The 66,310-nt window shown below is 30.9% G+C and overlaps 4 protein-coding genes across 5 annotated transcripts; 1 reads left to right on the top strand and 3 right to left on the bottom strand.

Moving 5' to 3' along the window:
• Positions 1-274: 274 nt before the first annotated feature.
• Positions 275-7,927, bottom strand: LOC114127037 (RNA-binding protein lark). The gene is made up of 11 exons (XM_027991129.2): positions 7,723-7,927; positions 7,300-7,640; positions 4,892-5,073; positions 4,527-4,763; positions 4,192-4,331; positions 4,015-4,059; positions 3,773-3,911; positions 3,219-3,272; positions 2,961-3,157; positions 2,835-2,885; positions 275-940 (listed from the first exon to the last, which is right to left on the bottom strand). Exons 2-11 carry the CDS (start codon positions 7,379-7,381, stop codon positions 898-900), a joined length of 1,170 nt encoding a protein of 389 aa, XP_027846930.1. The 5' UTR covers positions 7,382-7,640; positions 7,723-7,927; the 3' UTR covers positions 275-897.
• An 11,947-nt stretch (positions 7,928-19,874) lies between these two features.
• LOC114127033 (putative uncharacterized protein DDB_G0271606) lies at positions 19,875-28,444 on the top strand. The gene is made up of 3 exons (XM_027991124.2): positions 19,875-20,126; positions 23,814-24,722; positions 26,228-28,444. The coding sequence occupies exons 2-3, from the start codon at positions 23,814-23,816 to the stop codon at positions 27,482-27,484; spliced, it is 2,166 nt and encodes a 721-aa protein (XP_027846925.1). The 5' UTR covers positions 19,875-20,126; the 3' UTR covers positions 27,485-28,444.
• Positions 28,445-30,628: 2,184 nt separating this feature from the next.
• Positions 30,629-36,020, bottom strand: LOC114127034 (zinc finger protein 652-A-like). Of its 2 annotated transcripts, none has more exons than XM_027991125.2 (4): positions 35,630-36,020; positions 33,309-33,479; positions 33,009-33,251; positions 30,629-32,938 (listed from the first exon to the last, which is right to left on the bottom strand). In XM_027991125.2, the coding sequence occupies exons 1-4, from the start codon at positions 35,783-35,785 to the stop codon at positions 32,189-32,191; spliced, it is 1,320 nt and encodes a 439-aa protein (XP_027846926.2). In that variant the 5' UTR covers positions 35,786-36,020; the 3' UTR covers positions 30,629-32,188. The 2 variants fall into 2 exon arrangements, with proteins under 2 accessions (XP_027846926.2, XP_027846927.2); XM_027991126.2 differs by having other exon boundaries at positions 30,629-32,935.
• A 2,137-nt stretch (positions 36,021-38,157) lies between these two features.
• Positions 38,158-65,136, bottom strand: LOC114127035 (paired box protein Pax-5). The gene is made up of 10 exons (XM_050201842.1): positions 64,720-65,136; positions 61,254-61,419; positions 57,533-57,730; positions 46,912-47,294; positions 43,383-43,489; positions 43,039-43,270; positions 42,672-42,779; positions 41,736-41,975; positions 41,365-41,472; positions 38,158-40,368 (listed from the first exon to the last, which is right to left on the bottom strand). Exons 1-10 carry the CDS (start codon positions 64,877-64,879, stop codon positions 40,139-40,141), a joined length of 1,932 nt encoding a protein of 643 aa, XP_050057799.1. The 5' UTR covers positions 64,880-65,136; the 3' UTR covers positions 38,158-40,138.
• Positions 65,137-66,310: the final 1,174 nt, after the last annotated feature.

Genomic DNA, 66,310 nt, shown 5'->3' with positions numbered 1-66,310 from the left:
AATGTGTGGCTTGTTTCAATTCAATGATATTGAAATACACACAGACGAACAAATTAAATGAATTTAATGTTTGTTTACCTAAGAATGAGTATTTTACACGAATCGCAAACGCACCGGCTTCGTTCAAATAGTCCTCGGAACATCGTACGCACCGAACAGTGTACGAAAATATCACGTTTTCGGCAAACTACGATATCGGTCGGCTGTAACGGTCAAACTAAAAAACACTTAACTAATATATAAGAGAATATAGGGACTACAAAATTAGATGGTATTTATTATACTTATTTTTATTTTATCATAATTTTTTACAATGAGAATTACAATGTAATGTTGTCATAAGATTATTTGGGCTTACAATATTAATATATTTTAGTAATTTAATCAATACATTAACCTAACTGTAAAAACCTTTGACTATAAAGGCTTACATTCTAATTTTCTAAAGAAAATTTGTTTAATAACTCGACAAACAGAAATTCCAGAAATAATTATTAATATGATTGATGTGATTAAAGTGATATTCAAAAAAAAACATAATCAATAAACCTTAAAATAATTCTAGAAAATTATTTTATTTACATCTAAGGTAGAAAATATGAATCAATATAAATAATCTAAGAGCCCAGATAATTAAATTTTTTATGTCTAATGCCTATAAATAATAATTGTAATTTGTGACACTAAGAACTTATATGTTTTTAATTAAACCTAAAAAAAAAAACCTATGTAGACAAATAATCTTATAAGATGTCGTAAATGTAATTTTAGCTCCTTAAAAACTTGAGCCGATTTAAATAAAAAATTGTTGACGGTCGGCGATGTGTGAGTGTACGGTTATCCGATCCGGCGACGCGAATATACGACGGCGGCACGATAATATATACACGGTTTTTTTTAATACGGCGTGTAACGCGACGAACCGCGAGATCCCGAAACTCTGACGGAAAAAGAAAAACATAATCGGGGATTAACCAAATACATTTATATATACACACACACACATACATAAATAAAAATAATAATTTAAAGTTTATAAGCATGCATACTTAAATTATTTAAACAAAAAGCCAACAAATTTTTATCTTAAGTAAAAAACAAAAAGTAGTACATTATAGTTTGTTTCATGCTATTTTTAATAAAAATAACAGTAATAGGAATACAAACAATAATTATTTTTAATTGTTTAATATTTAAAAACCCTTCAAATGAAAAAACTTGACAAATTCATTTTATGTACATATTTTTGTTTGATTTTTTGGTTTTCCAAACATTAAGAGAATGTCATACCTTATACATGCTCTTTCACTCTTTTACTAACACAGCAAATTATTTGTTAAAAAAAATCAGTTTTACTATAATCTTTAAACATAATATGTCATTTTGGGTATAACATCTTCTTAACATAATAAAATGTTAATGTACATGCTTTAATTTAAAATTAATTTTGATATTGTTATTTGTTAAGATAGAATAAAGAAAGGTTGTACATGAAATATTTTATACCAAATAATTTTTTTTTTTTTTTTGTGCCTTTTGCTTTAGAAAGACCTTGATAATAGGATTTCTTTATTAAGTAAGTTAATATTCACAAACATACAACTATTATTATAAGAATCTATAAACTTCTATTTATGGAAAAAGGTCTTTTACTTACTTCCTGAGAATAATTTAAAGTTTAGATGGAAATTCTAACAAAATGGTATTAACTGAATCTAAAGATTGGGAATTTTATATTACATAATACATATCATATTAAAAAGTTCAGTTTTACAAAATATATATAAAATATACTAGGTATGAAATATTAATAAAAGATCTATGTTAAAATTAAATTTTTGTAATGCTATAAATGAAACAGACTTGATATTAATAATTAGCATAACAATTGTTTAAATGTGTACCTATTCAAATGTATAAAATATACAAAACATATGAAAAGACTACTTATCTCACAAACAGATAAATTATAAAATATTAAAAAGTTTCTTAATGGTTGGATATAAGAACCTAAAATTCGAAGATATTTGATTTTTAGTACACCAAACTCTATTCTATTTAAGAGTACACTGAAAAATTATTTTAGTTCACACATTCCCATTTATTACTAAGGCTGGATAATCAACTGATAAATTGTAAATTTCTTTATAATTATCAATTAATTTCACTGGAAAAAAATGATTGATCAATCAAAAATAATCATTTTTTTAAACTAATTTATGGTGAAAGATTATTATAATAATAGATGATTTACAAATTATTACAATTATTCAATAAATTGTCAGCCAACGATCACCCAGCCCCATTTATGACAACCAATATTTAAGTTATCCGAAAGCGTTAAGTCGTTTGACGATTAGTTTCCATGCATGACAGTTTTTTTTTAAATTTTATTTGAGTAAATATTATACACATCATGTATCAGTGGCAGCGCGAGCAAACCTTTGTGGGATACATATTATTTTTTCAACCCACCCACCCCTGAAAAACTTATACTTACTGATAAGTAGTGAAGATATTCACTTCATCAGATTATATCTATGAACAAGTCTAGGGCCATTAAAAAAAATGAAACTTGCCAGTTTTGACATTATCCAACCACCCACCAAATTTGTCTAGGACACTTGTCCCAAAAAATCACTATCGCGCCACCACTGTTAAGCATTGTTAAAATTTAATTATAATAAAGCATTATATTATACAGTCATAAAATATCAATATATTTGTTCACTTGAACAAATAATTCATAAATTATATAATATTTGTATAACTGTATTCATTCCAACATTAAAAATAGCTATTTAGAATTTAAGTAGATTAAATTAAAAACTTACCGACGATCATCATATGAATCCCTAGAGAAATCATCATATGCATGAGATGACCTATTAAATAAAATAAAATGATAAATAAATATTATGTTGAGAATATAATATGCACATTGTTATTCCAATACTTACGATGTACGACTGCTTGACAATGGTGAGCGTCGCGTGAATACATAATCTTGGTCACGCATAGTTGTTCCAATACGTGTAGATGAGGATAAATAATCGCGACTAGATGGCATTCTTGGCATTCTTCTATCCATACCATAACCATCAGCAGCTGTTCTCATTAGACTACGATCATAGTAGCGGTCATACAAGCCTTCAGTCTAAAATTAAAATTATTAATTAGGATAAATGAAATATAACTGAATTATTATAAACGCTTACTTCATACATATGACCACCAAGTTCAGAATGTGATAACATTGAGTAATCATCCATCTATAAAAGGAAAAACTCATAATAACACATATTACAAAATTATTAAATTGTAATTTATGAATTGCAATTTATTGAGCCTAATGAAAAATAAAATATTGTTAATTGTCATACAATGTTTTCAGAGATATACCCAGGCATACCTAATAATAATTATCAGACAATAGATGTAAAAATTAGGTTATAGGTTATTAAATTAGGTTATTAGGAGACATAGTTTTTAAACTATGTTCCACAATTTCATAATTATCAAAATTATTGATATTAAAATCAGAAATAATTTCTGAATTTGTAGTTTCAAGTTAATTATGTACTACTAAAGATATTTTAAATCAAAATTAAAACTTAAAACATAGATTGATTCAAATAATTAAGCTTTCAATTATTTTTCCACATTAAAAAATTTAAAATCTAAATGCTAACAATCTCACCAGGTAAAGTTTAATAAAATAAACATCTGAGCCAAAATTAAAAATATTTAAACATAACTAAACAATACTTACTCTAGTCATATCAGTTTTTAAGCCAGTACCATAAGAACCAAGAATTCGATCACGAACAAATGAAGGTGGTGGTGGTGGTGGATAAAGCAGGGCACGTGGTGGTGGGAGAGGTGGTAAAGCATCTCTTCCATATCCGTACCTAAGAAAAGATTAATTTTAATTATAAATTTCTATTTTTTTTTTTTATTTTATTGATGGCTATGAGTTAAAGAACAATGTGCGAAATAAGTTGTAAGGCTCACCCTTCACGACTGCACTCCCGAGACCAATGGCCACCCTTGCCGCACCTGAACAAAATTTCCCGTTTCATTTTTAATGAAATTCATTTCATTTTTATTTTATACATCAAACAAAACATGTGACTAGCAAGTTACTTCTAAACACATTTTCTTTAAACTAAACAAATAAACAATATATACCTATAACACTGCTCTGGCATACCCATTCCAGGTCTCTGACGAACACGGCTATTTGAAATTTGGACCTTAATTGGTTGGCCATCTAACATATGTCCATTTAAATCTTTAATGAGTCTGCTTACATCAGTCGAATCAATATGCTAAAGTTAAATAAGTCAATAAAAATTGTGATATAAAATAACACAAATTTTAAAAAAAATTCAAAATTAACGAAACAATATTTAATTTAAATGAATAAATAGGTAAAAACTATATATTTTTAGTTGATAGATACATTTAAATTTAAAGAATAAATTTACAATAAATAAAAATACAATTAACAGATTAACACTTACCACAAAACCATAAGTTCTGACAATGTCACATTCAACAACTGTTCCATATCTACCAAATAATTCTCGTACTTCGTTAGCTTTTGTTGTTTCAGAGAGATTTCCTACAAAGATTTTTGTAGTTGGGGTATTGGGACCACGACGACTAGTGGCAGCTTCAACTTTCATGGCTAAATCATTAACCATTGTGCCGTTCAAAGCTTTTATAGCAGCACGTCCAGTATTATCATCATCCATATGCTAAATTGGAAAATTAAAATTTTTTGATTTTAGTTCTAACAACAAAAAAACTATACAATTTATATTATATAGTTTATTATATTATTATATATTATAGTATAGGTATATACTAATTTTTAAATACTTACAACGAAGCCAAAATTTTTCATCACATCACATTCAACAACTTTGCCATACTTCTCAAACAGTGGTCTGATATCATTAGATGTGGTCTTTTCAGAAAGATTTCCAATGAAAATCTTAAATGTCCTTACACTGCTGTTGTTGAAACTTGTATTACTTTCAGTATCGGAAGGCATTTTTTCTTTTGCTGTAAAACATAATATTCCATATACACTATTATACGTTTTTAAAATATATTAAAACATTGGTTGATATATAGTGAAGTTCATATTATGCTGTTATATATTTTAGATGGATGACTTTGGATTGAAATGGGGATTTTTGGGAGTTAAAAGAATTTTGAAATAACATTTTGAGAAAATTTCAAATGTTTTATCTTTAGGTAACTAGGTACTTTATTAGAAATAATTAAATAATTTGGTAGCAACTTGTTTCTTTAATAGTAATGGCCACAGAACTGGTTTTCAACCTAGGTAACATGGACCCAACTTAGGGGTGACACATAAATATTAACAAGAAAAGGAAAAAAAAAAATAAATCAAATCAAAAAAAATCATATTATTAAACATGTTTAGAAGGGTTTTTTTGTGTACTGTATTTTTTTATATATATATAACAGAATAAGGTTAAAATATAAAATTAAGATTGCTTAATATTTTGATGTTAGCATGACAGTGTTTGATTTTAATGGCTATACTATCTGTAAACTCAACTGTTTTCTAAAATTATTTTTGTATTAAAAATTATTTTACTATAGGTACTACTGTAATTACTACTGACTTGTAATTAAATAAATTAAAATATAAACAAGGTACCTATTATATAATATGTACTAAATACTGTATTACTGTAAAAGTTTAACATTTAAATTTTTTCGAAATGCATATTTTAGTACTCTTTTTAACCCTCAACAAACCAATTTTAATCCAAGATCATCAGCTAAAATATTTAGTTGAGGCGTAAACAGTATTAAAATAGTTAAAAAAAACAAGTAAATACTTAGATGTTAATAAAATTACAAAATTGTTTTCTAGAGCAATGAGATATAAAAGAGGATAAAAGTTCAACAAATGGCTAATTATGTCAAACTAGTTTTTGTCATATAGATTTTAAGTTAACAGGAGTATATCAATAAGTACAAGTGTTAAGTTAGGTATATTTTATACAAAAAATGTGTATTTTGAATAGTTTTGTTATCATCAGTTAGGTTAAAAGATATAAACAAACATGTAAAGATAGATGTACAGCATGTCTATGTAATGTAGGGCCTCCCAGATCATTCATAAGTTTATAACAAATTTAGATTTTACTGATTTTAGAGTACCTATGCATATATAGATGGTAGATAATATTCTTTACTTTATTTTTGTTTAAGTGATTATTTTAAAAATAATCAGTTATGTAATAACACAAAAATAATTAATAATTTGTAATTCAGTATAAAATGGCAATATAAATATTTGGAAATAATAAATCATATTTCTAATAAAAATATCAATAGATGTATTGTTTTTATGTGGTAAACACTCTAATGATTGAGCATTGATTTGATGAACTATTATTTTACTAACCCATCAATACTTCACATAAGTATAAAAAGGTAGGTATATTTAACAAAATTATAAAAATTTAAGTTTTTTTCATAATGTTTTAATGGGTAATCATATAAATTAATAGTATGTTAACTGTATGAAGGTGACTGTCTCCACACTTTATTTTCTTATGTCATAATTTCAGCTTCCCTCAAACATTTAAGTCCAGTTACGCCAAATACTATTCGTTTGGATAAAAGTCAGTAAACCAAAAGATGACATATTATAAAGTACAAATAATATGCACGTAAACAATACTTTTATTTTGTATCTACCTATACACAAGTAGTACTTAGTACTCAATATAAATTTTAGAATTATTTGGAATAGGGCTATTTGGAAATGAACTACCACATTAAAACTTTAGCTCTAAAAAAACATCAAATTTACTTGATACTTTTTGAAAATTATGTAGATAAAAACATAGTAAGTACCAACATGACATGTTTAATGGATGCACACCTAATGTTAGGTAATTGATTTGCATTGATTAATGAGCACAATATCAGATACATAGACACAAATTATTTAACATTCAATTACATTAGGGTTTCCTAGTATGAACTCTTCCATCTATTGAGAACGATTCTTACATTAACTATCTATTGATGAATATTGAAGTACAAATATCAAATACATAATGAAACGTAAACTTTTGAGCTTTAGACAATCTCTACATGGAATTTAATGAGAAACAACAAAACTAGCACATACATATAAAATCCAATACCCAAGCACATTATTATTGTAACACTGTTAACAACAATTGCGCGCATGGGATATTGTGGAGTCGCAGAGACCGGGCGGCTTATAATACTGACCGGCTGTCTCTTCGGCAACGGTGTCTTCTTCAGTGGTACAGTCAACCAATTGTCTGCCCCGTTTGTGGTCAAAATCTCGCATTTCTCGTCTACACTGTGATGTGGATCGAGTGTTGTCGTTTTCGTTGTTATTTACAGTTTGTCGTGTGCGTTCAAGACAACAAGGGCCACCACGTCATACACTCACCACACACAGACGAAGCACAATAGAATGCAGCAGCAGCAACAGCCAACAGCAGCAGCAACAGCAACAACGGCAACGATGTCGGCAGTCAATTGGCGGCTGTGGTGTAGTTGTTACGTTGCGAACACGGCGGCCAAGACGGGTTTACGTTACGTACCTAAGAATTTGGACGGTAAAGATAGAACGACGAGAAAAATTAATAAAAATCACGGCAAAAAAAAATTTAGTCATGAACATACGAATTGAACACAGGACTACAAAGTACAAGTGAAGGCGGCGGCGATGATGGTGGGAGTCAGAGGGAACCAATTCTCGGATAAAACGTCAGTGTTGAGTATACGAAATAACTAAGCTGATGTGTGGACCGTATAATTGTGTACCTTTGTGTAAATGCATGTAACTGTGTGAGTGACAGTGTTGTTGGTGCATGGAACCCAATGACTAATGAGTGGCGGACGCCGCCGGGAGAGGGAGCAATTGCGTGACGTCTTGCTCGCTCATGGAATAACCGAACGCTTGCCACCGTTGTTGATTTCTTCCATGAAATCGGTGTGGGGACATATTCTATTATAGGTGAATAATATGAGATGAATGAGTTATGATTTATGAGATGATATGAATGACGAATGCGATGACTAATGACTGATGAGTTCATGCTCTAAAAACTTTATATTTATGTATTAAGAAACTATTGAATTTATACTTTCAAATTAGGAGTATACCTAGAAATGTTCAAAGGGAAGGGGGCAAGGGGTGTACTTTTTAAAAGTATATTTTTTAGTAGGTATAATAACTTACATACAAATGAAATTAATCACAGTTTAATGCAATTGTAAACATTTACTAAAAATTATTCAGTAAATAAAATAAAAAAGATTCTTACTATTATTATAACTTGATAAGGTAAGTATAATATTATAGTACTTGATAGGTTGATAATTAACATTGTACAATAAATAGAACTAGACTAATTGTTGATATCAAAATATAATTTAAATAAGATAAATCGATTTGTTATGCATAGTTGGTTGAAGTTTCAAAACAGTCTAAAATCCTGGGTTCACCACTGTCTAAGATTTTAAGTAATTAAGATAATATTGGAAATGAGTCGCAATTAAGCTTGTCTAAAAATGATATAACTGATGTTATAATAAATTGTGAGGTAAGTATATGACTTAAATTTATTTTCCAATAGATTTATATCTCCTCTGAATTTTTATTAAATAAAAAATGTAGATTCACCAAATTTTTAAATAACACTAAGTATATATTTTATCAGAAATATTTTTAATTTATTGATTAAATTGTTATAAGAATATTTTGAATGTAATATTTATTTTTAGACTTAGTATAAAAGCAATAATAACAAATGTAAACATGTAAAAATGTATGATTTTTAAACATTATATCTACGTATGTCGTATATAGATAATAACTACCAGTTATTATACTGACTTTCAATTTATTTTTATTTAATTCCATAAAATGTTTAAAGTTTAAACTATCCATACATTACATACTCGTTATCCACTGATTCGAAGGTACTAAATACAGTGAGTTCCGCTTAATGTGATCACTAGTTTATAGAATCAACCGTTTATTAGAATCAAAAATTAAAATCCCAAACCAAATGGTATATGTAATGTTGTAAATGCTTTATAGAATCAAACAGTTAATAGAATCAAAATTACCTGCACCAAAGTGATCATATTAAGCGGAACTCACTGTATTTGGTTGTTTTATTTAGGTAATTATTATTATTTCCAATACATTATAACAAAAAATAACACTTTAGTATGCTTTATTAGTTATTTATCCATAGATGCATATAGACTGATATAGTAGAAAAGTTAAAAAGTTTAGTGGGAATGCAAAATAAAGGTAGTTTTCCTGCAGAGTGGTGATTCAGGACATAGAAAAAAAAAATAAAGAAAAAAATCTTAAATCAGTTTAATGCTATCACATAATTATTTGATAGACTTTTTTTTTCAACCAAATGATAAAGGCACGCGCTATCTGCGCTGCTCCCCTTGGATTTGTCACTGTTTCAAAATATGCATTAATTTTTTAATAGTATTGGTATCTTATTGTTTAAGTAAATTAAAAGCCTTATCATTTTCAGGAACATTTGTAGGCAACTTCTTATACATTCGGCAATTGGTTAATGTTACCGTATTGGGCGTGTTGGTCATAATTCTATAAAATAATACAAATTTTTCATAATTTATTAGTTTTTTTAAAAAATGCATTTAAATTAATATTGAGCTTAGCCTTATATTTACTATGATTGGGTTATCTATGTCTATTTTTCCCCGAAATATTATGTTTTAAAATTATAATTTTAGGTTTTGAACGGAGTGATGAGCGTGATAACTTGTCGATAAAATGCTTCAATTATTAAAAATGGAGGTGGTTTTAAGTATGAAATTGAATCTAGTTTATACTTAAAAGAGTTCAAACCTAAAAATTAAGAACTTATTTTTATAATCGAAAAAAACAAAAAAATTAAAGGAAAAACAGGAATTTTTTCTCAAATACAGTTTTTGACGAAATCAATTTTGTTTTTTTTTTTAATGTAACCTAAAAACAAATAACTATAGAAACTTTTACAAAATGTTTGTATTATTGTTTTCTATTTAAAATTATATTTTGTATTTATAGGCCTACAAATTTTTTTTAGCTTGTTTTATAAGTATTGATTTAAAAATATTTGTTGAGTAAAAATGCTTGAAAAATTATTAAAAAATCCAAAAAGTTTTTCTTATACTTATTTACAAAAATATTAAAAATAAATAGGTATGAATGGTATAATTTTTTTTATGTGCATTTAAAGTTAAAGTTTTAAACAAAATTTTTCAAAATTGCAAAAAAATGCAAATTATTGTGTACTTAGTTAAAAATTCACAAAAACTTTTATTTTTGTATCTAAATACTTACTATATTATATACATACTTTTCTGAAACTATAGAATCTAAAAAAATGTATAAAGAATTTATGTTTATTAGACACTATAAGTTCCAGTTTAAACGAAATTACTTATTATTGAAATGATAAATAACAATATTATGTTAATTATAAAAAATATTTAAATAAAAAATCTCTGAAAACTATATGACCTAGATGTAAAATATAAAACTGCATTTAATAATTCTGTATAATATGAAATAAAAAACATTTGTATAGGTACCACTTAATTATGTTTTCATCAAATGAGCATTATAGTGGTTTATACATTTATAAAATCTATGGCTGATTCAAAGGTTATATATCTTTTTTTTTTTAATATTATAAAGAGTTAGTTTTTTATAAATAACAACTATGGTATTTAAACTGTATAATTTTAGTTTACAAATAAATTGGAAATATATAATTTATTAAGCAGTTCTTTAAATTCATTCTATAATAAATTATTATTATGATTGCTTTTTGACCAGCATTCCAACCTATACAGAGGATATCGTATTAACCGATATCTTATTAAGGTTCTGATAACATTGATAAATAGTTAGTAAAATAATAATTAATAATAATGTCATAATCTAATATTATCGGTGAATAGTTACTGTTAGGTATTATACTATTATATGTATGTACTATACAAATATGATATCTCCTAGAAGTGTCTATTGTCTCTATGACTGACTATTTACCTATTCTGATAAGATGGGACAAGTTTATCGATTGGTTATAACTGGTTACAAGTTACACTTACAATTTTAAATACCTATCTATAGTTACAAGATACCAGATAATTTGGAAATATCAAATTTGTAACCGGTTACAAGTTACAGTTACAATAACAGTTACATTTAAAGTTTCAAGTTGGTCAAGAAAATAAAAATAAAAATATTTCTTTATAATATGAGAGATTAGCGACGAAAATATATAATGTAAGTTAAAACTATAATGTTTATAAATACATTAAAATTGATATGTATTACACATTGGTTGCAAAATTTAATAATTAATGATTAATGTGTATGGTTAAAGGCATAAGAGTGTATCACATAAATAAAATTAAAAATATCCAATTTTAAAATATGATAATATGACGCATTATATGTTGATATAAAATATAGATAACAAACTATATAGCTTACATAAGGATCACGGACAGACAACAGTACACTACTACACTATGATTTATAAACTAGGTACAGTTTAATTATAATTATTCAGTATGGCTGCATCCAAATTGAGTGCCAAAAAAAAAAAAAATGTCCGAATTGCATGTGATTTCTTAGGAGTCTGTCCGAATTGCATGCCATCTCATAAAGGGTTTGTTCGAATTACATGTTATCTCATAAAGACAGACATCTGTCCGAAGTGCATGCCGTGTATCGACAATAGTTTATTTATAATACACTTATTATGCTATAACTTAAACTTTTTTTTGAACTTTTCTAATTTATTTAAAAATAAAATGCATGTATAGAAACATATGGTTGTTACAAATGATTAATTTCTAGATTGAAATATTTTAAATTTTATTTTTATTTTGAACTGTATTTATATACATATATTATTTAATACGCTTTTTCAAATCGAATATGACTATAAAGATAATTATATTATTATTATTGTTATTTAAAAAACTCCACTAAATTTTATATTATTTTATAATTATTTATTTAAAATATACTATGTACAAATGTAAAATAGATTCACTTTATCATACTAAACTATTATCATTTTATTTAATATTTATAGTGTCACCTTCAGACCCTCTCCAATATTTATATATTTTACTGTAATGAGTGTAATGAAACAAAAACCCGTTCTTTCACTGGAAAAGTAAGTTAAATTATTTCATTATCAATAAAATTATGCAGGGAATGCATTTCGGACAAACTCCTCAATGAGGTAGCATGCAATTCTGACAGACTCTTTCAAGAGATGGCATGCAATTCGGATTCACTGTTCAGTATTCACTAATATAAAAATCATTCGTGTTGTAAAATAATTTAATAATGCATTTAACAGAAGTTAAATAACTTTTATGTACAACAATACTTATTTATCTTTATACCTAATATTTATAATATGAGATCTGAGAAGACTCCTATAAAGAAAAATAGTATTCCTATAAGCTCCTAATTCAATACGTATAAAATAGGCAATACTAGGCAATAGCTACAATACAACAAATTTAATAATAAAAATAATATTAATAACAATAACATTTATAGAAATCATAATATAGTATGTACCTGAGAAGCAAGTGTTCCAATGACTGAATGCGTGGAATTAGATGTACATTTTGCATTTATTTTCATTTCATTTATTGCAGTTTTAACTTCTATTTGAGTAATATCAGGAACATGGTTATGGACAATTTTTTTTGAAATTTTTTTATTATCGATATCACCAATAACATGAACGCGGCTTCGGCATTTATTTTTAAAACGTACGCATCTCCATATTTTCTTTTATACTCCATTTTTTTCGAAGTGGTACATAAAATCTTCATCAACTAATATATTTGAACCTCTTTCACTTTTTATATATTTTAAAGACATCTTAAAATGAGTATATTATACAGATATTTGTCAAAAGTAGTACTGTTGTATGGTGTTGTACCGACTGATAACTGATATAGTGTATAGTGTAGGCGTAGGTAGGTATTGAATAATCTCATTATTTATATTGCCCATATTATTTTAGATAGTAATATAAAGTTTCCGATTATGATATATTTTATCGGTTTTATTTAGTTTTTTTCGGTTAATAATTGTTTAGTTATTTAATTCTTTAGGGCGCTACTAATTGTCATACTATCATAAGTCGCTCGCGATCAATTTACGCGCTATAAATTGACCGCTGTCTGTTGTCGCGCTATCAATTATCCGCTATCTATTGACGAGAACCATAATAAACTCGTATGAGTCGCATGTACTGTTAAAATCTTGCAATTAATACCGTATTTGAACCACGTAAGATAGAGTAATTTTCTCACAAAAAATCTATACATGTTGAATAATTAAGGAATACTTACCTACCTAACATATATATATTAATATTAATCTTAGGTAGGTAGTTTTAATATCAGATTAAAATTACCTATTATTAAATTTAATAGTAACAGCATAATATACTTGTATTTTGTGAAAGTTTTTCTGAAATTTTAATTATGAAGTAATTTATATGCTTATAAAACGTTACAATTTAAAAACACTTATGACTCACTTTAAAATTTAAATATTAAACACTTCCACCACGACCACATAAGAATATGTTGTTATCATTTAGTTGAATTATATAAAATCATTCTAGGTAATATTAAAACTAAGGATACGAACTGGCAACTACTAAGTATAAATTTACATATTTGTAAGATTAAAACGCAACATGTGAGGATGAAACGTATATTATATTCGTAAATAAATAGGGATAGATATTTTTTTTAAAAAATAATAAATTTTCATATTGATGTTTAACACATAAAATATTTTAATATTTAGTATTCAAAAATTATTACGGTATTTATATTGCTCAATAATAATTTAAAGTAGTTTGCTTTACTAATAGTAAATTGACGTAATATACAACTTAAAGTTAAGAAAATATTTGTGTTCGTATGTAAGCGAGATACGAGCATTTTTAAGTTATAACATTTTACATGCTTATAATTTACAAATATTGAATTACATACTTAAACTGTTATTAGTAAATAGTAATATGGTTCATTGAATTTATTTTTAATGAAAACATCACAATATCATACTTAATATATTATATTGGTTGCATCCAAAAACCGCACACTTTTGATTTTGACCCTAAAAAGGTCGATAGCCAAAAACCGCACATGCAACTTATCGGTCATTGCATAACAAATTACCGTACATTTATAATGGGTTAAAACCACACAATATTTTTAGTGAAAATAGTGAAAAGATAAGATTATAAGATATGCACTATTCAATAATCAAGTATTTAGTTGTCACTCGTTATTAGTCGGTCTCGATTCGGTTAGTGTACCTACGTCTATAATTTAGTGTTAAAACGTTAATATCTTAAATTTTTATAATGGATTTAAAAATTATATTATTATATTTAAGGGTTAATGAATAATAATTATGAAACTATGCATTAGGTATTATTTATATTATATTATTAACTTTTAAGTTAATACCGCAGTCTTATAGTAGATTTGGAGCCAATAGTTTAAAACTAATCTGAATATTTTGTAAAATCCGTTGTGGTATAATGGTATATAAATTTGTTTATAAAATACATACAAAAATTTCAAATCTTCATGAATAATATTTTTGAAATACAGCAAAATAACCCGTTATATTTTGCTGAAATCTACGGCCAAATTTAAATTTGAACTTAAATGTTTATTTAATTTATTTTAAAAATTTTTAAGTTTTAATAAGAAATATTTATATTAAATAATTTTAACTAAAAAATAATTTTATTTTAATACTTGAAATTATTTGAATCTTATACAAATTAATCGAACTTATTGAAGTATATTTATTTTTAATATTTTTAAATTGCTAAAAGAACTAATTATGTGAGATCTTGTATTCAATTTTAAAGCTATTTTAAAAAACTAAAAATATTAAAAGTTTATAAATTGCTTAAAATAATATCTAATTATTTTTAAAAATTCACTTTGTTTATTGAAAATGGTAAATTAAGTAACAATTGAATGTTTTAAGTATTTGGGATTACTATATTTTTGAATAATCTCAAACTGATAAAACTTTAAAATGGTATTAACAGTTTATGAATTTGTTGAAAAAAAAACCTAAAAAATAATTTATAAATTTTCTTGATTTTGAATAATTTCGTAAAAATTTTAAATTGTGATTATGTATTTTCGATATTTTTAATTTGGGGCATGAACAACCTACGGGGATTTTTATACTAAATTTTTAATATTTTTTATTCAAAAACAAAATTGTTTTATACATATAAATATGATAATATATTCATCCAAAAAGCACACTTCTGTGTAAGCAAACATACAATAATATATTCATCGTTTAGCTCTAAATCTAAAACTAATAATTATCAATCTAAAATTGGAAACCAGAATCCTGACATAATTAAACTTTCAGTCAAAATAAATATTATAATTACGTATATTAAATTTATTAGAAAATGATAACATTTATTTTTTAAATTAATCGGTTATATACATAATGAATTTATTTTGTTAATTTTTATGTAAAATAATGATAATTGATAATTATAATAAACATAAAGGAAAATACCCGAAAATAAGTCTTGATAGTAAATAACTTAATACTATTTTCGTTATTTTATTATTTAAATTAATTAATTCTCGTTTGATAATTTAACCACCACAACGAATAATGATTAAATTTTAGTTTTAAAATCCCGTTAGTTTAACAACATTCTCATATATTATTAATATTTTAATAATGAAATATTTTTAATACTTGAAATTGAGTTTGATAAACATTTTATTAAGTGTAGGTAGTAGGTACACTTTTTATTTTTATAGTTTTTTGTTTATTAAAACAATTTGTTTTTCAGATTTGTACGTTGAATGGATTCTGTTATGCAATTTCAATAAGATAAGTCAGAATTTAGGTATATAGAGTGAGGGTAAATTATTTTTATAACATACTAAAAGAGACATAATTTTAAATATTTGATGGATGACTCAACTACCTACCAAGTTAATTTGATCTTTGAAGCTATATTAAAGTAGCTATATATAGTACTTATTGATATGTATAATATAATTTAAGCTAAAATATAATGTAACAAATAAACTATTAATAGGTAGGTACTAATTGTAACTTATATCCTACACAAAACCGATTTATAATAGGTGCATAAGCATTTATCTAATTTTACTAGAGTCAAAAACGATACAAAAGATACAAAAACGAGTTTTTTATTACCAAATACTCACGTGAACTCAAAAATCACTATAAAACCAGTTTTTTAAACAACTGCTATTGAATAATTTTGATTTCGGGATCTACCTATTACAAGAAATGACCGGGTCCGAAATACCTTGTGATGATTGCAATGAATTATCGTTATATATAAGAGCACGTGGATGAAACTATGTTATATTTTATGCATTACACCATTATAACCGCACATGTATCACATGCATCTGCAGATGTCTATACTTAATAGTTTTTATAAGAGAATATGACGCATTGACGCAAAGGCGTACGCACACAAACTTAAATGTGACATGTTTTATAAATAAATTCTTAAGTACCAAGTATGAAGTAGGTAAGACTACATGTACAACTCACGATACATTTTATCAGTGAAAGCTTCTTCCATGAAGGAGAACTAACATTTTAATTTTTTTATGGATGTGAAGTATTTTTTTTTTGTGAAAGCTTTTTGAATTGATAGTTAATGTCATCTATCTAGTACAAAAAAATAACAACAATTATAAACAATACAAATAAAATATATTAAGTAGTTAATTAAATATTTAAAAAAATTTTAATTTATTATAATATTTTATAATTTGTACTATTAAAATAAATATATTAATTGAAAAAAAAAATGCAATTTACAATTTTCAATAAAGTTATTGATTTAGTGACTTTTACAATTTTACATAATATCTACTTTATCTGCTATTGTCATATTACAAACAAACTATTGTTACCTGGTCTTCATCCATTTTAATTTTTTTGAAAATAAATCACTTAGTAGGTAATCAATTATTGATCTATATAATATAATTTTTTTAATTTTCAATTATTTTTGTATTCATAGTTATAGTTTATGTATAATGTGTGTTATAAAATGTTAGCGGAATTGTACGAGTAGGTACCTATTGGACAAAAACATAATTTTCATGGCTGAACTAAAAAGTACTTAGGTACCTACCTATGTGTAATTAGTTTACTGGTTTAAAAATATAAGGTACCGCAATTTGGTACACTTATCTTAATATATAGATACAAATTTTTAACTTTAGATCCAGACATGCGTGTTAAGGAACTTTTTTCTTTTATTCGTTTGGCATTTACCAACTATTACACAATATTAATATGTATATATACTATGTGTAATATGCAGTTTATTTTCAAAAAAATTGTTAGTGTCGTATTTTTATAATAAATTTCAATTAAAAGAGAATTAAACCTAGTATATTAGGTAATTATTAATTTTAACAATTAGTATAATTTATTAAGGTTTTAAAATAGTATACAGGTATGTGATTAATATGGCCGCGGATAAGAGACACTCACTAAACATGAAAATACCACTTAACCGTAATGTAGATACCTTAATTTATTATAATTTATTATAGCTAATTATTAGTATTTCTAACTTAGTGTTAGTATATGAGAAAAATACCCACGCCCTACAAAATGAATATCCTTGATTTGTATATTGATTAAGTATAGCGTAGATACTTACCTAAATCGGAACAACGAAAGAAAGTGATTTCAGCTTCATAAAAATATAAAACATAAACATAATATCCAATTTATTATCCTATCTACCTGATCATGTTTATAAAGATTTCTATTTTTAATATTTTTATAATTAAATTTAAATTAACTATGAATTTGATTAATAATTATAATATCAAATATTTGAACAGTAAGTATACATTAAGAAAAATCATTATAAACAATTTATACCTAATTTATAAAACATCAAAAAATTAGTCGTTTTTAAATAAACTTTAAATTTTAATGTGCCTTTACATAATATTAAAAATAATATTTTTATGAATTGAATTTATTGTTGTTTTATTATTTTACAAACGAAATTTAGGAGGTTTATTCATTTATTTCGTAAATAATTTGATATTGGTTGTAAATTAGGTATACTTATATATAAGTGTAAAACTTATACATGCACTTAAAATTAAAACACAAACACAAACTTATACAATGCATTTATAAATTGATTTGACCTCTTAAAAAAATAATACAACATTATACATATTGAGAATATAACTGTTATATTAAGTACATATAAAAAGTAATTTTTATTTTAGATAACAATAAGGTCATATGTTTTACGAATCCAAATAAATATAATTTAAAATAGAAAAAAAATTTTTAAAAGAAACTCGAAATTTGTAATTATTAATATCATATTATTATCATGAAAAGGTTCTATTGCAAAATTGAGTGGATAAGACATCTAGGTACTATTTTGCCATAGGTAATTATTTAAGTAATTAAGTGCTAATAAATGAGTAGTTGTTGACAGATAGAAATATAGAATATCTGTATTCTATATACTTTTACCTATATATGAAGAGGTTGAGGTTTATTAGGTCGATAATAGTTGATTAAAAAACTGTAATTATAATAAGTTAAATGAAATAACTAAAATAAAATGTGTTAAGAAAAAATACCCATTTAATTTTATTTTAATATAATACAGAAACAACTTAATATATTTTATTTGCAGTATTTAAATTATTCATATTAGAGTAATTGCTTTCATTGTTATAATAATAAAAACCCTATAGGGTTCAACAAATTTACTGTTAAATAACCAATAATGCTAGAACTTAGAGTTTGAATAGGTAACTAATAATAATCAATATCTAATCACTAGATAGTTGATCAATTAGCATACTTTCAGTACCTACTTATGTCACAATATACTAGGGCTATAAATATTTGTTTAAAAGACGTTGAAAAAAATGTATACCATGAATCGTGATAACCAATGTTTAGAAATATACCAATAACGATGTGATTGACCTTTTTAAAATCAGAATAATTTTCTACTATATTACTTATAGTAACTTGGCTTTCACAAAATGCCAAATACACTTTGCTACTTGTACTCGTTTTCGACTTGTTTTATGAACTTTAAATCGTATGGACAGGATGTTGTGATAAGGAGGTTTGGATATGAATAGCATCATCTAAAGTCATCGTCACCCAGAAGATATAGTTGAAATAATAAAATGACGATTTGGTCATTAATTTGGCGCAGCAACGGCAACTTGTATAAGGTTACATTGGAATACCAGCGTTAGGAGATCGGAATCCAATTCACTTTCACGGTGAAAACAATTTCTCCGAGACAATATGTCAACAAGATTACGGTGAACCTGAAAATGCGATCCGTTGTAAAAATTGCGATAATTATATCTTTGTGTCCTTGGCGGGAAAGCTGCAGATGGCGCACGAAAGCCGTACTCGCCGGCAGATACTAAAGATACACACTAATACGAATATCGATGATTTTGTACTTTCTGGTTAGGTTCGGAAATAAGAAGAGGCATAGAGAGAGAAAGAGAAAGAAGAATTAAGAGAGATGGATATATTTATATGTATTGAAAGAGAGAAAGAAAGGAAGAGAGAGAGAAAAAAGCGAGAGAAAGAAACTGATGTTAACGATATTGGTGGGGTAAAGTGAGTGGTACCCAGGAACTTATAAATATTGGTTGGCCGGTGACCCAAATATCATTCGTACATATCCGTCGTGACCTTGGTCGTGTGTGTCGGGTATGCCATCTTCTTAACCGTTCAGTAGTATAGTAGTAGCTAGTTTGTTTATAACATACCTATATTAGCCAGTGTTCGTCTATCGCGCGAAGTTCAACACACCTTTACGCGCTTTATCAGTCGTCGGTCATGGCCGAATGCTGAACTAAACAATAATTTATTGGAACTTGAGTAACGTAATAAATTTAAATTCAAAGTAAGTACCTACATTAAGTATTATTATTATAATTACATAAGGTTTAGTTGAAAATAATACGGAAATCGCAGAAAGAATACAACGCGATTGGAAAATTATATATATATATATATATATTATATATACTTACACATTTTTATACTTAGATTTTTTTATTTTACGATTGTGTTTTTTGAAACTTAAAAAGTTCAAATAAAACGATAAATTACTAGATCATAGATGTTCTTGTTTTTTGAACTTCACTGTAGTAAGTTCTCAATAAATATTTTTTAAAAAATTGAATTTTTGACAAAATATTAATTACTTGTAATTAAATTCAGTTGGATTAGGTTATTATGACAAACTTTATTCGAACTATAGCGCTTATTATTTTGTCAAAATAATCAATCCCTGTAATTTAACTTACCTACAATTTAAGTGTTTAGTATAGAATACAGTTCAACTATTGGATAAATAACAATAAACAATTAAAATAATTATAATAATTAATTTAAATTAATTAATAAATAAATTGATGATTTCATATAATTATTTTAATATAAGAGTAGTAAGTGTAATATATTTGTGTGTTCACGGCACTTTTTTTATAGAGAGACTTCACAGTCAGTTTATGACAAAAATATTTATCGATATTAATTATCGCAGATGTTGTAATATCCTACTTTTATTGTACCTATACGGTAAATATTTTTGTATGATCTACAAATTGACGGGAGAATACTGTATAATCTTTCTTCAAAAAAGGTGCTGTGAACTAAAATTACACTTTTTGAAAATACTATGATTATGTGTTACACGATTTAGGTAAAATAAAAAATGAACATTTTTAGGGGTATTAAAACATATTAGACTGATCATTAAACTATTAAAGGTCGGTTTAATCTAACAATCACAAAATATTATAATAAAGTTGGGTGTCTATCTCATATCTAATTTACCTATGATCATTCAATATATATTTAGTTAACACTTTTCGTTATCTTATACTTACTTACTAGCTTAGTGCTCATCGTAATAATAATATATCCTGGTTTGTTTTACTGACCGGGTCAATATAAATACAAAATTTTACGGTTCTTTCGCACTTTCTAATTTAATTTTTTTTTTAAATGCACATAACACGCAGAAAATACTACTATTGAAATGTCCCGATAGAAGAATAGCTATTATGAGTTACAGCAACTGAATACTAATGATGATTATTTTCGTTCGTTCCGAATACATAAGTTGTAGTTGACCGATTTGACGATTAATAAATTTGTCGTATCTCTGTGTGTATAATCTATTTAACTGTACATATCCTTGTACATTTGATTAAAAGGCATACCACACATAATTTTGGGTTTTATACTATCAACAATATTATGAATGATGACACTGTATATTTTTAGAAGGAGTAGTTTGATCTATTGAACTATGACTAGTGATTACTAGGTAGTAAGTAGCTTACTACAGCTTATTAAATAATATGAAATATGGTTACATTTACGGTATAGCTTGTAGGTACATTATGTCAGTATAATACATTAGCGTAGGAGTACACCGTAAATAACGTACGCGATATAACACGTCTATTACAATAAAAATGTATGCTTAGACTCTATATTTACCTACGTAAGTAGATATTATAATTTATAATACAAATATGTGTATGATTATGATGAGTATGAGTAGTATGACCAGTATGGATAATGGTTAAATATTTAATAGTGACTTAGCGATTTATTCACTTTTTGTTGACGCACATATCATAATTTATATGAGACTGAGCATTTTACATAATATTATACGCTTTATTATAAAATTTACAGTTATCGTATACAATTAATAACGTATTAATATCATTTTTACACAGTTTAACATAAAAAGTATACATTACTAATAGCTTTACTAAGTATCGAGTTAATTTAAAAGTGGATGCATCTTATACATAAGATTACGATATAAATCCGACGTGATATGCTATATTCTATCTTCGTTGGAAAAATACATATTTATATTTTATATGTTAAAGCTGGAGTATTTAAAGACATATTTCAATGTTTTATAATTTCAATAAACAAATAAACTAATTTAGTTTTAGTTTCATTGGTACATTATACAATTTGATATATTTTAGACGCTGTGTTTAAGTACACAATATTCAATAGGCTTTCGTAAAATATTTATTATTATCAAACATCAAATTTTAAGTATCTAACTAATATACAGAAGGTTCAGTGAAATATTAACATGTGATTGAAGTTTAATGTATCTATAGAATATTGCTTATTATCTATAGGTACATAGTTCGATATTTTTAAAAATGTTCTTGAGTAAAAGTTCTACGTAGCAAATGTATAGGTACTTCATTGTATCGTTTTATATTAATAAACGATAAATAATTCAATTACTAAATAGATTTTCTTCGTTTATCTTTGTCGCTTGACAAAACGATTCAACCAGATCATCATAGTTGCACGTTAACGGAATTCAATACACACACACACTCACACACATGTGTTTTTCTATGTGCTCCAGTGGTTCCGATTAGCTAGCGAAAGCAGTCTATAGCTTTCTTGCGTATACGTGTGTTGTACTGCAGATAAACCGGATAATAATAATATACATCTTTAACCGAACGATGTCTTGCGCAGTAATTATATTATAAACCACTTTCTTTCCGGTCGCACCCGAAATACAGATAAACACTGTACTTTGCGTATACCTACGATACCCATAATTTCACTGTAAAACATCGTCACCGTAGTCCGGTCAAACCACCAGTATACCAATACCTTTTCGATCGAGTTCTCTATTTGTTAATCACCGTGTTATAAATAATCGTATGTTGCAATTCGAGATTGAGACTTTCACTTAGAACACCATCCTCAGAGCTGATAAATCCGAAACAAAACTCATCTCTCCATGCCTGCAGATGTTATACATTTACCCGTTATCGTCGCGGTATACCATCGTAGTCGTTATTGGCGAGAGCGAACACGTAATCCGGTAAAAATGTCGTTTCAGCCCACGGTGATTATTATACTTGAGAATTGAGATGTTTGAGATATCACTTATGATTTCTGTTTTTAATACGTTTGATTGATCTGAGGGCGTAGACGCCGTAGACCAAAATCGTTAGGTTAGACAAGTCTAAAGGAGACACTCAACCTTTTTTTCATAACAGCTCATCAAAGAATATCCATAGGTATTTTTATCACTGTTTCAAAGTAAAGGTTCATTAATTAATTAAAATATAAACATTCTCTGAGTAACAGATTAAACGTACTCGTAAATACTTAATTTAGAAACGAGGGAAATTATTCCTCAGCTTAATTATTGTAAAATAAATAATAACTATATTGTACATACGAATTATAATACCTATAGCAAATTAAATTCTTGATAAACGCTGCAATAGTTCTTAAACAATAGACGGTTACTGATGAGAATTTAAATAAAAAGTTCGATTAAAAGTTTAAACTTTTGTAATTTAAAAACTTTGGTTGCATGACAATAACCCTAATAAAAGAGTAAGTGCCTCGTTAATAGATTCTAAATGAAAATCTTAATTTTTAAGAGGATTAAACATAATATATATATTTTTATACTTTATAGATCTAAACATATAATTACTTGAAACGTGTTCTGAAATTTAAATCTGCTTCACATTCAAATAAACTACAATTTGTTTACATTTTTCAGATGAAAGTATCGCTAACTATTTTAGCGCTTGTGACCACCATGGAGCTGGTACTAGGCGTACCGGTTTATGGTCCACCGCAACCGTTGCCGATTCCGCAGAAATACAGGTCTCCAAATGGAGCGCCTATCCCCGCCAAGTATCCTCCTCACCTTAGTAGTCATTCGGGAAAGAACGAATTCTATTCGAAATTTAATCCTCATTCATTGCCGCCGGGCTTACGCGGGCCCGCACCCCAGCTGCCACCGCCTTTTGCAAAGTATCCTAATCTGCCACCACCCGGAAAACATCAACAACAATATCAGCAACAAAACCAATACCAACACCAACATCAACTACAACATCAACCGCAGCAACATCAACCACAGCAACATCAACCGCAGCAATATCAAGTGCATCAGCATCCACAACAACAACAACAACAACAGCAACAGCAACATCAACAACAACCACACCATTCACCGGCTAGTAGTAGACCAATAGGACCACAGTTCCAGTCGAAACCACACTTGTTGCAAAACAGCGCTCCTCATCATCCTCCCCAACAAGGTCAAGTTAATAATGCCGCTGATCAGCGAGTACAATTAGCACCATCGCGTCCCACCCCAAAGATAACCAATGTCTGGACGGGACCGAAATTGTCCGGATCACCGGACTTCCCACCACGTTTCCCCACTGCTGCCACAAATATAGCTCCGGTGACTGCAGTTCCGTTTTTGGAAAAACCCAGAGGACCTTACATAATCAACAGCGATGATGAGAGGGGTCCTATCAAGACTATACCCGCGCCAAACCTGAACCCAGCAGACAAACCAGCTAACTTCGAAGAACAATTATATAGAGCGCAACACCAACAATCATATGTTCAACCGTTGGACAATTCAATAACCGATGAAAAAGTTTCGTATCAGGTATAAAACTATAAATGTTTAATAATAATATTATATATTTTATGGATTCGAATAATTTATTAGAAAAGTTAATGGTTACATGAATAACTTTCTAAATATAATAAATTACTTTTAGTATACTTATAAACTATTTACTTAACTATTTTGACATACATAGTCTTAAATTTTACCTCGAGAAGGCCACAAAAATTAAATATAATATTTTATTACAGTTCATTACAACGTATGTGTTATCTAGATGTAAGGGTGTTTTAATACGACATGATTACTGCAGGTTACAATAATAATATGTTTTCTATAAGCTTAAAATATAACAGATTACTTGTTAAACAATATCTATAGATAATAATGACATATAGTGGATATATGTAGTTAATAATTGTTTGAAATTTTCAAACAATTTTCTTTAAAATACATTCATAAAAATTTTAATAATACTTTCTCTCAAAAAACAAGAATAGAAATTACGAGGAAATAAATAATAACGAAAAATCAAAATTTAAATTTATGTCATATACAAAGATAAAATTAAGTATTTAATGTCAGTTTCATTATAATAATATGTCATTAAATCAGAGAAAGGTAAGAACGATTGTATATACTATATATGTATAACAATCAATAGGTTCTTACATTTACATAGAGTAGCATCTAACTACCTATATATTATATTATTATACCACTCGTTGACAATTGGTAAATTCATTCACAAGTGCACGCGAGACATACACAAAACATATTATTAGAAAATGTATACAAAAAAATCGTTATTAGGTATAACTGTTAAAAAAGATTGGTCATTTTTTATGATTCCATATACCTACGTAACCTTACTATTTCACTAATGGTATGTTTCTTTTTTTTTTTATAATTACAACTCGTTTTCTATTTGAATACAGAATAAAAAAATGATTATTACCATAATTTGTACATGAGAAGTACATATTATAATATAATAATAATTTCATAAAGCTTTGTGATCTCTTTTTTTTTATTTCAAAACAATAAATAAAACAATTTTTAAATTTTAAATTTTAATTTCAACTTGAAATCGATTGAAAAATATTATTTGTATTTTAAATACTTGTGACACAGATTTTTAAAATCTTATAAAAGGAAAAATTATAATGAAAATTGAAAAATTGTACTAGGACTGTATTTAGTAACATTTAAAGTTTATGACATGAGTTTTACTAAGCAGCAAAGTGTATAATATACACTAATTTAAAGATTAAAAAAAGCTGTTTTGAAATCTTAATTTCCAAAAAAAAATTCACTTTCGTGTTTTGTTTATTGTAAATCAAGTAGATAAATTAAACGTATTAACGAATATAAATGATTTAATAAATATTAAATGCAATTAATATTTATTTATTTATGTTAATCACTGTGATTGGTAGCGATGAGTAGGATAGTTATAGGTATATTTTACTATAGTTATGTTATTAAGATATTATATTATTTACCTATTGGAAGTAATTCTCACATCACACCTTGTTTCATAGGTAACCGAAGACCCGAACGTTTACAAACAAATCGGCAGCCAACCGTCGCCCACTTTGGAATCCAACCCCGTACCTGCCGTGCCACTGGACATCGCCCTGCAACAGCACTTGGACAACCAACATCAGCAACAGTTATCGGCCGAACAGGTCGGATCGACGGGCACGTTAACGCCCCAAGAGTTGTACTCGCTGTTGAACGGTAGCCCTGTCGGCCCCGCCGCCGCCGCCGTGGTACCTCAGACCACGTACATGGTACAGCAACCCGTCGTGTACGCCGTACCGCAACCGCAGTCTCTGGACCTGCAAGCCGGTCACCAGCTCCAGTACCAACCGCAGCCAGTGCAATTGCAATACGCTGTACAACAGCCCGCCGCCACTGGCGTGCAGTTGCAGTACGCGCAACCGGCCGCCGCCGATCTCCAGTACTTGCAGCCGCAAACCGTCCAATACCATCCACAAGCCGTCCAATATCAACCGCAGACCGTCCAATACCAGGTCCAACCGGAACAGCAGCAGCAGCAGCAGCAGCAGTACCAGCAACAGTCGGCTGAACAGTACAACGGCGCACAGAAGACGGCGACCGCCGCCGAGTTATCGGCACAAAAACAACAACAGCAACAAGAGCTGATCCAACAGCAACAGGAACAGGAACAGGAACGACAGGAGCACGAGCAGCAACAGCAACGCGAGCAGCTAAACCAACAGCAACAGCAGGCTGAGCAGCAGCTGCAACAGCAACAACAGCAACAGCAACAACAGCAACCGGAAAACGACGTACAGTATCAACAGGAACAGGACGAATACGAGCCCAGGAACAAGGGATCGGTCGCGGACGAAGAACACGATCAGAAGAAGTTGCAGAGTATCAGAGACCAGTATTACTCGGCCGTTCCCAACGAACAGACGGCCGGCGTGTTGGCGCAGATCGCCCAGTCGGCTGCCAACAACGACGAACCGTCGCAGGCCGACGAACCTAAAGCCGCGGACAAGTCGCCGTCCGATCATCAGTCGGCGGTGCAGATGCACACTTCGGTTCAGATCCAACAGTCGGTGCCCCTGTACGAGGCCACTTACGCGTCGTCCAGGCGCACCAATCAGGAGTACGTGGACGAGAGTCCCGAGGCCGACGAGCTGATGGAAGGCAGCGAATCGGTTGCCGTCTCGTCCGAATCGTCTCCGTCGTCGTCCGTCAACGGACACGCACCCAATCAGTTCCCGTACAGCGCAGCCAATATAAACGCGTTCGCCGCCAATTAGTTAGGATAATATTATTATAGTCACAACAGTTTTCCCCCGACCGGATATGCGAAAGCGACTTAGAGTACGTGAACTGTATAGTTCATAATATTGTATTTAAAAAAAAATTTTTTTATCGATATCCGTCGTATTGTATTGCAGTGAAATTTATTTATTATTTATTTTCGTTTCGATTCGAAACGGTCGACAGCATCGGCACTCGATATAAGCGTTTTGTCGTACGTAACTACACCGATGAAGCGCTTAATTATTTATTTATATTTTATTTTTTATTTTTGTAAACGTTTAGTTAAGTTAAATTAATTTATTATTATTTTTTTTTTTAAGACTAAACTAAGTGAACGATTGCTCAATTTTAAAATTATAAGCCATTGGCCATAATCACAATTTTTCTCTACGTTAACTGATGAATATTTTGTAATTCGACTGGAACACGAGTCACGCGAACACTTGCAGACTTAGAGTTCATTAGGTGCAAAAAAACAATTAGGCCGAACATGTACACTGTACACCGCGTAGAGATTTTGCGCCCAACGGCCCCAAAAGCTCCCTGATATTAATTTCAATAGGTAACAACACACATAAAAAAAAAAAATCACCATGACATGATTATTGAAAAAGTTTAAGTTAGATTGATATTTATGTGTAATTATAAAATATTAATTATAAAAGAATAAAATACACATTTCAAATAAATTTAATTAGAAGACATACCGTAAACTTTTGGAAAAATTCGTGGAACGCAATAAAGATTTATAAAGGCATCATGTAGAGTGTACTGTGTAGTTGTTTACTCGAGTGTATTTTTACTTGTAAGTTGTATTTGTAAAATGTGATTATTTTTTTTATCAAATATTACACATACATATTGTTAAACAGTAATGTAATGCATATTTATTTAGAAATAATTATTATACATTTATGAATAAATAATAAAAGAGTGTTGATAGTTTCGTAAAATTTGATTTCCTTTTTACTTCCTATGCCATTGAAATTAATATTATACTATAATATTTATGACTTATAAGTTATAATTTACCATCTGTTAGTTGTAACTGACGTTTATATAAAAATAATTTTAAGCTCGGGGGTTTTAGTGTTGAAACATAGTTCACTAACATCGATACTGTAAAATAATTATTTTGGTTTATATGCATTCGACGAGTTACAAAATTAATTTTAAAATTTAACTAATAATTTATTGTAATTAAAAAAATTAAAAATGTATACACTTTTTAATTTTTATAACCTCCCGTGCTTTAACAAGAAGAAAAATATTACAATACAATAAAAATATTATCGTATTGATATTTAAAAACTTAAAATGTGGACTGATCGATCTCAAGTATACATATATTAACTAATTCAAATCAGTTTTCAGAATTTTAATCGCTTTTCACTCTATTCAATGTCAGCCTAGTTTTAAGGTTGGGTACACAAAAAAAAACATCAACATGTTTTCCTGAAAAAATGATAAAATTCAAAATGTAATAAATACAAATTCAATATTTCAATATTTTAACCGATCATCTATAAGAATATAATATTATCTAATAGACAAACAAATTTTTTTTTTAAAAGAAAAATGTAGGTACCTATTAAAATATAAAATAAAGATTACTTACAAAAATATTCAGAAATATTTAGAACAGTTTTATAATTAGAATACTTTACAAAGATTTAATCGTGTATGTAAAATTCTAATACATGTTACAACTATAGTGATCTAGTCAATATTTTTTGGCATCGTAAAAAAATTAATTCATTATTTTTGTTTTTATATTTTTTTATCTTCCAATTCTAATTTTAAAGTAGGTAGGTACATAAAAATTCTTCAATTATTATACAATTAATGGTTCAACATGTTTCATGTTCAGTGTTATCAATATTTATACTTTATAGACTTATAGTGTTATCGTTTTAAGGTCGTAACTCTCAGACATTGATAATTTTATTTTATGTTAGGTAGTATAATTATGATGAATGATGATTGTTACCACAGATTAATATAGGTAATATAGGTAATATAGGTAATTGTACCTACTATTAAAATATATTATTAATAATAATCCATGATATTACTTATTAAAAAAAATTAACTATTATCTATCCTGTGGATTTTTGATCACAATAAGAACAATTTATAAGAAACACTGTATTAAGTTTTAAAAGTTTATTACTTACAAACAAAATTTTATCATCGATAATTTAAAAAAAAAAAATTATTAGAGAAATTCAATTGTCTATACATTCTTTGTACAATAAGCTGAAAGGATAGATTATTTGAATTAACAGGCTTATGACTTCAGAGAAGAGCTCATTCAATGTTGGTACTCCAGATTGTTTTGAATAAATTAAAGTCAACTATTTCAAACGTAAAAAAAATACACAAGAAAAATATTGATTACCTACTATACTACCTATTGTACTATTATTGCACACTTTATAAATTACATGCACATCAATATATTTTTGTTCTATTAAACAATTCACATTCCAATAACATTTATTTTGATTTTATTTTTTACAATTATATTATTACCTACAATTTATATATAACATATTGTACTATAAAAGTATATACAATATTATATAGTATCGAGTCCTAACAATTATTGTAATTATTTTAATAAAATAAAGAGATACCATTTATAGATACTTGTAAAAACACTAGGGTTCTCTAATATTCTCTAAAAAAACATTAAATGTTTTATCAAGTATCAACCAGCAATTATTATTGAAAATATTAATATTTAATTTTAATTGAATTTTATAACTTACTTCTGATGAATGCTTAAATACAATTCGTATTAATGATTAAGTGATATAATATTTGTATAGGTAATAAATAAAAACATTTATAAAAAAACGTGTAATTTGTCATTAGTCATTACATAAAAAAGAAAAAAATATTTTTTCTTTATTTCTTTATTAGAACTTAAAAAAATATGTATAGGAAATCTAAATCAATTTAATATTTTCAAAAAAATTTTTTTGTTTATGAACTATAGTTAACTAATGATCCTTAGTATGTTGTAAACGTAGGTCTTAAGTTGTTTTCATTGATAAAAAACTATTCTGTAAAAAATTTAGAAAACACTAAACTATGTTAAAATGACAGCAAACAATTAAAAAAAATATGTTAACCAATAATGATTGTATTAAAAAAGAAAAATTCATTAAATTTGTCAAAAATCAGCATATAATTTACAATTAATTATAAATTTATAAATATTTATAATTTTTAAAGAAAATATAATTTTTGACATTAATTTAAAAAAAATGTACAATCTCATGTTTTTATATAAAAAAAAAAACAAGTAACATTTTATAAATAATTATAACTTGGAACACATTTAAGGGAATTGTCAATACAAACAATAAATGATAAATATTGGTAAAACAGAAAAAATAATTGCAATGACTTTAGTATAAAGCTGGTTTTCCACGACTAGTGCACTTGGCCAATATCTGGTGTAGGAGTAACTTGACGTGCCGCTGGATTGGTATACTTGTACAATTATTTGTCATTGGAGTAGTCCTCAAGGATTGTCGGTTAATGTGACACAAGTCACAGGAACAGCTAATATTTCTTGTATTAAAAAGTATGCCAGTCATGTGAATACCATAATCGTGCACTGGTCAAATGTTCAATTATTGGCATATTTGGCAAGTACACCAGTTGTGGGAATCCGGCTTACATAAATAATAAAAATAATGATTAAATAGTTGCGAGTTATCTCATTATTTTTTTTTTACTAACATATAGTATTATTAATAATTATTGCATCAGTTAATTTATACAGACTGTTTTTAACTAAAAACAATCAAACAGAATTATTTTAATGAAGATAATACTTAATATTTTGAAAATGTTAACTAATAATTAATTTGATTGTTACACCCGGAGAACAGGGGTCAGGTTATTTTAGGAGGCCCATTGAAATTAATTTGTAATTTTTGAAATTTTAGTATTCTTATTTTATATCAAATAATATATTATGTTGAAATCTGTGGGTTAACTATGGGTCATTATTACTATAAATTATTGTGCATGGTATACTTGTATCATTGATTAGAATGATTAGATTTATATACCTAGATTTGATCACTATTGTATAATACACTGTATGTTATATACAGAATCTTCCAAATCATTAGAATTATATAAAAATAAAAAAAATAATAATTATTCTTGAAACATTTTACTATTAAAAGTTTTGAATAGGACCTTCAAAAATATTTACTACAAAGGACCAAAATTTGATGTGAGGGCCTCATTATAAGTGCATTATTGCTCGAAATTCGTTACACACATTTCAAATTACATTTTTAATAGCAATGTTACATTGGCCTTTACTGTAAAATGCCATAATAACCTGAGTTTGACTTTTACAATTAAAAAATAGTAAAATTATTATTATTGTAAAAAAATAGCTAATAAAATGCCAACCTTTGTAATGAACATTGACAAATATTTATATTAACTGTTAGACAGTAAGTTAACTAGATACTTAGTAAGTAACTAAATTAATAAATATTCAATATTAAAATCAATATTGAAAATAAGTTTAATTTATAAATAAATATTATTTAAAATAAAATTTATAATTATAAAATTAAAATTCAGTCATGTCATAGGTATTACAAATATCTAAATAATAATATCCTGATTGATAAATCATTAAAATAATAAACTTTTTACTATAAATGAGTTTCTCTATGACTTAAAATTTCTTTAATACCAGAAAAGTATTTTCCACATGTAGTGCATTCATACATTTTCTTTTCTTTTTTCTTAGGTTGGTGAACAGAATAATTGTGTTTATCCATTGCTTCTTTAGTCGGTAAAACAACATGGCAAATTCCACACTGAAATTCAATCATGTGCTCAAGATCAATGTGTTTGTTTTTTGCCGCATATGTTGTAAACGAACGATCACAATGCTCACAAGTAAATGTACTAGAAGGACTTGTATAATGTACTACCAAATGATCTTCCATTTTGTCCAAACTATCAAAATAAGCATTGCATTTGACACATTGAAACTCTAATGGAGTTTCATTATCATGACTACTAACATGACGATCAAGACTTAGTTTGTTTGAAAATTTTTTCTCGCAATATTTACAAACATAGGTAGCACTATGATGAATTGAAATGTGTCGTTTCAGCAGTCCTGAAGTTTTGTAATAAGTTGGACATTCAGAACACTTGAAATTACCTATATCCGAATGAAAGCGAGCTTGATGATTAACTAGGAATATCATCGATTCTCCTTCATAACCACATTCACCACAAATATATACAACTTTACCATTTTTGACAACAACTAATCGTTTTTCATTGTCAATTTCATTTTCAGATTTTATTTTTTTTGATTTACGTTTTTCTTTGTCAAGTAAAGATTTATCTGTACTTCGTTTGAGATCAACTAGTGTATTTTTTTTCTGCTAAAATAAATTACATTAATTTTAAATGAAAATAGTTTTAAATCTGGTTTTAAAATATTTGTATACATACATTATTAGTTGTTGAACCTTGATAGCTGTTCAAACTCCCATTCAATTTTTTTGCAACATTATCTGATTTTTTACTATCGTAATTTATGGTTTCTTTATTTGTACTTGTATTCTCATCAATGTGCACATTATTAACATTGACCGGTTCTATTTTTAGTTCATCACCATCAACTATGTTGTATAAGCAACTATCAATTAAATCAGTTGAAGAATCTTGTTCTTCCAAGTCTAATTTATATGTAATCTAATAAAGTAATAAAAAATTAATGAGTATATCCATACGTTATTTAATAACACTTACATTTAATGGATCGTCTGATAGTTGAGTATAAGTAAAATGAACGTCCTTGTGAACATTTTTTGATAATTCCAGATCACATGCTATTGCTTTACTTTTAAAGTTGTAGATAAAATCTAGGGCTTCAGCACAAGTTGTACAAATATTCTGAGGAAAATTATCACCCACTTTTACCTGAAAAGTCATACATTTTATTTCATTTTAATTACAATCAGGACCGGTTCAAGTGTTAAAACACATCTAGGCAAACTTGAGTTTTGCCACCCCTTACATGCTACATCAAATATTTTTTTTTATCTATAATACAAAAATGTTAAATGCCGCCCTAGGCGTGGACCTATGGTCGTCTACCCTTTGAGCTGGGCCCTACATGTATTGTCCCCATATTGCAAGTATAACAAGTGTATATAATAATATACTAAATTGGTTTTTAGTAGAACTGATTCTGTATTATTATCTTTAATATAAGAGAGATAATATATTAATACATTTATTATCAAATTTGAAGGTGAGAATATAATCTAGAGCATATAGACTTTTATTGATATTATGATTTTAAAGCAAGTTAGAGCTAGGTATGTGAAATATTACAACTTTAAAAATTAAAATGCTCATAACTCACTTTAAAATCATAATATCTAATATCAATAAAATCCTATGCTATGTTCTAGATTATATTCTTATCTTTAAATTTAATAATAAGTAAATTCACTATTATATTAAAACTAACAATATAAAATGCATTCTCATAAATCCAAATTAGCTATGTTGTACATTAGTAAAACAGAAACAATACATATGAGAATGATATTTTCTTAAATAAGAGTTAAATTTATAATTGCAATTAACAGATATAAAAAATAATGTAGGTTATACCATAAAATAATGAGGTGCTAATTTATTGGATTTGCTATCTATACTAATTTAATTATACAAGTTTAGTAAAGAATATAAAATAATGATTTGATATTATGGATTCAAGTACACATCAGGATCTAAACATAAATAAAATATATAGATTTTATTAATTATAAACATAATATAATTTGATTTATGATGCCGGTAAATTGATAATCAAAAATTTTATGCATATAAATAATATAATAGTATAGGCAAGGTTTGACAGTATCTTAGATACAATTGTATCTTGTATCTAGTATCTCGATACAATTATTTGAAGTATTGAGTATCATGTATCGTGATACCTACTTCAAAGCAAAGTATCTTGTATCTAGTATCTCAATACTACTTTTTGAATATCTTGCCTAACACTGACTATAGGAAACATAGTAGATAAAACCTTGATTAATCGTTAGTTTCAGGACCAGAGCCTTGATGGAAAATCAAAAAGACGGTTTAATGAGAAACAAACATTTGTTTTTAAACATAGGTACAACATATTATATATTATTTATTATTTTTTTCAATATTTATGACCAACTGACTTTTCTATACAATGATAGGCAAGTCCACAATTACTATAAACTGTTTTTATTTCACCCATAAAATATTTATATCACTTATATAGTGGATATTGATGGAAAGTTATGGATAAGCCCGCTCACATAAAAGGCGATAGGATTTTACTTCAATGTGTAAGTGGGGGTGGTTAATCAAGAAAAACGGTTAATCAAGGTTCTACTGTAATTGTTTGACATCTATGGTAAATATCACATCACTTCACTGCTAAGAATTATTTCTAAATTAAAAAAAATATATATAATATTAATTTAACCAATTAAGTAATTAGATTTGGTTTAGTAATAAACTGGCTAAGCATTTTTAACAGCTGAAAAATCAATATAAACTCAAATTACTATGGAAATTAACAAAATCTATATTATTGAATTTAAAGGACATATTAGTCTTAAACAATATTAAAAAATGAAAGAGTAATTATAGGTAGATTATATTATGTATTAACATTTGAGGACATTAAACCTAGATATCATCTTAATTACTTATTACACGTAGGTACTTTCATCATGTTGAATAATTTAACATGACCACAATAAAAATAATGTAATGCCTATAATATTATTTAAGGTATAACTTGTATAAGGTATTAGAACTTTAATGTTAATAAGAAATGAAACTAACTTTTATGTGATTGAACGACATACTAAATGTAGACTAAAAATAATTCAAGTATAATATTATTTTGCATTTTAATCTTATTGTTAATATAAAATCAATGTGATAAATGGGTTTAATGTAAATTTGGTTTTGCTTTAGCATTTTTAAGAAAATATAAGGGGTAGGTACAATACTTTTATTGACGTATAAAAATATATATGAAATACTAAATAAATGGAAACACATACGATAAGTGAAGTGCAGTATTGAATTTTTTCAACAATTGTTGTATTTTTGTCAACATTATGCCCTATGTGAACTGTGACATTTGTGGAGCTGAAACATAAACGGCAGTCATCCAATTTCTCTTTTGTTTTGTCAATTACAACTTCGCGTTCTTCCATATTAAAATAATTAAATATAATAGTTTAGAAATAAAACACCAATATAGTAGAAAAAAGGAAAAACAACAATAATTTAAACGAAAAAAAAATAACCGGGACAATCACAAATCACAAGATTCTGATTATTCTGTTTATATTGTTTATAATTACTTCGATAATGAACGATTGGTGTACGACTTGATAACGTATAACTACAATGTGACCAACTGCTGTACTTAACCTCTACAGCACGGTAATTTTGGAATTGTATGAGTTGAACACGCGTTGGTGGTTGGGCAATAATTGGGCCTCGCGATAACGTGGTATTTAGCAGGATTAGGTATTTAAATTTGAAATAATATTATGTTGTTTAGGCATTTAGGCTTTACAAATATCTATGTAAGGAATAGGGATGTAAAGCCTTTACGTCTACTGAATGTTACAAAATGACGATTGCAAACGGGATGTTTACCGAGGTCCAGCCGGTTCGGGTATATAACTTTATCAATTTGTCACATAGGTGACAGCTAGTGTTATACATTTACATAATATTTTTTATACCTATTACCTATAATAATATAATATGTATTAATATTAGAAACATCAAAATAACACTCGAACGCTAAAAATATCATTTACTCCTTTGTAATTAGGCGGTATTATATTAAAATAAATACGAGGAGACACGCTTAAAAAATAATGGTGATAACTATTTTAAAGTGTTAAAACCAATTTACAAATATAGATAGGAAACAATAATTTATTAGGTTGTAAAAGGCGGAGACAGAGTTCATCGTTTTCTCAGACGTTTTCTGACACGATATATACACTGCCTAATAGATGATAAATCGGAATACAAAATTTCATCTTTTGATTTCGGGAGTAAGGTTGATCATATAATTTTACCTGGTTTTGAGTTTAAATCTATATCTGCTTTTCTTTTTACAGCACTTTTCACTTGATTCAATGCTTAAGTCTTGGCAGGATGATTATGAGATGTACCTATTATTAAATTTAATAATATTGGACTTATTTGGTGACATTAATACACTAGTTTCAAATTTTTTATTTGCTCACCGAAGACGTACTGTATTATTTTTTAAAACATTTGATTGGCAAAATTTATAATTTTCAATTACTATAATTTCGTTATTTCTTATAGAATTGAATTTGGTGTCAACTTTCGTATCCATTTTATTAAAAATTTATTATAAGATATTATATATTTATTAGAAATTGAAATTTTTCGTTTAATTTTATAGAAACTCTCCCGACAACTTCAACGTAAAGACTAAATACCTAGTAAGTATTATAACACTATTCTATATTCTTATATATACCACTATAACACAGGTTAATCATAAAAATAAATGTCACCATTCAGTATCTGATTAGTGATTACTGATTAGATTAGATATGAGCAGAACGTAAAAACCTTAGATCATATCTAAAGATGTTATGCTATGGATGAACTTTGTCTCCGTCTTATTACAACCTAACAAATTATTGTTCCCTACCTATCTATATTGTAAAATGGTTTTAATACTTTAAAATAGTTATCACCAGGGCTATGATTTGTATGCAACAGCATTTTCTTTTGCTACGTCCAAATGAAATTTAAATGAGTAATGTCCGCGATTTATATTATTGTGGTGAAGACGGTATTATTTTTATTTTGAATGTTTTTGCATATTTAGTATGATCGTATTTATTATATAATGTTACTTCTCTATTATTCAATAATTTATAAATTCGCCTAAACGATCGGTTAATTTCTCACCCAAATGATACATGCTCTACTCGGGTATATTTTGGGTTATTCACCCAAGTGAATGACGCCCATCATAGCAATGTAAAGTTATCGTTTTCTATTCGATAAGAACGAAAGTGGACAATAATATAGATTTATATAGCTCATTAATTTTACTATTTCAAAATAATTTTCCATCTTGACTGATAAATAATTTGTTGACCATTTAATAAAGACAGTACAATGTAAAATATACTAAATTACTAATTATACACCTTAGCCGTGTCGATTTACTACTGCCGAGAAAGTTTGACCGCTACAGCCAGATTTATTTTCTAGTTTTGATTGTGTTTTACTTGTGTTTATTTTAGCGAATGAAAATAAAACTGTGTGTTACAATACTATAGTTAATTTGTATTTTCAGATGGATGTACATTTTGTTTTCATAAATGTTTGAAAAATCATATTGATCGGTATTGCTTATTTACTTGATTTCTATCTTTTTTTTATACAAGAGTCTAATTTTCAGGCGTATAGATACTATGTACAATGTATTTAGTATATCATACATACTTCTTGAATAGTAAGATCGAATGGTTGGCGACACATGATGTAAGGTGAAGTTAATATGAATAATACGATATTCATGAACAGACTTCTTTTATTATCTTATAAGTATAATAATTTGTTTTTACAATTTATATTCATTATTATTAAGTACAATTTTGGTCATACAGCATACATAAGGGACCACAAACATCTTAATTATGCATAATATACAGTTTTATCAACACTATAGTTTTATCATAATAATATATCATATTTTTATTAAAACGAGTTTCAAGATCTTCTAAAGGTTTTCTTTGGTAAGTAAGTACATAATATAATAACTGGTCAAGTTTCTAACATAAAATAAATAAATTACTTAATACAATTTGTTTGAAGTCATGAAACGCCTACATATTAGTATGAGAATTATTACAATACAATTAAATCGAAATAAGAAAAAATAATACAAAAATAACAAATAAATGTATAATAAAGATAATGTTTTACATATTTTATAAACATTTTTAATAAATAGAAAACGTCTAAAGATTTAAAAATTGAAAAATGTAAGTACAAAATCACTTAAGTGCATTGATTAGTGCGTTGAAGCATCACTTATTGACTAGGGTGTGTTCGATTTATGTTTAAAAAAGTACTCAAATAGGATACATAATATTAATTTTTATATGTACCTATACATAAAAATAATAATAAAATAATAATAATAATAATAATATATAAATACAAATTCATACAGACATTGCACATATTTCGTCCTAAAGACGAGTAAATTTTGTTTTGGATTTTACAGATAATAATTTGCACATGAACAAAATATGATAACCTATTTTTTTTTTGGTTATTATATTTTTTTTTTTAATAATTATACACGAATAAAATTAAAATTAGACTAGAATTTGATTAAAAACAACATTAAAAAAAGATCAATTGTTTCGAGAGAGCGTTAATTATGAGCTTTTTTCGTTTTCCTTGTTCAAATAAAAATAAAAATAAAAGTAGTGGAGGTACACAATATATAGGTAGTCTTTTACAATTAATTAAGTAAACAAGAGAGAACCGCATTGATATACAAATTTAAACGTATCTAATTAAAAGTACATAAATCCAATACAATATATTGGCTAGTCACAAAAAATGTTCAGATAGAGGGTGATAATTATATATTAAATATAGTTACATTTATAATATTATATTATGTACATCAAGTATATAACATATCATAACATTAAAACTCACGATAAACAAACTGACATTTGATCGGTTAATATAATATTATGTATAATATTTTATATATAGAAATATACATACGATTTGGATTCTGAATATAAATAACAACACTATAAATATATCTTTGGTTTTCTATACATATAAAAAAAAAAAAAGCAAATAAGAGGAAAATATATTATTTAGAGTCGGTAAACAAATGAATAATTACAATACTGTAGTATCGTGTTTGTATTCTAACGTCGTGTCTATATGTATACCAGCTATTCATGCACTATCGGACTCAATATTTCATCGATTATATTATAAAACACTATATATCTATTATAATATAGCTTTCTGAGTTATGACTTAATAGTTATTCGCTTTACACATAATATAATGCCTATACATAACGTATATAAATAAAAACAAAAAAAAATAAAAAATAAAAAAAAATGATCGGTACTCGTTAATCGGTAATTTTGATAATTTTCATATGAAATCCGTCTCTATACGATCACCCGCGTTTCAAAAAAAATAAAAACAAAATAAGAACCAATTTTCATTTAACACTCCATAATATCATAACATCGTTCTAGTATCATGGTCGTGTCAAACACACGCACAGTACCTACACTTGCTGCGTGCGCTTTTTAATCAACGTACAAATCGTTTTTGTACATCGCCTACGTAATATTATTATTTTTTTTACATAAATGAGTTATATAACATAATATTTATAACGACAATGTTTATCGTTATGTGTTATAATATTTATTATTAATATATATATATATTGTATTTTTGATGATGGCTGGACCGCGTTATCTCTCCGTGTGGTCCTCCTCTTAACTTATGCCGATGTACGGCGACGTCACCGCGCCCGGGTTGTTGGCTTGGCACGGCGATGACGCGCTGCCCAGCGGCGACGAGGCGCTGGCGCAGGCCGCCGAGTTGGCCCTCGTGGCCGCCACCGGCGATCTGGCTGCCATGCTGGCGCTGCTGCCCGTCTCGTTGCCGCAGATCTCGTGCGCGTTGTTATTGTGGCCGTTGCTGTTGTTGTAATAGTAACGGTGATCTGTAACACACAAAAGCAACAGCGGTTATAGGTCAGGTAAATTATTATCACGTCATTCATATATATAATGACAGCAGTCGTAGCAATAACATAATACACCGATCGCAGTTACTATATAATATATATGTAATATGTTTTCGGTACTCGAAACGAAATCGTGGTCAAAAAATATATGTCAGACGATAGACTATAATATTATAGAAACCCGGTGATAATTTAGGCATGCAATAATAATAATAATTTATTTAACTCGACTTGGGTAGGATATACCTACGTCATATAAATACAAATTAATTTAAATGATCAGGAATGCCTGCGTTAAGGACCTTCCCACCAGGGACGGCCTGGGATAAAAATTCAGACCGGAAAAATGTACTAAATATATTATTATATTTTTTTTTTTGTAGTATAAAGAAATTAAAAATTACCTAATTGTTTTAAAAAATAATGTAACACAGCCATTTGGCCAATGACAAATTCTAATATGACAGACCACCGGGAACCTCTCGGTACTCCGGTGGGCCAAGCCGTCTGTCTTATGGGAGTAGACTATGTATTTAGGTATAATAACTAAAATCGCTACCCCATATTTTTAACCCTTTGCACTCATATACCGTACGTATCCGCTACACATACCTTGGAGGGTACAGGCTCTCCGGATATATTATATGCAAATTATGCTTTATGAAAATGGTATAATATTACAATGTTTTGTATATAGCAATGGTGATCAAATAGCGGACACTATTTATATTTGGTGTATATAGACATGACAATTAGTTAATTTCTAAGGTGCGAATTAAATGAAGTTTTTATTCATTTTGATTTTGTCTTCCGGAATTTCTAAAATCGTTCTATATTTGGTGATATCTGCAGAACTACATAATTAAGAGTGTGAGTCGCTCCTCGAATTCAACGTATAAGGATCTTAGTATAATAATACACAGCGCATGGCCGTTACTGACGGATTCGCAAAAATTCACGCGAAATACCTACTGAGAAGACCGCTGGTGCCGGTGGGGTTGTAACTGTAACCGGCGTACGGGGACGACGCGTACTGGTTGTAGGGCGAGCTCGTGTACGACGCGTATTCGGTGCCGGCGCCTAAAAAAAAACGAACAAAAATAAACGTTATTACACAAGTCAAAATAATATAAAAAATATGTCATGTACATTACGCACATAAATCATTAATTTTTCTATAGTCTTTCGTATACTTGGGGCACTTGGGCGTACCACCAAGAGTGAAAAACAATCGAAAAGTTCGCGATTTAAGCATAATACTACGCGTATAGATCGTCGTCGTTGTAGTTTTTACAACATTATAAATTATAATACAATATGATCAATGCAGGCGCGCGACTTACCTGCAGTGGCGTAGTGCGTGGTGAAACCCGGTAACATGGTGGGCGCCGAAGCCGCGTACACCGTACCGTTGTTCTGGTTGTTGTTGGCCGGTTGCAACACGGTCAGGCTCGACGGGTCGGGCGATCCGGCGGGCGTGACGTCCGCCGCTGACAACGACAGGGAGACGCCGCCGGACTGCTGAGGTCCGGCACCGCCGCCGCTGCCGCCGTTACTAAACCCACCTGGGGCGGTACCGCTATCTACGCGAGACAAACCATCACGATAAGCGTAAATAAAAAAAAACAAAAACAAAAAACAAAATGCCATGCCATCAAAAAACGCCGAACCGGCCCGGTCAATACACGGTAGTGGACTCGCCCGTAATTTATTATGATTCAATAATATGTTGTGTAATTTAGTCATATAATATATAATCAGTGGCGTATTTTTAGGCTAGTCATTTAGCATTGGTGTGTGTGTGCGTGCGTGTGCGCGTTTGGAAGGGGACAGGTTATTTCCTGGGCGATATTGTCCTGCCGGTAAGAAAAGTTTTAATATACACGGTCGAAATATGCTCTATTCTATTTGATATAATATTCATTTGTTTTTAATTTTAATGATTACTCGGATAAAACTGTATTTAATTAAGTACCTATCAGTATTATGCGAGGGGTGAGAATGCAAAGAATAGTTTCCCGAATTATTACAGAGTACGGGGGGCGGTAAATAAATGTGTATTTAGTGGGCGGCTAAAGTAACAAGATCCTAAACACACGTAGCTTTGCAGCTTATATAACTACTGGTATACATGACTAATATACAGAATATAAAACACAATGAGCACTATATGTACACTGGCGGTACTGTCAACTAAATCCATTTTGACCGGCCCGTTCTAAACGTTAAAAACAAAAACAGCAACACGATCGGTGGTCATGCCGCGATAAAACACTCACCTGTGTGGTATTGTACGGGAGACAAATGGGTATGATCTAAAACGGTACTGGGACTCATCTTTTGGATCTCTTGCATCGTCAACGGGGCAAGGGGAGTGACTCCGCCTACTGGACGAAAAACAAAAACAAAAACAAAACTATAACAAAACACTCTACGTGAATACATAACACTTAATAAAATCTCACTACCGTTCTATCACAATATATTATGTTAATATTAAACTAAGTGTACTCGACATAATAATTACATATATGCAGTACGTTATAATGCACTATACAGTATACACTGCACTCGGCGGCTAACCATGCACCAAACTGCATATTTCGCAGGTTGCACACAAATAATGTCATATTATTAATCACTTACCGAGCGTTGTGGGCACGGGCGGCGTGTAGACGGGCGTCGCGTTCTGGGCCTGTTGCTGCGGCGGTTGGGCTTGCATGGTCTCGTACAGGTCAGCCGACAGCGGTGTCGCCGAGAACGCCGTCTGGTTGGCGTCGTAGAACGGCGACGTGCCCCCGCCGGACGTCACGCCCGCCGCGTTCAGCTCTGAGAACAGTTTGTGTTCGTCTTTCAAACACCACTTGCCGGGCCAAAGCTGTGACGTAATAAAAAGAAAAACGGTTAGTCAAAATCGTTATAATAATATTCAATTTTATTGGTATCAATATAAGTGGAGACGGAATAATATTAATAAAACGAGCGCTTACAGATACATTTGAGTACAGCGACGCGTCGCCGTTGTAGTGCACTTGAGATCGTTCCCTCTTGATTTGCTGCTGGTGGTCTGCGTGCCCGTTCAGGTCTCGGTTTTCGTCTGGAAAACCGAAAATAATAATTTATTAACACCGAGGTTATTTTTAACAAACCGCGCGTTTTGGGACCGTGTCGCCTCGCCGGGACATCTCGTTTAAGTTCGGTTCATGATTGCATAAATAAAAAAATAAACATAAAATGCACTACACACACACACACACTCATACCCACACACGCATCCGGGTCCTGACCCTTTCGGAAAATAAAAACACCGACTACACAAATATTCCCCCGGGGTCAAAGAGCAGATTGTGTTTCGCTGCTTATTACCCCGTTCCCGTTGGGAATATGCATTCAAAGCTTTAAATGTCAAACTAATATATTGAATTACGCGAGTGTTCCCCTCCCGCCGGAGCTTCCGAAAACACACGAGCCCGCGCGCTTAATGTTGTCAATTCGACATAAATCTGATTGCTCGCTTTGCGTTTGACGGTAATGGCTTTCCGAGAAATAATGATCGATTTCTATCGACTGCTTTTAAATTTGTCGTGGTCGGGCGGTGTAGGAAGGAGCTGGTACACGTCGTATTATATTTTTTTAAGAACCAAGTAGAAAATGTTCCCAAGTTTTACCCCTCGAAAAAATAAAAAGAAGGCCGTTAATCACGTTACTTGATTTGCAAGAAATTATTGTCCATGCGCACAGTGCATTATAGTTTGCTACATGCTATGACAAACTAATATTGTACCGTATTCATTCTGGCTGCATAATATTACAACAATAATACATATAGTATATCATTAATAATTATCAAATCATACTTTGTTTGAAATAAAATGCTTGTCATTACGCTATTTAAATTATAGTTTCATATATATTATGCTATATATTGAATTCGTAGTGGAAATACTATCATAATGAAAATTAAATAACATATTCTGAACTAGTTTTAACCGGCGAGTATTAGTAGCTTAATAGGGGATTGTATTGTATACAATGTTATTGTTATCTGATCTGTTCTGTGATCAAAATCCTGAAAAATTACAGTTAAACTTCCTATGGGAATTTTTTATTTTGAATAATGAAAATGTACACTTTAAAATATCTCTTGGGCAGTTAGACATAGCTGTAGTACTGAATTATCAGTTTTAATTAAATTGAAAAGCCAGTTTATAAATAATTAAATTTTTTTTATCTGGATTACTTTCGATATATATATATATATATATATAATATATATAGTATACTGTTTATGTAACAATACAATATAGACAAAGACTTTGGATATACACAGACCGTGAAAGGGTTGACGAAGACAAAAGGGATTTTAAGTTTGTCAAAGTTTCTCGAAAGCGTATACGGGTGTATATATAAATATAAGTGTATAAAAGGACCTTTTCAATATCGATGGCGTATCGTTGTACAAAGTGAGCCTAATGCGTCGAAAGGAAAGGAACGATACGAAAGAGAAAACCCTTTACACGGATACCCAGACAGGGTGAAAGGCTTTTCGTTCGGCTATTCAATTTGCAGTTTGCCTACAAGTATCTTCTAAGGGAAAATAATTCTAGACGCTCGAGATGCCATTTGACAATAATATTCAACGCACGTTTTATACCCTCAAAATTGTTCCACAAATCTAAGTGGATTGAAACAAATACAATATTGTTGAGCACGATTTTCTTTTTCTTCTTTGCTCGATGTTATTCTATAAAGTGTCTTCTATGTAATTTGATTTTCAGTGATATATATATATAATTTTATTCGAAGTTTTACGGTATTTTATTGTAACGTTTGTTGAAATTCAAGGATAATTCAGGTCATCAATATTTAGTTATTTGTATTAAATTTAAGCAAATAATTTTATATGTGTGTGTGTTTTTTTATTCTTATTATGTAGAAAAAATATAAAATAATAATTATTTAAAACAATCACAATTTTTTATTCAGGAAACTATTCGTATAGTGCATCACAATTGATAAGTGCTATCAATTGTGATACAAATTATGCTTATAAAATATCCAAAAACATATTTTTTGTGTTTCAAACATTTTTTATTTGGACTTTAAAATGGCTTTTACAATTTATACTTAAAAACTGTTATACTACAAAACATACAAAATAAAGTGCTTCTGTCCTTTTAATTATGTATCAAAAGTTATTAATTTTAATCGAATAACTACCTACGGTAGATCTCATTACTTCCGTTTCCACACTCAAATAAAAGTAAATATGTATTATGGCATAATTATGAAAAATTTATTTATGCGATAAAAAGTGGGGTATGGTAACTTTTCATCCGCATTTTATAGAAATAAAAATTATTACTTTAAGTACCTTATAACAAATTCACGTATTATGAATTATGATACCGGTAGAAATATTTATATATTAAAAAATAGTAAACGACGGTAGAAGTACTTAAAAAAAAGATTATGAGGATACTGTGTTTTAAGTAGATAGATAAGGTTGCTTGTAGTTTAGACGTCTACCCCTTTTCGTCCTCTCAACGCACTATATGTAGTCGAAAGACCAACGGTAGCAGTGCAGTATATATATACCTACTACTACACTATCATTATTATTAGTAGTAGAAGTAGTAGTAGTGATAGTAATAATGTCGAAGACTTTTCCGACGTGGCTGTAACGCACTTGGGTGGAAAGTAGTTTTCTACTTCCACCGTCAGCAGCCGTGGGAGACGAGGGGGATATATTATTATGTTCGTAACGGTCGACCGAGCGACTGCACCAGCGCAGCGGCGGCGACGGCAACGGTATAAACTTATTGGAAAACGAACACACACACATACACATATTTATGTATATACATATACGAGTATATAGAAAAGAGGAAGACGGTGGTCGAGAGGAAGGCGGGCGAGGTTAAGGGTATACGTAGGAGGAGAGTGAAGTAAAAGCTTTCGAAGGATGTCGCCCTCGCCCAGAGGGACGGCGCGGGCCGGACAACTATGGCGGTGTAATGGAGCGTTGCTAGGTAACAATATAGCTTGTAGAACTTTTCGGTGTACCCTTCGTCGTCGTCGTCGTCGCCGCCGCCGTCGTCATCGTTATCCTCTTTATCCTCCTACTCTTGCGATTCTGCCACCTCCGCCGTTCAACCACTACATATATTACTACTTCTATCCACTAAAAACTCATTCAAAGAGAACACACATTGCTTCCCCCCCGTTTCTTCCGTTTTCAAACTGAAACACGCGCGCACACATTCTCGACAACCTTAAACGGTAAGCGGTTACGTTACATTATTATTAATCCGAGTTCCGGTAATCTGGTTAGGTTAGTGTTGCGGTGTTTCGCATGCCCAATACATAAAGGTATAATCTTATGTTTATACAACACGTTAGATTAAGTAAATCATGAAATTTTGCGGAAAACTATATTATCTGATGCTCCCAGCTTTCGGGGATAAAACACGCGTTTATAGGTATTTATAAAAAAGCTTTAACGGAAATCAGGCTTACCCGTGTGATGGTGATTTTGATGTTGTTGGTGATGGTGGTGATGGTCCAGATCGCGTTTCCGTTTGGCCGTGGTCACGTTACCGTTGGGATCGTGTTGCGGTATACCGAGTATACCGTTTATGCTGTACCGGTCGTGGAGGTGACCGCCACCTCCGGCCGACTGTTGCGGGGCCGGTGCGTGGGCTATCACCGACACGGGACCGGATCCTTGTTGTTGCTGTTGCTGTTGCTGCTGCTGTTGCTGTTGTTGCTGCTGCTGATGATGTTGTTGACTCGGTGGACCACCCGTGCTACCGTTGCTGTTGCTGTTCTGATGGTGGTGCAGGTTCTGCTGTTGGTTATGCACGTGTTTCGCCTTCTCGGCCGCCTTGTTCCGGACGATCCTGGAAAAAACAACACACGACGGTTAAACATTAGACCGGATATACTTAAGTAGCTAAGTGGGTGCAATAATTAAGCAGCAGCCCCGGTGGCAATGAGCATATTTAACGGTTCGGAAAACAAACATTATATAATAGTTATTGTCGTCGTTCAGGCGAGTTGCACTAAAACTTGTGCCGGGCGCAACATAATGATATATTACACACGCATACACTCGCCACTGCGGAGACTGCTGCAGTCGTTGTGCCGCGCAAACATATAAAAAGCAGCGGTGGAACCAGCGCTACTCCTCGGGGACCGGCAACTTTTAAACTCGGGCCAAAAGTTACGCGCCGGCACAATGCGCGCATAACTATATTAAAAGCTTCGCGGTCCGTTTGTCCGAAAACCCCGCAGAAACAACGTATACGATATATACAATGCATATGTATGTATCGGGGAAAAGGGGGCAATGCGCACCACACCTTTTGACGAAGCGGATCGCCTTCTGTGCGCGCAAAAGTTTTCTAAGTGCGGAATTGCGTTTTCCCCGTACCGAAAATTATAGACCACGTTATATTATTTCGCTATATACACGCGCTCCTGCGTTTGATTAGACGATGTTCCGCACCGTATCGTTTGCGTTGTTACGCGTTTCGAGTTTATATTATACTATATATGCACGCAGATAGAGAGAGAGAGAGAGAGAGAAACTATATAACAGTCTGGTGACTTATGAATTAAAAAAGTGAGCTAAGGGGTGCGAGAGAACCTATATCGAGTAGATTAATAACTTAACGCAATAACAGTTATGGTAATTGTCATAAGTCCAGGAAGCTCGGTGCGCACGTGCCCGGCCCAGTGACGGGCACGTGCCCTCTCTTCCCGTGAGTCCTTTTTCCCAAACTAGTTTTTAATACTGTAACGATTCACATTAATCATCGTCCCGCAAATTTATTACGGTCTTTCGCGGAGGCCGCACCACCCTCGTCCCGCACTGAGACAAAAGCCACGATTTTTCTCATGATATGCATTCCGATCGACAGCGAATTTAATGTGCGTCCCCTCCATTGTTGTTCGAATGTCAAAAATATCCTTTAAATTTTGCGGCAATTATAAACGCAATAATATAACAATATACTATATTATTATTATACATAAACTATTGCTTTAAAAAACTATTCGACCACGGGATTTTAGTGATTATTGTTATTATATTATTTAGTGTAGTGTACTGTTTGTGTATGTCCGATGGTGCGGACAATGGGCCATTTCAACTTTTGTTTTTGACAATCATATATTATTCAGCTACTCGCATTTTCCCCAAAAATTGTTATGAGCTAGTAAACATAATGCATGGAATTAAACGGAGTTACTTCTCTATTTGTTTATTGACATAAATGAACGCGTGACCGGACGTGTCAACAGGTAAAGTTTTTTTTTAAAAAAAAGATAATAACACAAAATAACCCTTAGTGAACAGTTAATTGTTTGTACATTTAATAAATTAATAGTAAACAGTAAGCCCTGTACTTATATTTATTTATAGAGAATCGGATTGCTATTTTATAAATTAAATTACTATAATAGTTTATCATTGAAATATTATTTCAGTATTACAATTGGTTATAAATATTAATATTTATAATCAATAGTAATACATAGTAAAAACGATATTAAATATTGGGTTAGTTAAAAATAATATATGAGGGTGAACTCACTACATAATCACCTGTAATATTGTGGGAATATGGATATAACAGATGACCTCAGTGGCGAGTTGCCGATGTTTTTAATAAAAATAAAAAAAAATATATATATAATATTTATATACATACATAATGTATTGCCGTATATATTGGTTTATAACTTATAATATTATTTTTATAAACAATATTTTAGTATAAATAATTTGAAATCTTATATTTCAGTGCAATTTATTTATAATAATATAATGATGTTTGGGGAAATTATTAGGTTAATAATTTATCAAAAATTATATTTGTTATAAGATTATTATTTACCAAAATTAAGTTTATTAACATGTTTAGGTACATAGTTTTTTTTACATTTTTAAGGACATAAATTAGTAAAAAACGTTATTTATTTCGACAAATAAATATAGTATTTGACGTGGTTGACTGAATAATGTTTTAGCACAGTTACAAATATTATAGTATCAATTACTGTTTCGAACTATGCATAGAACGATACCCAATAATAATAATATGTTATTATTCTCGCAGCATTAAGTTTTATTCAAGACACGCGCTAAAATTTTAGTCGAGTGGTAAATAATACGTAGTGTAATAATATTCAGTGTTTGCATCTTGAGAGTGTGTGGTGTGGTGGTATATTATAATATAATGGCATATCAATGAGTTTTGTGAACGAGGTTTTCGCGGGGCAAACATGTTCATCGAGTATATGATAATAGTAATAATAATAATAACAATAATAAACTGCTGCAACGTTCAGTAGGGTCCGTCGAGAGGGGGCACACGTCCCTTTTATGGTTATTGTATGAACCTTATATATCATATTGTGCAAATGGCGCATTGATGGAGTGAAGTCGGTTGCAGCGATCGTCGACACACACACACATAAATGCTAAAATGCATAAGTCAAACTGACTTTGCCGGAGTTACGCGCACAATGATCAGCGGGGAGTCTTTGGGCAGATGCACATACACACACAGACTCTCTCACATGCACACATTACATACGGACGCTCTTCAAGCAAGTCCCTGTCGAGCCGAGTGCGTTACGATAGTTTTTTTTTGTGTACGTTTATAATACATCGAGAACGACGGTGGATCATACATACATATATTATAATAATAAAATGTATAAACATAAAATTATACGTATTATGTTCTAAAGACGTTGGTGCAGCAGTGATCACCGACCGTGTTTCCTACGTTAAATATCGTATGCGCGTATGTGACGATGATGGCAAGCGCAGACCGCAGTAAAACGTTTCACTTGTAGCCGGAAAGCCAGCGCACGTTTCGCCCGAGAAAAGCCTCTCGAAACGCACGAGCTAACACGCACCGCGACGATTTGCCGGGAGAACTGAGCCCCCGATGGTGTTGATGCGACGGGGATGTGAAGTGAGGGGGTATTTTTTCGATATTTTGGATTAGGGTGGCTGCGAGTAGTTGTCTCAAACAACCGTATAACAACTCGCAGTTAAAATAAATCGATGTCTAGAGATTTTCCGCAACGCATATTATTATTACTATTATTGCATGTGTATTAGTATTGTATTAATAAAACGACGCACGCATTATATCATTACATAAATATGTGCGTGGTAGGTATAATTAAGGCGAAATGGCCTGTGAAATAAACGTTTTCGTTGAAATCGATCTTCCTTTTTTAATTACTCGTATTGTAAAATTAATAAATTGTACATGTTCTTTCGTTGCGTTTTACGAGTTTTGACTAAACTCACAAGTTTTTTAATTCTTTTTTAGCTTTCGGTGCAAAACAATTGTTTTATAAAAATAAAATCACAATATCTATTTCTATGTAACTTACTAATATGTACATATATAACACTTAAATACTTTATACTTGAATATAAATTAATTGTAATATAAAGTATATAACGATATGGATATGATCAAGTTAAGATTATTATCGCCTAGTGGGTTCACTAAAAATAGGTACTAAAATAGATTTTTTTCCGATTCATAGATTCCAACTGTATTTTTTAATTAATAACATTGTAATGCGTATAATGATTAAAAGAACTACATACAAATATTCCATCATTATCTGGTAATGATTATCATATTTTAATTATACCATCATAGATATATTTTATAAGTTTATTTTTAATTAATACCTAGTAAACGATGCGATTTAAATGTATATATAAGAAAAGTATAAGGTTAAAGTGTGATTAAACAAAACTTTAAAATTAACTTTACAGATTTATTTTTAAATTAACTGGAAGAAGCTAAATTATTACAACAGTCACTTAAACCAAATACCTAGTTTGGATTTCAAGTTCATTAGAAAATTAAGTTTTAAACTTGACTTGAACTGTTTACAAGTTCATTCAATTGGTGTGCCGAACTTTTACGAATAGGAGAAAGTGAAAGAATCATAATAACAAAACCAATGTCAGTATTTGAAATCAATATAATTGCAGTCATCTGTTATTTTCTATAACAATATTTATTTGTCCTATTTTTTTTTTATACATATACACTAAAATATTTTGTAATACAAATTCGTTAAAAATTACTCGTGATATAGACGTGTTGAAATGCAATAGGTACTCATTAAAAATAATAAAAGCTTTATTTTAATTAGGTTATTTTATATAATAATATTTAACCGAATATATTTATGGACCCCGAAGTATGCTTTATATAATAATTAGTATATATCTACCACGTTAATTGCGAATAAAATAATATAAAAACGTACCCACCGAGTGATTTAGAAACTGGCAATGTCGATACCTATTTACATACTATATAATATACATATATATATTATATAGTGTTTGGTTAAAGTGACAGTTGCGATTTGATTGACTATTAGGATGCAAACGAAATCTGGGTTAATTGGTTTTCCGGTTAAGCGATTATCTCAAAACGAATGCCGTTAAAAAAAATTTAAAACAAGCAAAATGCTCGTTTCACAGTTAAATTTTTTTTCGGTTTCGGATCAATTATTATTTCGAACGGCGAGTATATGAAATGTTACGCCGTTGTGATGGACTTAGTACTAAAGTATTATTATTGCTGTGTAAGTATAACAAAGCGTCTTACGTGATATACTATATATTGAATCAATAATAATGGGCACGCTGGACGAATTATTATTGTTTTTACTGTAGTACTTATATTATACATGGCAATAATCGTAGAACAAACACAATACAGCATATAATATTAATGATCATATACGAAGAGGTCCGTCCAACCTTATATTAATGATTTTTTTTTTTTTGTCCGAGTACATTATTCTCGGTACGTTTCGGAACCAGCATTGACATACCTATATATAATACAGTAAACAATATAAGCATGTACTCTTTAACTATATGTACCGTACATAACAATAATAATAATTATTATATTGCCGTGGTACGGTGATAGAAGTAGTTCGAGCTACGCGATTGGTCGCGTTTTAATGGTATTTGCCGCGTCCGATTGGCCGGATACGTGGCGTCGGGGTGGAATTATTGCCGTTATATATTATTATGATTATCGTAAGGGGTGCGCGACCCTAAGTCCTTGTCGTCGTTATTCCGCCACTATGAGCCACTGGTGACAGACCCGCGTATTACATACACCGCTGTCGTAATCGCAGATTATGCGTGTACATACAGCAGTTCGAGTACACGGAAAATTACATTATTTTAGGTGCCCTCTTTTCGATACATTGGCTTGTTATTGTTCGTAGATGTGTTTTGGGCTCGTTGAAAAATTATATTACTTCCCTTAAAAAAAAAAAAAAATGGACCGTAGAGTTTTGTTTTTATTTATTTTGTATTTCTTCGTCGCATTCTTAACTTACATGTTACATAGCATGTTACTATGTCAGTGTATTACTTTAGTTAAAAGAAAATAAATAGAGATTTTCAGAAAATCTATTTTGTTTTTTAGATTTATAAAATTTATATAATTTTGAACGACATATTGTAGGGTAAAAGTATAAAACATAAATTTATTATTATCTGTTTCATTAAAATATATGTGTATACTGTATACAAAATACACTATACACTATCTAATCTGTAGGTTAAAATAATCATAGTAAAATGATAGATTTTATTTCTTAAAAATAATAAAGTTTAGCGAGTTAATATCGGAATAAAACAGTACTATTTACTAATTAATTAATTTAATACTTAAAAAGTAATATACCAACTATAAAAGTAATATTTATATATATATTTTTAATACAATAATGTTTATCTTTACCAAAATATATTTTATACCTACTTCTTTTTACAATAAGAAAATAATGTAATATTTGTTTGTATTTTATTATTATTTATTAGTTATTTCCTTCTTATTTGGTTCGAAATCGTAATGCTCTAATTAATTGCATATAACGATTTAAGTAAAAATCATATTAGATATTGTTTTAAGTTATTTAAAGTTATTAAAAAAATTAAATAGAAGTTTTGATACAAGCACGATTTTATGATTTTCAAAAAGTTTCTATTTTTAAGTTTTAGTTTTGTTAAAAATATGAATCCGCTTTACTTAATCATGAAAAATGTAAAAATAAACTTCCACAACTATTATACGTAAATTATATAATCATTTTTATTTTTAAATAGATTTATAAAGTATATTACATTTTAAATTTATACCGTATTTTCAATTTATTTATTAGAGATGAACACATTTCGACGTTTATTTTAATAAGATATAAATGTATAATAAATCATTTTTTTAATATCTCAAATATTTAATTATATTTTAAAAGATATATTTTTTTTTACATTTTTAGTTTAAATATGTATCTATATACTATACGCATATCATAATTTTAGTGTAATAATATGTATTACTTAAAAAATGAAACTTATAATTGAATATGAAAATATGTAATAATTTTGTAATATATTTAATAAAATAATGTATGTATTAGATCCTAAATAGTTATTATTATTTATTATGTAATATCGTAGGTACAAAATTTTACGGATAAATTTAATCTACAGAGCATAAGTGGGAAAACTACAGCGCAGGTATACTATATGGTACCTGCCTATTTAATATATTGTACAAGAATAAAATTTCACGAATTTAATATTCGAGCATATTGTACTCATTCAGCCATATTATTGCGACACTATAGGACACATTTTGTGGTGTGACGTTTGTGGTTATATAGTGTTGTTAAAGTGTTTAGCATGACGCGGGTTCAGTTCACCGTGGCAAATCTGCGGTTTTCGTGTGGATACTGGAGTGGGAAAGAGATTGGAAAACGCCATTGTGCTTGTATGTGTTGTTATTATTTTCCCCACTAGCTCAGTGCCCAGTTTTCGTGTACGAAACGTACGATAGATAAAAAAAAAATAAAAATACAACTGAGCCAATATTGGTATTCGGCTCTCTCGTTGAGAGTATAGGTACCTATATATATATAGTATAGTACTATTGATCTATATATTTGTACACCTCGGGATATAAATATATAATGAACATGGTAATTCGATTTTCGCGTTACTTTGTCATTGGATACTGCATATTATAGTCGTAGTACGAGATAGATGCTTGAAATGCTACAAGCCCGACATATGCGATGCCGATAACATCTTCGGATCACTGCATATTTTACTCGTGATGATGTACGGTCCACACCCTCAGTCGATTTGTCACATTTAATAAACCATCGTCGTCGGATTTTCACAAACGATCTAACGGGGAGGGTCTAGTTTTTAGGGTAGATTGTCATCTCGACCACAAGTACGCCGTCATTAGACACAACGTTGTTAATAATATTATCGAATAATAAAAACCTGCAGCCGAAGGAAAGAGTGCAAAGCGCACATACGGTGTTTGCATCACGGTATAATAATATAGTGGTTTGTAATATACGCAGAGATTCTGGCATGCTGTCGCACGCGAAAAACTCCAAAGGGGTACAATTTTCCACGGTTTTCCGGTCGGAACGCGAGGCGGCGGGCAGGCGGCATAGCCAGTGCGTGTGTGTGTGTGTGTTAAGGAGGAAGTCGAGGAAAGTGACTTAGGTTGGAAGAGAAGACGCTGACGGGGGTGAATGGCTGCTCAAAGGGTCGAGAGAGAAAAAAAAGAAGGGAGAGATCGATATCGCAAAGAATCCAGTGCACGTTTCTTTTCCCATTTGCCGTGTCGGTGTGTGCGCGTATACATATACGACGACTACGTTCGACAAAAGTGTTTTTTTGTTCTATTTTTCTTTAAGCACACACTCACATATATATGTTTATATTATATACATTATACATGGTTTGCATTCGTTTTCTTGTACACGCACGCAATTATATTATATATGCTCTAGCCGTATTCGACCGTGTCTGCAGAAACGGTTCCTGTGGCCCTGCAGTGTGGTCGACTGTTGTATAACTGCTTCAGTTTTATACCCATTTACTTGTTGATGATATGACTGTATCACTCGTACGATTTGTTAAGGTACTCAAGAGCTAAGACCAAAGTGTTTACGATGTAGAAACGTCGCACATGTGGCGTGTTTTGACTCGGACGCTCGCGCTCGATTTGAACTCCTTACGCTACTGCTGCTGCTGGTACATAGAAACTCGCCACTGTGAAATGTGATTTTCGGATGGTGCGCGTCGTTAAACGCGAGGGACGGGTCATTGAGTCATCGAGTCATCACGATTCCGTGCACAGAGTGTTATCGTTTTCAGATTAGCCTTTTTCGACTCAATCGCACGGAAATGATAAATAGCCGTATGTACGCTTGTGTACACTGAGTGTGTGCGTGTATATATTATACACTCGGGGCGCGCGCCCACCACTGGAATAAAAAGACCTCTCTCCGACATGAAGTGCGAGGGTGTGAAAAATGCACACAACAGGTTGCGCGTTTCCGCGCGACTTTATGAAGATAATGATATTAATAATAATAACACGACCCGATGATTTTTGCAGCACAACAGATGTGCCGCCGCCGCCGGTCTTTCCGTTTCGACTAGCCGTCAATGATTAACAGCCTCGGACGACGACAACGACGATGATCGATAACAATGCGAGTTTAGTGAAGCTTAAACATTGTAATGTGTTATGTATTATTCGACGTTCAAAGGTCTAATACGGGTTTTTATTTTCAGCGCTGAATATTTTAAATAGACAACATCGACGAACATTATTTTATCATGTATCGAGTTACATTAAGGGGTGTTTTCACGAGTATTTTTATACTTGATTAGCCGTATATCATTAGCATTGTTAATAATTATAATAATGAATAATAGTGTACTATTTTGTTACAGTTAAATTCTTAGTTATTTTTACTTTTTATTGAGCTTAAAAATATTTCAATTTTTTTTAAATGTAGGTTTTTGTTGTTTTTTGTTTTTATGAAAAAATATAAAATTATTTCAATGTTAATAATTATGTATTGGAACTAAAAAATATTATGAGAATATATTGCATAATATATTATGTATTTCTATTTGATCAATAAGACGAAATAAAATTAATTTCAGCGTTTCAGTGTTCGATAAGCTTTTAGTTCCGTAAATGAACAAAAATAATATAATTGGCATTTTATTTTTTGGGTGGGTGTGATATTATTAGTTTCATTTTATTTTATATTATTACATATAAATACATAATAGTAGGTATTGGTTATTATCAGTAATTTGAATTGGAAATTTCTCAATACCAAGAAATCATTACGTAATTTCCCGTTGTCGTTTTCACTGTAGGTCCTTCTTTGTTCCATGACGAATTTTATGAATCCGCGTTTGATTTATTCACACATACTACTTATCTGCTACCTATGGGCTATTATCGAAGGTGCTATTTGCGTTACTAATTGAACAGTAGTTATTAATGTCTACGACAAATCGTACACGACCATGTCGGACTTCAAAAGTAAAAAGTTTCATACTTTCATTCGATACAGCTACATTTATCGGTGTTATGTGTAGTGCTCCGCTGTTTTGGTATAGCAAATGTTCTTGTTTCAGTCGTATGTACTTTTATATAAATTTATTATAGTGTTGTATTGGCAAGGAATTTTATTAAAACGCCATCGAATCCCTCGGGTGCAGTCGCTTCTACTACTTTGCGATTAATAAAAACATATACACTACCAGCCCCCCCCCCTCGTTCATATTCCAATCCCCGGGAGTTACACCCTTTTTATTGTTATTGCTTTCTATCACCATCTAATCATGTAATCTCTAATGGCCCCTCGATCAAGTTACTGTAATAATCCAGTGGTCTTTATCTTAATCAAACAAGTTGTTGAATTTAAAATAAAGGGAATAAAACGATATTTTTGACATATGGGTTATTATTAGCGTCATTCGAAAAAAAATAACAATTTATTTACATTAATACATTTTAAAAAGCTAAGCTAACCTAACTTAAATTAATTTAAAAAATCTATAATACCTACAATTTTTATTTATCTTTAATTAATTATTTTATTTAAAATTCAAGTACCTATTTACTTAATCAATATATATATTAATACTCTTGGTTATACTTTAATATTTATATTTTATACCATCGCCACCGTATATTATAAAATTATAAATGTTGCTTACCGGTTGATCGACGAAACGCTGGGTACGTTGTCTTGAGTACAAACGCCTTCTGCTAACAGTCTGTCTCGGATTTCCCAAGCAAACATAGTAGGATTTTCTCGTTTGTAGTTCGCTATGGAATCTACAACAGGCGCTGTAGCCACTTTGGGTTTGCTACCTCCGATAACTCCGGCTTTGAAACTACCAGTTTCGTAATACCTGAAAATGAGCACAAAATGTTAACTTTCGATAACACATAATAATGTTACATAATATTATAAATTATTATATGATTGCAATTGTGGCCGCGCATATTTTGAGTTCGTGATCATCGCATTTGGTTTTCTGTAAAAGGCACACCTCCGAGTGCTGCAAAAAACAATGCGTCCTTTTTACCATATGAAAGGCCTTCTCCCCGCGACGGTGGTCATATCACCAGGATATGGAAAATGACCGTTGGTCATTATATGCATATGAAGATGCCCTACTTCCGGGACACGATCCCGTTTAAAACAAAGGAGCTATATAGTGATTATTTATTATAGTAATAATATACGCAGACACACACACATAATATTATATATTATCATTGTGTTTGGAAGATTGTAATTTTTTCGTCCTTTCCACGTTCCGCGTATAGTATATAGAAAATGCAGATTTTAGTCTATTCATGTAGGTCCGACCATTGTTTCCGGTGCTTTTAAAAACGGCACTGAAAAATATTTGCATGCCGGGCGTGGAACGCGGTGAAATGTTAATATCGCTGAAGCTGTTTAGTCCGAGTATTGAAAATAATATACGACGCTTTAAAAAAAAAAAATTAAAAAATAAAAGCCATAACTGCTTGGGAAAAATTAGTCAGCTTGCTATTAGAACGGTTCAATTAACACGCCGCAGTGATCGCGTTGACAATATTGTCTCGACGCATTAAAAACGCAAAGTTCAGAGCAGCTTAATTGGAACAAACGAGTCGTTAAATTAGAACTGTGTTTCTAAAGCGGTGTATTTTTTCGACCCCAAAATCTCCGTATCTAAAGTGGTATTTATAGTACGTAGCAGTTTGTCAATGTCTACACCTGAGCCAAAATCACGAGAGTCGAAAATACGATCCCGGTGTACGCAAATCACAAAGAGTCTTAAGTCATTTTTTTCATCCGAAAAAATACACAGACTCGAAAATAATATATTATTCTTGGACGCGCGGTCGCCGCGAGATATATATACGATTATTAATTCACCCACCCCTCCCCGTCGCAAACCGGACCGTCGCCGACCCGGTTACAGTCGTCGCTCGAGTTGCAGCCACACGATATTATAATATTATTATTATTATCGTATACTATACGGAATAAAAAAAAGTGGCATATTCTGTTTATTATTATATGATCCGAGCAGCCCATCTTCACATAAAATCGACGGACATAAAAAAATATCGTGAAAGTGATCGTTATGATATACATTATTATTTTTGAGCAACCGTATATTACCTACCTATCGACACACCAAGTGATACAATTACTAATTAATATCGTATATACGTGCACGATGATTTGCAATATTATAATATTATTACCTAATATATGCCTATTATAATAATATCATGTGAAATAGTATAGCGGATCGAAACCGCCGTGGGATGTATCGTAGTTGTTTTAATTTTCACGAATTTATCAATATTATATACGGTCCCGTCGACGGGCAACCCTTTCGCGCGTGTGTTAGAAATCATATTTATAAAACATAATATAATCGAGAATCATTGTTCGCGGGACGGGCGTATATACAACGATTTTTCACGGTTGTTTTTGCCACCGCGGTCTATAAATGTATAATATACGTACAGAGCCGACCCTATATAATATAATAATTTCGTCGCGTATATTATTATTATTATTATTATTATTATTATCATTATTATTAGAGGTCTGCCGCCGCCGACCGAACTAAAACCGTATTATACACCACCGCGTGCTCGCGCGTATATAGCTAACTCAATTTTGCACTTAGCCTGGGCACGCGCGCGCAGGCGGTGACACTTCCCAGAAGCCGCCGCACGGATATAATACACGCGGCCGCGGTTAATGTTATTATAAAACTCGCGTCGGGCGGAAACTTGCGACAGAGCCTGCAGCAGCGGCTGAGGGACGGGAGACGGTGGCGGAAGAAACGGATCGGATGGGAGAGATACTCTAAGTGATATACGTATAATATACGACGCAGTAGCAGTGTATTATATTATTTAAAATACAAAAAAAAAAAAAAGAAAAAAAAGAGAGACAGTTTTCGATTATACGAATAGTTCTCTCGCCTCAGTTGTTGGAAATTATTATTTTTTTGTATTTGTTAACATACACACGCATAAAGGTATTATAGGTACAATAATGTACATTTTTGAAATGTTAACAGTATGTTATTTAATTACACAATAAAGCTTCTGACATTACGATTTAATTTGAAGATATGAAAATATAATATTTAAATAATTTCAGATAGTAGAACAATTACAATTTTCCTGTCGGGTTTCAAAGAAGTTCTTACAGTGAGTTGCGAGGTAGGCTGAAGCGTAAGTTTATTTGTATATATATATTATATATATATAAATCTTTAATGTAAGTTTATATAACACGATTAAAAATATTGCTAATATCAAGATACTATCTTTAATCGTGGTTTATAGCAATCGTATTATGCACATGAATAACTTTGATGACGGCTCTTATTTAATGGTGTGAAAATATTATATGCTATTAACTACAGTATACTCGAAAGCTCAACGCGCTTGATTACGGCGTATATTATCATATAGATTATACAAAAACAATTTATGTTTTTAAATCAAATTTGGGGCATTTCTATCGTGAAATAATATACACTCATATATGTACATATATTGTGTTATTTGTATAGACACAATATGAAGTTTGCGTACTTGAATTTTTTTTTTTTGGTAGGTCCACTTGTGCCTTAATGCATAATGCATGTAATACACCAGCACGCGTAACCCGTTTCCGCGAACAAAAAAAAATAAATGGCAAAAAGATTCGCGTATAGAACGTACGGACAAGAGAGACCGGGAGAGTAACATAAAAATTAATAGCGGCGACATGGTTTTTACGACCTTCTCTATTTTATTAGGGTACGTTTGTAAAAAAAACAAATACAATATAAATGTATATATATATTATACAGGGACGATATTGTCCCAGGAAGAACCGGAAGCGGGGGAAAAATCCGTGGACATCGGTTGCGGTTGAGGCTCGAAAGAGTAGATCCATTATCTTGGTTCCGGTATACTATGGTAATTGTTTCATATATTGAATTGAACGTTACTAAAAAAATAAATATGAATATACCAGAGAAGAAAGGAAATCGTCCTTAGGAACATAAAAAGTCACTGGTTGTTTATTTTAAAAGGTTTTTAATCTAGTGGTAAATATAATAATCTGCTTATTCTTATGGTACACCCGCAAGTATTAGGACTTTTTTAATTCGCTGTAGCAGTGGTTATAGATATATGATAAATAATACGCATTATATATTGTATAAATTGGAGTTGATTTCGCTCGGTAGAGCTTTCGGCCGCCACAGCTCGCAGAATATGTGTGATATTTTTAACGTTCGAGATCTCGAAACAATTGAATGGGATACATACAACATACTATAATACTGTTTAATCCATATTATATGCGATTGGAAAAAATTAACGATTTTCAATCGTCATTCGTCTCAACAGTTAAATTACCTGGACAAGATTTTCGAAACGCATCCGTGAGAAACTCTGAGCTGTCTTGATATGTCGCACGGTCGAGTCCCGTTGTGTGCCAGTTCGACTATCCTTTGCCTGACCAGGTCCGGTAACGGTCGGCCGTTTACGAACACTCCGCCCAGTTGATTTACACCGCCGTGACCTGCAAACGACAATAAATAATAATCTGTTAGTGTGTGTACTCGTTAAATAGCCTTGGCGAAGATACAAAACAAAAGGATCGATTTCAAGTATTAAATATTATTATGTACTAGCTATATTGCTGTGTATATATATATTATTATTATAATATATTATACTGTGGACAATAATAATATATATCGCGTACGTATTATACATACATAATATTGTTATTGTATAGGTACACGAGTATTATAACCGTATGGGTACACGACGATTCGATCAACGCGTTATTCTTTTGTTCGTGCCGTCTTCGCGTATTTACACAGGTTATTATCGCACACCGCGTTATATACCCATATCCACACCGCAAAAAGTCGAGTAGAAAAAAAAATCGCCAAAAACCGATAATTGTTACACATAATATACGCCTATAAGTATCATTATACGTCGAACGATCGTAGTGCGTATACTGTATTATTATATACCACCACAATCACGTATTGTCCCGGTTTTTTACTCGCTGATATGATATTATACGTATTATAATAAGTACCAATGTATAATATACATTCCGAACGTCCACTTCACTCGACATTTTTACACTGCGACGACCATATTCCCATCGTGACGTGTTCTAAACTATAGTATTATTATCTATACGCCGCGTGACTGCGACCGCGATGACGATATTTTGAATTTTGACGATGATGGAAATTGTAAAAAAGCATAATAACTAGTGACGTTCGGTTTTCAGTTTACCGAGTTGTACGGTATGATCAATATTCGTGGTGTACACGATATTGAAATATAACTATTGTTAATCTATAGAATATTATTGCTGTTCACCTATTTACGGGTAAAGCTCGTCGTTTTAATTAAAACATCTGGCTGCATTGTGCGAGAACGCGTGCGGCGGTTTAATACAATCGTTTTGTTTACAACGGGCTCACAATAATAACGAGTGGCGGACCAGCGGCGGCGGAAGGTCCGAATCGGACGGTCGAAAAGTGTGAAAAGGTCCGGTTCGGCCGGCCAACAATGTAATTCCGCATATATACTACTAATAATAATAATACATATCATACGAAAAATCTATCATGCTGGGTCGTTTGCACGTGTGTGTGTGTAGATATTTGTGTTTTGTGGGTGTTTGTGGGTGTGGTACGTGGCGTTTACTATTACAAACAAAATACTACCCGCAGTCGTGTGCGCGCGTATCAGATGGTCTAACGAGATAATCTCGTTTGGGGCTTTGCGGGGGTCGGCCGACGAATTAAGCAGATTATCCTCAAGTACCGGCGACGGGGTTAAGAGGGCGGTGGCTATTAAGGGTCGACATGTTGTGGCTCTCGAGTCTCCGCGCCGCCGTGAAAACAATAAACCTCCGCTAATTTATATTTATACGTGTAAATAATATACCTACGTACGCCTCTTCACTACGGCTTAACTGCAACAGTGTTTATTTGGTGAAGAGCCCTCGACCTCGCCATAAATATACTACCGCGGTATCGATATATTAAAGTTATCGAACGACTCGTCTCTATGATTATATTTTTAATATTATATTAATTCATACTGTGTATTATTTAGGACGTTAAGACGGATACATTAGTACCGTACCTACAGTGTAATATATTAAAATACAGTATAACGTATATTATGATGTGAATTTTATTTTATTTACTTTTTAGGTACTGCAGCTATCTCTAACAAAACTTTATATCATTGCCATTTCGAGTTGCGTTACAATTCAATTTAAAAAAATAAAATAATAAAAATACGTGTACTCCGGTGGTCGATATAGACGTAAAAAAACACACCATGTAGTGTGCATTAAAAGATAAACTGCCCACATTGGATCGGTTTTTGTTACGAAAACAATCAGTAACTTTTCCAACACAGAGATTGCAGTTTTATCCCTGTTAAGAGTGTTTGGCCCTTTGGGATTACTCGCCCTTGTTGCTTTTAATGAATCTACCCTATAGAATCGAGTGTCGATTAAAGGGCCACGCGCGCACACACCACTCGACGTGTATATGCAATGTATATAATATATTGGTCGCCCCGTGTCTGAAATATAATCATGATGATATCATTATTGATATTACAACGAATTACTTCGGATACTTAATGGATTAGAAAAAAAAAGTACATTTGTAATGTTGGTATTGTTTAAACGTTTTATTTTTTAATTGAGTAATATATAACGATGAATCTACCGATTATTCTAAATTTTAAAACCTTTACAATTATTAAATTATACAGAAAATAATGAAAATAAACGTGTTATTTATATGTATTAACGAAAAAAGCAATTTTACTTTTATTTTTTGATTTCAAGTCAAGTCTAAACGATTTCAAAAGTTTTAGTAAAATTAAAATTTAAACGTACTGGCATGATAAACACACAAAAACGATGAACAACAAAAATAGCTTCAACTGTGATCTCCACTAACAGCGGCAGCTTCGGTAATTTGTGGTTAATTAAATCTTTTATTTTTGGTTTACAAAAATGACTATTTGTCTGGTCTACAAGACAATCAAGAACCGTTGTCGTCTATTCGAATGGACCGAGAAGAAATCTTAATTGGACGGTACCAAATATCGTGCCAGGAGAGTTGCATACGTTGTATTATTATTATGCCAATCAAGCCCGAGCGCTTTTTCCGGCTAATTGGTGCGCTTATACCTACGACAAAATTAAAACGAACTTTACTGCAATATATTTCGGGTATAAGATATCGTTGTCTTCCCGGTTGATGGACATTATTTGGTCGCGTTTGATTTCAACGACCTATGGTCAATACACGAATACATTTGCAATGCGCGTACGAATATAATCGAATATTATAGGTAATCGGTGACAACAATCAATTCGGTCAATAAAGCAGTTCGAGCTTATAAAGGTCTCCAACTATCGAACGGTATTGAAAATTTGATATTTTTCGTGGTCAAATATTTAGGCGCACGTCACACAATCATTAATACACTCTACCTATGGTAGTTGTGAACCACAACGCACGTGTACCACGTTATCGCGTGACGCCTACGCATATTTGTATAGGACTATACTGGAAAAACGCCTCTGACACGATGTAAGTACACAACAAAAAGACGACCCTTGACTTTTTGACATTTTAAGTTTGGAACGAACCACTCTAACGTACTATTTTCGCACTCGAGTATTATTGGATAGTCATGTAATGTCATTACTTCCGACGGGGTATAAGGAAACATTGCAGGACCTACAAAATCGCGATACCCTCTATCGCTACGAAATCATCATAACGTCACGCGGACACTTGGATGCTGTACTCACACGTGTAGTATTCCATCATGTTCTGGTTGTACCGGTACGCGGCCGTCGACAGGTCCATGGCCGGCCTGAGCGCGGAGAACAGTCCGATGTTGCAGGACGGATCCAGTTTGGTGGCGGCCGCGCCGAGTTCACCGACAACGGAATCGCCGCCTAACACCATGCCGGCACATAACACGCACGCGAGTCGCGAGGGGGCGCAGGATAATTTGGGAGTGGAAGGGGTTGTGCGGATCCCGTGTCGACGATTATGCGATGTGAGACGACGACGACTAACTATATACGAGACGAGACTTAGAGACGACACGAGATGACGACCGCGACGACCACGACGAATACGACTAACGGTGTGCGTGTGTGCGCGCGCGACGACGTGCACAATATGTGTATCCGCCGCCGCCGACGACCGGCCGGGGTGGCTTATGTGCGGCGGCGGCCGTGTCGTCGTCGTGGTGCCTATATGCCGCCGCCGCCGGTGGGCGGGACAAAGGGATTTGCGCGGTGGGGACGGCCACCTCCCCGCACCGTTGCCCCCGCACACCCCCGTCGTCCGCGGAGTCTGATTTTTCATCTTTTTATCCTCTTGTATCGTATTATTATACTATTTTATCTCTATCTGTTTTTGCATAACATTATGTATTATAATATTATTATAATACGTGCGATTGCCGGCTGCGCCGCCACCGCCGTCGGAGAGAGAGAGACGGCAAAAATGATATAAATACGCGCAAAACAACGATGAAAAAAAGATTATTTTAAGTCATACGACCGTGTGATTTTCAACGAAAGTGCGAACGAGAAAAATCTGACTTCAAATAATTTTTCCGTACTCGCAGCTATATATAATTATTGTAGTAAGGCTGCAGGTCAGTATAATAGTAGATGAATGTCGATCTTTCACCATTGGTTTTATTTTTAAACCAGACCACTGCGTATTATAATATCGTATTGCATTGCATTGCACGCGTTCTCGTATTGCGAGCTCTAATCCTATTTACTCGTTCGGTTTATGCGATGAAGAAGAAGACAATTTTTTATTTATTTGCCGCGTCGAAGCGTGCCGAATTCGTGGGTTTCGTAAATATTTGACATCATCCCAGTCGGAGCCACCCCACGACGACACATACTTTGATTTTTTTGGGCCCCCGTCAAAAATCCTTTCCACCACCGCCGTGTATTGCTATAGAGAGACGTCAGAGTGGTGGTGGATGACGCATGTGCCGCGCGGAGGTTCCTGTAGGACCCTTTGCCATTGGCCAATGGGCGGACCGGAAACCCGAAAACGCTTTACGTACGCTTTTTTCACCCTTCTCGATCTCCGCGAACGTCACCCCTCACCGTAACACTCTGTCTCTCTCTTTCTTTCTCTCTTCCCGACTTTTCCACTCTGTCGTTCGCTTATATAGTGTATAATATGTATATACATGTATACGGGTGGTAGTGGGGCCGTAAATATTTAATAAGCGCCAAAAGTCGAAAAAGCCAGCACAGAGCTTTTTGTGTTATTAAACCGCGCCCGCAAAAGCTTTACGGGTTACAAAACGTTTGTTTCCATCCCGCTCGTCCTTTGTGCCGTGTAATGGTTCCTTTGGGG

The sequence above is a fragment of the Aphis gossypii genome, chromosome 2, assembly GCF_020184175.1.
Source record: "Aphis gossypii isolate Hap1 chromosome 2, ASM2018417v2, whole genome shotgun sequence".
In the NCBI taxonomy this organism is placed as follows: Eukaryota; Metazoa; Arthropoda; class Insecta; order Hemiptera; family Aphididae; genus Aphis; species Aphis gossypii.
This window is presented reverse-complemented; position numbering and strand designations above follow the sequence as displayed.

What these genes read in the sequence shown, in the direction of transcription:
- LOC114127034 (XM_027991125.2), bottom strand. Translation starts at nt 35,785, where the DNA reads ATGGAAGAACGCGAAGTTGTAATTGACAAAACAAAAGAGAAATTGGAT. An exon ending in AATACTGCACTTCACTTATC is followed by an intron (nt 33,480 to 35,629) that starts GTATGTGTTTCC and finishes ATGACTTTTCAG; the next exon opens with GTAAAAGTGGGTGATAATTT. An exon ending in TATCAGACGATCCATTAAAT is followed by an intron (nt 33,252 to 33,308) that starts GTAAGTGTTATT and finishes TTACTTTATTAG; the next exon opens with ATTACATATAAATTAGACTT.
- LOC114127037 (XM_027991129.2), bottom strand. Translation starts at nt 7,381, where the DNA reads ATGCGAGATTTTGACCACAAACGGGGCAGACAATTGGTTGACTGTACC. An exon ending in CGGGAGTGCAGTCGTGAAGG is followed by an intron (nt 3,912 to 4,014) that starts GTGAGCCTTACA and finishes ATCTTTTCTTAG; the next exon opens with GTACGGATATGGAAGAGATG. An exon ending in TAAAAACTGATATGACTAGA is followed by an intron (nt 3,273 to 3,772) that starts GTAAGTATTGTT and finishes TTCCTTTTATAG; the next exon opens with ATGGATGATTACTCAATGTT.
- LOC114127033 (XM_027991124.2), top strand. Translation starts at nt 23,814, where the DNA reads ATGAAAGTATCGCTAACTATTTTAGCGCTTGTGACCACCATGGAGCTG. An exon ending in ATGAAAAAGTTTCGTATCAG is followed by an intron (nt 24,723 to 26,227) that starts GTATAAAACTAT and finishes CTTGTTTCATAG; the next exon opens with GTAACCGAAGACCCGAACGT.
- LOC114127035 (XM_050201842.1), bottom strand. Translation starts at nt 64,879, where the DNA reads ATGGTGTTAGGCGGCGATTCCGTTGTCGGTGAACTCGGCGCGGCCGCC. An exon ending in AGCGTTTCGTCGATCAACCG is followed by an intron (nt 47,295 to 57,532) that starts GTAAGCAACATT and finishes TGTTTTTTCCAG; the next exon opens with GATCGTCCGGAACAAGGCGG. An exon ending in GCCCGTGCCCACAACGCTCG is followed by an intron (nt 42,780 to 43,038) that starts GTAAGTGATTAA and finishes TTTTTCGTCCAG; the next exon opens with TAGGCGGAGTCACTCCCCTT.